Raw genomic sequence first — 52,715 nt, 5'->3', positions numbered from 1 at the left:
GGGTGCATGTCTTAATTCCCAACACTTTTCTCATGTGACCCTGGGAGTGAGTGTCATCTAAGGAGTGAGGCACCTAGGGCACCAATTTCATGTGCAGGCTTGGTATTTGCGTGATCCTGAGATGAGCACCTCTTTAAAGTTTGTGTCCTGGTGCTTCACTGTTTGATCCTGGTCCTACCCCTGATTGTGTCCCTGGGCAACTGCAAAGATTACTGCCACCATGAAGACTTGAAAGAAGCAGGAATGGGAATGCCTATTACGTTCCCACACACCTGACTAGCCAGCTTAGCCTGCGCAGATGTTGGATGGATCTGGGAGAGGGACTCTGAACTGTGAGAAATGGAATCAGGCGGTGACTCCACTTGTATCTGCTGTCCCAGATGTAGCAGGTTTGCTGGGACAAATCACAACGGCCCTGGCACTAGGCATGTGACTATTAGACTCGTCATTGTCTTCTTCTCTGTACTAATTATCAGGGACCGTCAGAAACAGTTCGCTTTTACCTGGCAGGACCTTAACAATCTTGCCTCTAAACTATGTAAATTCTCCTGCTCTCTGCCACAGTGTATTCCACTGAGATCTCTACTATCTTTCTTATTATTTGTAACGGGTGCTTTTTTAAAAGCTGAGGAAAACATTTAATTTGCATGTGAGTCACCTAGGAATTCTTCCTTTATGAATTCTAATCCAGAAAGTCTAAGGCAGGCATTCTGCATTTCTAAAAATGTTCAGGGGAAGGCCACGCTGCTAATCTTTTGTCTGCTCTTGATAGTATCAAGGTCTTAACACACTGACTTTTTAAAATACAGTCACACAAAAACACAAAAATTTTCTGTTTTAATCTATGCTTAGCTTACTTTTTGCAGAAAGAAATTCTTTTTTACATTGTGGTAATGTATGCATAACATAAAATGTCCCATTTTAACTAATTTTACGTATACTGTTTAGTAGCACTGAATATATTTATGCTGTTATGCAACCATCACCACCAACTATCTTGAGAATTTTTTTCCTCTTGCAAAACTGAAACTCAGTTCCCATTAAATAATAACTCCCCATGCCCTCCTCATCTTAGCCCCTCACAACCACCATTGTATTTTTCATCTCTATGAATTGATCTTATTCAACTGAACATTACAACTGGTCGACCCATTGATGACATCATGCTGATTAGATCTGATAAACAGGAAATAGGAAGTACTTCAGATACATTAATAAGATACATGTGAACTATAGGATGCGTGATAACCCCTCCCCCACCAAAAAAATTTAGGGGCCTGTGATTTTAAATTTCTGGGAGTTATTTGGTATGGAGATTTTTAAAACATCCCCTCTAAGATGAAAGGGAAATTGCTGCATGTTTTACCAGCTACCATGAAAAAAGGGCTTCCCTTGTGGCTCAGCTAGTAAAGAATCTGCCTGCAATATGGAGCCCTGGGTTTGATCCCTGGGTTGGGAAGATCCCTTGGAGAAGGGAAAGCCCATCCACTCCAGTATTCTGGCCTGGGGAATTCCAGGACTGTATAGTCCATGCGGTCACAAAGAGTTGGGCACGACTGAATGACTTTCACTTTCATGAAAAAAAGGAGGCAAATTCTTGGTAGGTCTTTTTAGACTTTGGAAGCAACACATCTTGGTGTGCTGTGAGATGACCCATCTTCAGATTTCCCTGTTGGTAGCCAGTTTCAAGAAGAGACCAGAGCAAGGGAAGGCTCTGCAGGTGGAGGCCACTCTTCCACACAAGCCGCTGTACCTGTTGTGGAGATTACCACCTATAATCCGGCAGATCCAGTGATGCTCAAAATACCCATGACAGCATCCTTAGGAAAAGCACAGCCAGATCTCTGGAGCAACCCTCCCCTCTCTTCTTCAGCTAACTATTTTCCTTCTGAGAAACTGCTGGTGTGCATTTGGATTCAGTGGAGAGTGAATCCCCATCCATGGACATCCAGTGACCACTCAGCATGAGTTTCCCATCATGAGCTAAGTGTTGTTTGACCCACTAAGCCAGAAGGTTTGATGTGTCCAGTAGCTTTTCCATCATCGCATGGTCTGAATGAAAGACTCAAGCTCAGGCAGGCCCAGGAGGCACAAGCATTGGATTGGCCAAAAAGTTCGTTGGGTTTTCCTAGAAGATGTTACAAATGAACTTTTTGGCCAACCCAGTAATAAGAGTAGAAAGTGACTCCAACACCAATTCCAGTTGCATCGCCTCGCCTCCCTTCTCTCAGCCTATGCCTGAGGCCTCTTGGGCTGTTGAGTAAGAAACACTCAAGCCTGATTGTCTGCGGGTCTGTCGATACCCTGGTTCTCCCTGGAAGTGCACTGCGGCCCCACTCAGCAGTGACCCTGAAGGGTGCTGGTGAAGGAGCCTCCACCCAGGCTGCAGAGCTCGGAGCAACGTGCTTGGCTGTCGACTATGTGTAGAGGGAGAGATGGCCAGAGAGATGGATTTACTCTAATTTAGACAGTGGCTAACACTTTGGCTGGAGGACACCAAAGAGAATTGGGAGTTTCTGACAAGAAAGCTGGGGAAGAAGTGAGTAGATGGACCACCTCTCAAAGTGGGTGCAGACAGAGATCTGTCCCCCGTGTGAAAGCTTATCAAAGGGCATCCGCTTCGGAAGCGATTCGTTAATCAGGTGAGAGGACTAAGGTCTGTGTACTTGTCATCAACCTCTGTCATAGTTTGCTCCAGCTTCCTTAACAAAGTGCCACAAACTGGGTGAACAACAGAAGTATGTGTCTCACAGTTCTGGAGGCCAGAAGTCCAGGACTGAGTTGCTGGGAGGGTGCTCCTTCTGAGTGCTGGCAAGAAATCTGTTCGTGCTTCTCGCCTCGCTTCTGGAGCCTCCCTGGGGGCCTTTGGTGTTCCCGGGCTTGCAGGAGCATCGCCCCAATCTCTGCTCTCATCTTCACATGGCGTTCTCCGTGTATGTGTGTGTGTTTCCAGCTCTCTCTTAAAATGTACATATTGATGTACTTTTGGCTGTGCTGGGTCTCAGTTGCAGCATGCAGGTTATTTAGTTGCACTGTGTGGGGCTTAGTTGCTCCACAGCATGTGGGATCCTAGTTCCCGGTCCAGGGATCGAACCCACGTCCCCTGCATTGGAAGGCATATTCTCAACCACTGGACCATGAGAAAAGTCCCTCACCTTTCTACTGATGTAACATCAGCAGTCATATTGGACTAGGACCCACCCTAATGACCTTATTTTAGCTGATTACCTCTGTAAAGATGGTGTCTCCAAATGAGGTCACTTTCTCGGGTACTGGGCATCGGGACTTCAATATGAAGTGGGGGGGGCGGACACTGATCTTGCTGAGTGGCCTCCGGGAGGAGCTGTGGCATCCCACTCCCAGAGTAGCTGTGGGGGGGCTCCTGGTGACTGTCAGCCTCACCAGACACTGTCGTCACCCACACACTTGGGGTTTGGCAGTCTATTCTTTTTAAATATTTTTAATTTTTTGACCATGCCGTGTGGTCAAAAAATGACCAGGGACCAAACCCGTGACCCAAGGGACCCCAAACCCATGACCCCACAGCAGAAGCTCTGAGTCTTCGCCACTGGACCACCAGGGAAGATCCGGGAGATCAGGGCAGCCTAATGAGCCACCCTCCCTTCCTGCACATCTTTCAAACCAGAAACCCCAGCCTTCCCCCCAGGACTCCCCTGGCTGCCAGGAGGCCCCGCGGTCCCCGTCGGGATGGGAATGAGGCTTCCCCTGCCTTCCTGCCCTGGGCCAGCCTCACCTCCCCGTCTCAGCCCTCACAGACCAGGCCTCTCCCTGGGCACCCTGGCACTCCTCGAGGGCGCCCTGGCCTCCCTGCGGCACCCCCGCTCTGCCTACAGCAGCCAGAGTTCTTTCCGAGTCACAATCACAGCAAACGGCCTCTCCAAAGTCCCTAGTGCTCTCCACTTTACAGTGAGTGAGTGGAGTGAGTGGACCCCAACGCCCAGCCCCAACCAAGGCCCCCTCGGCGCCAGCCTGCGGCTTCGGGGGGGGCTTGCTTGACTCCCCACTCCTGGCCAACCCTGCCTTGAGCTCTTTCTTTCCCTAAATCCCGAGCCCTTCCCCGGTCCTAGGCTGTTTCCCTTCGGGCACTGCCCCTCCCCGCTCTGCGCACATGCGTGTGCCCCCTCCAAAAGCCCCCGCCCCCCAGTGAGTACCGCAGTGGCCACAGCGGGACTGCCCCACCCCCATAACCGCTGCATCACCCCACGCCATCTGCCCCGCACTTGAACCTGGACTGTTTATTAACTTGCTCCCTGTTCCTTCCGGGCCCCCCAGGGATGTGAGCCCTTCAGGGAGAGCCCGGGCCACACTCCCCACTGCCCCCCTGCAGGGACTGGGCGGGGTTGGAGGGTCCCATCCACGCTTGTCCCACCGCTGACTGTGGCCTCCCTGCCAGTTCACAGGAGCCTGGATGGGGCCGGGGCGACCTGCCCTCTGTCCCCTCTGCCCAGCGACCCACTCCTCGCCTCTGGGGCGAATCCTTCCCTTAAAGGAATTTTCCTTCTGTGACCAGGAAGTTACTGATGCAGAGCCCTTGGTGGAGGGGCCCGAGCTGGTGACCCCGCGGGACCTTAGCAGCTCTCCCCCTCCTACAGGGACAGCATGGATGGCGCCCCCCACAGCGCCAGCATGGAGTCCACCTGGCCCGCTCCCCGACCCCAGGGCCCCGCCTCTGACCGCCTCTGTTCTCCTTGGACCCTGGCCCACCCTGCTTCAGGGAGGCTGGGGGGGTGCATCTCAGCGCCCTCTGCATTTTGGGGCCCAAATCCATTCTCTTTGGTCCATGAATATCTGCCTGGATCAGAAAATTTCCCCCTGGTCCTCAGCTTCCATGAGCTCTCCCCTCCCCCTGCCTTCTCCTCCCATGCTCCTCAGGGGGAACTCGGCTGCCACCCCCTACCCCGAGGCTCCAACCTGCCCAGGGCCCACACTCGGAGCTCAGCCTGGGGTTGCCTGTCCCTCACCCTCCCCTGGGTGCTCCCCACGATCAGTGGGTCCATCCTACCCGAATCTCATCCCAAACGGCCTTCCCTCAGGCTCCAGCCGCTGATGTCCAGGCCTTTCCAGCTGGACCCCAGACTCCGCCCACCGTCGGCATAGTCATCCCTCCCCCGCCCCCACCCAGACAAGCCTCCAGCTCTCTGGAATGAGTTCACCAAGGTTCCCCTTTGCCTCCCAGGGACTCTGCCCTTCTCTAAATCCTGGGCCAGGATGGGGGTGTGGAGGAGAGCTGGGGCCAGCTGTGATCACAGCTGGGCCCTTTGAGGTCAGTTCTAGGAATACGAGAGCCAGTTCCCACTGGGCCGGATGCATGGAGCTGAAATGTCGCTGTCCCCCTCTTCTGTAAAGGACTGTGGGGGAAGTCAGACAGGTTCGTGATCACCACCTCCAGGTGAGGAAACTGAAGGGTGGAGTGAGGGGCCTTGGCCCACAGCAGACCCTCCCAAAGGTCACGCTCACAGTGAGAGGTGGGCAGGAGGCGCTGGAGGACAGAGTCTGCCAGACCCCAAGAGGCTGAGAAAGCCTCTCCCAAGAGAAATCACTCCACAGCCAGTTTTGAAATCAGCTTTATATTAAGCTATGAAAACCAAGAGTTTGTTCTTAAAAAAACATACAAAAGCATACTATCATACAATAATAACATCAAACCTGCAAACTTCTACAAATGTACAAAGGCCTTCGTGAACCATTTACACGGGCCAATTTCTGGCCACAGTACCTGGAAAGAGGGGAACAAGTCCAAGAGAGCCGGCTACAAACCCAGTCACAGAGGGGCGTTCCCGCAGGCACAGGCGGGGTGGGTCACGCCTTCGTCTCAACTGCCCCAGGCCAAGGAGGGTGAGTGAACCTTTGCTTTCCTGGGGAGGATAAGGCACTCCACAGGGTGAAGGCTGTGATGGGCAAAATAATGTCCACCCCATAAAGATGCTCACATCCGAATCCCTGGGCCGCTGACTATGTTAGTTTCCACGGCAGAGGAATTAAGGTTGTCAGGTGGAATTAATAATCAGCTGACCTTAACATCAGAAGAGGATCCTGGAGTGCCTGGGTAGGTCAAAGGTCATTGTCTGGTGTGTTAAAAGTCACCACCGGGGCCTTAAACTGGAGGAGGGAGGTAGGAGGAGAAGGCTGAGATGCAAAAAGGATTTGACAGGCCGTTGCTGGTTTTGGAAATGGAAGGGGGCCACGAGCCAAGAAACTTGGGAGGCTGGCCTCTAAAAACTGGAAAAAGCAAGGAACTTCCTTGCCAGAGCTTCCAGAGGAACCGCCTGCCTCAGCCCACCACACCCACGTCAGACTGCTGACCTCCAGAACTGAAAGCAAGTACTTGTTTTAGGCTTCCAAGCTGTGGAAGTTTGTTATATTGGCAACAGGGAACTGACCCAGAGCCAAGGGGTCAGAGGTCAAGATGGCCCTGCCCCGACCTCAGCCTGACTTCCAGGGGAGGACCCATAGAGGCATCCCTGGGTCGGCCCCTTGTCAGGGGAGGCAGAGCCGGAGAAAACCCAGCAGGTCCTGGCCATCCCAGGCCCATCCTCAGGGGACACCGAGGGGAATGAGAGGGGTCGGGGGCTCGGACACTGGCTTTGCCCCACTTGCCCTGTCCTCCCACAGGCCCTTTTCGAGTCCCCCCCACCTTCCCAGACAGGAGCTCATCTTCCCCTTTCTCCTCCAGCTCTTCCTTCTGCTCTACTCAGGCTGAGGCCGGCTCGACACAGCCCTGGACCAGAGCAGGCAGGAGGGGTGAGGCTTGGGCCTGCTCAGGAGCTGGGGAGGCCGGAGACCCAGCCTGAGCAGGGTGGTCCTCAGGCAGGTGTGGCAGGACCTCGCGGACAGGCGGTGATCCCGGAGCTGGGTCCCCGAGCCACACACCCTCCTGACCCCTCCTTCAGGGCATGCAAGCTCCACTCTCATCCACAGAGCTTCCCTCAACGGCTCCTGCCCCACAGGAGGGGTCATCAGGACACAGCTGTTCCAGTTCCAGGGGCTCAGGGGCCCACTCCTTGGCCAGGCCTGGGCAGCAGCAGCAGCAGAAGGCACAACACCCGGAGGGGCCGCCTGGGGCTGTGACGCTGGTGCTGGTCTGACAGCCCCTAAACAGAGTGGTGTCCCATGCTCGCCAGGCGCTCCTAAGGAGGTTAGGACACGGGAAAAGATAACCAACCTTTATAAGCGAAAATAGAGCCTTGGAGGGCTCGTGTGCCCCCGTGTTGCTGTCCAGAACGCTCCTGATGCTCTTGGTGTCACTGCTGGACAGGTTCCCCTTGATGGCCAGGATGGCACTCAGGTGGTCTTTGCTGGCAAAGAGAGGGTCCCATCACTCCGGCCTGCTCACCAACACCCCTGTTCACATCCCTTCCCAGCTCCCCAGACTCCTGGGCTTCATGGGCAGCCAACACCCCTGCCCATGAGCATGCCCCGCTCTGCTTAACCCACTGCCCTCCAGCGGCACGGGCCACAGTGGCGCCAGAGGGTGCCAAGCTCCTGTCCAGTCCGGCCTTTGCACTGGCTGTTCCTCCCAGAATGCTCGTCCCCAGGCCCTTGAGGTAACCAGCTCCTTCTCACCCCTTAGCACTTAGCTAACATGTCACCTCCCATCAAGAAGCCATCTGCCAGTACAGGAGACATGGGTTCCACCCCTGATCTGGGAAGATCCCAAATACCACCAAGCAGCTAAGCCCATGGACCACAGCTACTGAGCCTGTGCTCATGAGCCCTCAAGTCCGCGCTCCGCAATGAGAGAAGTTACTACCATGAGAAGCCCGGGCACTGCAACTCGAGAGCAGTCCCCACTTGCAGCAACTAGAGAAAAGCTCACGCAGCAGCAAACACCCAGCACAGCCAAAAGTAAACAGTAAAATTTAGAACAAGTCACCTCCCCAGAGAGGATTTTCGAGCTCTAAAGTCAGCACCTCCCGCCACTCACAACCTTGGTTAAACAATCTTTAAAACTTGCAAATAGTACTCCTTCACCAGATGACCTCATCATTGCTAACCCTCATCTGACTGTCTGTCTGTCAGAAGGCCTGGTGTGCCTTGTACCTCCTTGCATCTTGGTGCCTAAACAGAGCCGGTAGCTAGTAGGAGACCACTTGATAACTGTTGGCAGGCTGGGTGGATACAAGGATCCGTGAATGGACAGATGCTAGGGGGGCAGGTGGATGACTAGATGGGTGGATGGATGGATAGATGGAAGGACGGACAGATGGGTAGATGAGTGCGTGACCAGATGGCTGGATAGCTAGATGGGCGGCCAGATGGGTAAGCAGGGGCCTGTATGATGGGTAGATGGACGGGTGAGTCTGTAACTGGATGGGTGGCTGAACAGGTGGACCAGATCAGCCAGCAGCTGGACCAGGCTATGCTGGGACAGGCCGACCACACCAGAGGCCTCAACCCACAGAGACTGCTGCCCTGGCTCACCAGATCCTCAGGCAGTCAGGGATTGAGCCTCCACTCTAGAACAGAGGCCCCAGGACACAGGTCAAGCCTCGGAGGACCCCTAGGCTGACCGGCGGACCCCAGCTTCACTACGGATGTGCCACGGCCTCCAGCAGGTCCCTGGTCCCTCTGGTCTCGGATCCCCCTCTGAAGGAAAGGCTCATGCGGTGTGGAGCCGGATGCCTGGCTTTGTTATTTCGGCTCTACGACTGACCAGCGCGTTACCCTGGACACATTCCTCACACCCCCCAGGTCCCATCTGGACGACGGAGACGAAGAATGTCAGCCCCAGCAGGCGGCAGCGAGGACCGAGTGAACAGCCACTGTAAAGATCTGGGCACAGTGGCCAGTATCTATCTGCGCTCTGCCCATCCTCAGGGAGTCACTCTGCACCCCCCCGCAAGGCTCCAACCGCAGCGGGGAACCACAGGACCAGGCTGCCTTCCCCGGGTCCTGCAGGCCCCGGTTCTCACCTGAAGTCAGGGTACAAGATGGCGTACATGGCCACCTCGATCTTGATGGCACTGGGGTCTTGCAGGCGAATGATCTCGGCAAGCATGGGGAGGGCGTGGTGCAGCCAGGTGGCCCGGGAGCCCTGCGGGCACAGGCTTGTTGAGAGAGGCTGGCCCTGCCCGGAAGTGCGCCCAGGGGCCCAGAGAGGCTCGGGTCAGACCTCATCAGGTTTGGAGAGGCCCAGAGGGGCTATCCTACCCATGAAGACCTTGGAGCAGGAGGGCAGCCCACCACAATGGGAGGATGGGGGGTGGGCGGGGGCTTACATTCTGGGCGCAGAATTGCTGGATGTGCTGGGCATTGGCCTGGACGAGCCCCGCCAGCTGCTGCTGCTGCTCCGCTGTCTTGAGGACCAGGCGCCGCTTGCAGAGGCGGGTGATGTACTCCTTCACCAGGTGCAGGTGGACCGCCTCCAGCAGCTCCTGGGTGGGCGAGCGGGCAGGGCCATGGGAACCCACCACCTCCCTGAAGGCCAGGTCCAGGGAGGGGCGGATGCTAGAGCGAAAAAGCGCATCCGGGTGTGCCCACACACACGCCTGCCTGCGTGTCCTCCCACTGGCAGCCCAGCACCCCCTCACCTCCTGGAAGCAGTCCTGCAGCTCTGAGAACTCGGGCATCCTCTTGTCCACGATGGAGAGGATTTCCTCCAGGGTCTGCTGGGGGGCATCCCAGCGGGGCTGCATGAACCTCTTGAACAGCGGCTGAGAGAGAGAGTCAGGCTGTGTGGCCACACCCAGCAGAGGAAGGGCCTGCCCAGTAGACACGCGTGCACAGACACACACGGGGCCGGGACAGGCGTCGGGTTATATTAAAGACTCCCCAGGCGCTCCAGCAGGAAGTGGAGGCCGGGTCTGCGTCCCCTTCTCCAAGGCTGAAAAGCCGAGACTGCCATCTGCCTGCCCTGAGGTCTTCTCCACCATCCTCCTCCTTAAATAAATAAATTTCTGCGTAAACAAAGCCTGGTGTTTGGCTGGGCCTATGATGATGATGACCCTGCCGAGTCATCCAGAGTTGTCCAGGGTCACCGCCTGGCTACCCTGAGCCGCGGGGCACTGGGGTGAAGGGGGCTCCCCCGGATGGCAGGCAGGAGTGCCCCCTCTTCCTCCCTTAGGACCCCGCCTCATCCTGCAGTACAGGCACTAAGGGTTTCTGGGGATGCCCTGGCCCCTGCAGAAGTGGCGGGAGCCGCCAGAGGCTCTGAGCGTCCCGGCTGGGAGGCAGGGTCTGGCACAAGGGCCTGGGGACGTCAGGGGAAACTACAGGCAAACTTAGGACTAGGTGGAGTCCAAACAGGGAGGGGCGCTGAGGCTTCTCGTCTGCACCCCAGGGCCCTAAGTGGCCCTGTGAGGCCAAGCCCGAGGCTGAAGTAGGGGGTGACGTTAAGGGCGGGCCATGGCCCCATCACAGGGGCCACCAGCCTCCCTGCAGCTGCCCCGTGCCGCACCTCCTCAAGTCAGGTCTTCACTTCTGCCGCCCACCCCCTCATCCCACCCTCCCAGGCCCTCCCACAGGCCCCCCAGCACTAGACTCAGCACATGCCATGGGGCAGGAGACTGGACTACCTTCAGGTCCCCAAACAGGCTCTGGAGCAGGGTATCAAAGCCACGGCTCTGGAGCGCATTCAGGGGCCTCAGCAGGGAGCTCCGGAGGTCTGGCCTTGTCTGCCACTGCTGCTCCACGGACGTCCTGGAAGCACAGGAGGTAGGGAGGTCACGCCAGTCTGCAGCCCTAAACCCAGAAAGCCCGGGAGCCCCAGGCGAATCTCCCTAAACCATCGCTCTAGAACCCTCCCTGGCTCCTCTATCCCAGTGGGAGCAAGACCAAGGCACTCCATCCAGGCTCCCTAGGCGGGACCCAGCCTTCCCACCTAACACCCGCCTAACACCACATCCTGTTCTAACTGAGGACAAGTGGCTCAGCCTCTCCATAGTCAGGGTGCTCATGGTTCAATGGACACAGTCACTGTATCTGCTTAACAAGGTTGCTAACAGCATAAATGAAACCCTTTGCGAGAGCGCCTGACCCACCAGCACTAGACAAATGCTTGCTGTTGCCCTGTAAGCCCGGGCATTTCCTCTCCACCCTGCTCATTTTAATTCAACATCGCTGCTTAGGCTGCTCCTCCGCCCTCCCCCATCCCACGCACCTGCCCCCGGCCCGTCCCTCTGCACCCCCACCCCCTCCCGGCCCCCCCACCCCGCCCCCGCCCCCGCCCCCGACCAACGCAGGCAGGCAGCCGCAGTCACTCCCCCCACTGCCCAGGGCCCTTACCGGAAAGGGAGGCAGTTGTTGATGTTAGCGATGACATTGGCCCTGTAATTTCGCAGCTGTCTGCATCGCTCCAGAAAGTCATCAAAGGCGCGCTGGTAGCTGGTGGAAGGGAAAGGGCACACGTAGGAGCAGCACAAACACTGGGACAAGGGCAGCCTCGCAGCCGCCCGGCCAGCCTCCGCTCCACACGCGGGCCCCCGCGGCACACGGCGGGCGCAGTAGGCATCCCGGAACGGGCTTCACACCCTCAGCCCGGCGCGGCCAGGGCCCCTGCAGAGCTCCTGGAGAGGGCGCTGCAGAGCCCCAGGACCCTCTAGAGCTGCAGGCAGAAGTGGGGAGGTGGGCAGCCAAGAGAACTCGGGGCGCAGACCGGGGGCATCCCCTGAAGGGGGGCCAGGGCCTCAGTCCCTTGCGGGGCATCTTTGCAGTTGGAGGCTGCTCTTCCTGGGGCTTTGCTGAGCGGGGTCGGGGGTGAGGGGGGGTGGTCAGATGACCTGAGGCTCTCAGAACCCAGGTGGGTGGTACAAGGGGGAAAAGGACTCCTGCTCATAATAACAGACACCCTAGTGGCCGGGAGGGGGCGCTGGTCTAGCTAAGACCCCCACCTGGGGCCCAAGGGAGGGGCTGGGGCTCTGAGAGAGGGGGCGGCAGGGACCCCTCAGCCCCCAGCCCTGCTCCAGGCATGCATGCCCCTTACCCACCTCCTGAGGAACCTGGCCAGCTCTTCCAACAAGAAGGGCTTTATCTGTGTGCCCAGGTCCAGGGTGATGCTCTCAGCCTTGTCCTGGCCCTGGGAAATGATCTGCAGGGGTGGGTGTGGGGGGTGAAACTGAGCAGAAGCCCGCCTGCTCTAGGGCTGGGGCAGGGGTGGGCGCTGGTAAGACATGGAGCAAGGGGGTGTGTGCTCAGTGGCAGGCGCGTCTGCCCACAGGGATGAGGCCAGTGCGGGCAGGGCAGTGGGTGCTACCTGGATGATGTCGATGGCCAGCTCACTGTGGCAGCGGCCGTCCAGCCTCTGTGGGGCCTCATCCTTGGTCCAGCGCTCTGACTCCAGCTCCAGAGCTCGGGCCATCCACTTCCTCACAATGGCCTGGGGAGGAGGAGGGGCCCGCTCTGGGTAGCTTGAAACCCAGGTGGGCGACACTGTCAAGCTCCCTGACCACCCGTCCTGTCTGCCCGGCCCCCCTCAGCCCCTCCCAGAACTGGCCCTGGACTCACCACCTCGTTGGAGAGGAACGTGGCCTCTAGCAGCCGGATCTGGGTCGGGGGCAGGAGGGTCCCCAGTCTGACTCCCTGCAGCTCGGGCGACAGCTTGGGGCTGTTGAGGATGTCGCTGTGGGCAGAGGGGCTGGGGTGAGGAAAACCAGAGCTGTCCCCCCGTCCTGGCCAGAGCCCTGCACAGCTCAGTTGCCTTCCCTCCAGTGCCTCCCAGCCCTGCCTCTCCATCTCGTTTCCATCCAGGCCCCGAACACCGGATCACCCTGCGTCCGTTCACTCTCTCCCCGCGTCCACTCTTACTCCAGGTTATGCTCCCGAAACCCATCAGCCTCGAGCCACCCGGCCAGAGGCACCCCACGGCCCAGCCCCCATCTCCCGCCTGGCACACCAAATGACCCTCCTCCCGGGCCCCCTGCCTTGCCTCCGGCAGTCCCCCCTTCCCCTGCGGCCGGCAGAACCGCATTTCCAGTCTGATGGCCCTGCTCCAAGGGCTCCCCCTCCCCTTCTCACCCTCTGTCTCCTTCCCACCATCCCCCACGGTGCTCCCATTGCATCCCACCAGCCCTGCCCTGCCTTCCCCCATGCCCCCCACCGGCTCTGCTGCCCCCAGAGGGCTAGTCCCAGCAGGAGGGGCTGTCTGCCCCTCCCCAACCTCATCCTGGATGGAGGCATATCCACCCATCCTTGTGCAGCTTCCACTGGGTCCCCGAGCGCCCTGGGGACTGCCCAGCCCTGGCACTTCCTTAGGGCCTTTGTCTGCCCGGAGGCTCAAGAATAGCCCTTTCTGCTGCCCGCACCCCTGCCCCACCCGCCTGGATGCGCTGTGTCCCTTTGCTCCCCAGACTTCTGGCCACACAAGCCTCCTCGGAGCTACCCTGGTCTCCCCGTCTCAGGGCTCAGCGTCCCTCTGCACTGACCTGAGGGGGGCCCAGGTTAAAGCCACAGAGGGCACTGGGACAGGAAGGTGGAGAGGAAGAGGGGAAAGGCCCGGCACTTCCTGGTGAGTCAGGACCAACAAGAAGGAACCGGCCTGCCTGGCAGGACTCTCCGGCATCCCCTGCCCTGGGCCAGCTTCCCTGCCCTCCTTGACTCCTCATCCACCACCCTCACCTGGTCCTTCCTTGGGCCCCTGCTAGAGGCTGACCCACCAGCACCAACCGAGACCACTGACATCCCTGAGAGCCTCAGACATCGCTCACACGGTCTACATCTCCAGGCTTCCTGCAGGCTTTATGCTACAGGCCGGGGCCAGCCCCTACCAGAACCCCTGAATCGATCCACACTGCAGTTTAAGTCTCTCCCCACCCAGCTTGTATGAATGACAGACAGGCTTGTTGCACTAAAATAAGGGAAAAAAGAAGAAAAAACAGGTGTCGTGCTGGTTTTTTCCTCCAGTTCTTGACCTGTTCCTGATCTGCCATCTGTAACTAAGTTTCTTTATCAAAAGATTAAACCTCATTTGAGAATTACATGCTGCACCTATAGTCCCCTCAAAACATTCTGTATCAGGGGCTCAACTTCACAGCACCCTCTCTGCAAACCACCTCTCTGAGTTTTTCTCTCCTCTGCATTATAGAAAGAACGTCTCACTACAGTCCACAAAAGACAATGGACCCAACAGCTGGGCCAGCAGACTGCCAGCCCCAAATTACCAGGCTACCCAACGCCAGCCTGCTGACTGGTTTTGAAACAGCGTGAGGAGAAGCACGCAGGATCCTTACGCCTCTGTTCATCTCCAACCACACACTGCGAGCCCCCAGCTAGAGGATCCCCTAGGCTCCTCATGGAGCCAGGGACACAGTTCTGGAGGCAGGAGCCTGCTGTGTTCTTGCCTCTGTCTCCGGATTTTCTTATGCAGCTTCGGTGGGCAGAGAAAGCCAAGATACTGGCAGCAACATGCTCAGGGATGCATGGGGTCTGGGTGTATCAGGGGATGCCTGGATCTGAATCCAGTTGGTACCGGGGATTCTCCATGGCAGCACCAGGCCCCTCCCAAACTGAGAGCTCCAGGCCTCGGTGGCCAGAACTCAGCTCTGCCACTGGGGGACACCCTGCACAGTGGGGATTTCCCCAACAGGCCCAGTGCCCCCCATCCTGCCTGGGAGTGCTCCCTCGGCCTGCTGGGTATTGAACCACACTGCTCCCAGAAGGCCTCCCCAGCTCAGCCTTGGGCCATGCAGGGCTGCTCCCTTTGCTGGGAACACCACCCCGCCTCTCCCTCTCCCGGCCTGTCCTCGCTCCCCTCTGCCTCACTCCCTTACTTCTGTTAGACTGTCAGTGGCCCCAGAGCAGAGCCCCTGCCTCCTGCGGCATGTAGAATCCTGCACCTCCTCCTCCGAGCTGGCTTCCTGGGCTGACCCAGGCCAGGTCAGGGCCCCTGCTCCTGGCCACAGCCCTTCTTGAGTCTTGATCACAGGCGGCTTCACCCCCTAACCCAGACTGGAAACTCAGGAAAGAAAGATGAGGTCCTAGCCCCCATTCTCTGTGCCTCAGTTTCCCCAACTGTGGGATGCGGCTAAGGCCAGAGAGACTAAGGATTCCCGGGGCAAAGCAGGCCCAGCGGAGGCCCTGCCCCTTTGATTCCAGGCCCGCCTGGGCCGTTTTCCCAGCGGACTCCCTCACTTGGTGACACCCAGGCCCTGCCCGCCCAGGGAACGCCGCCCGGCACCCCGCGCCCCTGCTCACTTGGGGTAGAGGTTCTGCACCCAGAGCAGCAGCATGTAGGTGTCTCGCGGGCACAGCTCCGACTGCGTCAGGGCCGCCAGCTGGGCCGCGAATTCCGCGTGGTAGCTCTCGGCGTAGGCGGCCACCACGCGGAAGTCGGCGGGGGAGAGCGGCTTGAGGCGCTCCACCACGGCCTCCAGGTCCTCCTTCATGGTGCGGCCCATGTGCAGGAAGGCGCGCTCGGCCTCCGTGCGGCCCTCGGCGTCCGCGGCCGGCCGCCGGCTCAGGCGCTCCGCGGCCGCCTGCGCCACGCCGTCCCGCCACAGCTGCAGCCAGCCTCGGGGCCGCGTGGCCGCCAGCCCCGGGCACCCCGGGGGCCCCGCCGCCGCCGCCGCGCGGTCCCGGCGCTCCTGCTCGGCCAGCACGGCCAGCGCCTGGCGCAGCCGCTCGGGCGCCGCTTCCAGCGGCCGGCGCAGCAGCCCTAGCACCTGGTCGCGCAGCAGCGCGTACAGCGCCTCCACCTCGCTCTGGCGCCGCACCAGCTCCTCCGCGCTCGCGAGGCCCGGCGAGGCCTCCTGCAGCTCCAGCTCCAGCGCCAGCAGCGGCCCCGCCGCCTCCAGCCGCCCGCGCTCCAGGTCGGCCTTGAGCTCCTCCACTGCGGCCAGAACACGGCGTTAGCGCGTCCCAGGGTTCTGAGACCTGCCTTCCGCCCCGGTCACCTCCCAGGGGCCGAGACCCCCAAAACATGCGGGGTGTCCCAGCCCAGGCAGGGTACACCTGGCTCACATCCTGAGATCAGGAGGCAGCAGGTGAAAGCAAGGAGGGGAGGACCTCCGACACCCACGTGCCCTGCCCCCTCTGTCCTGGCTGAGCGGGGCCTCCACTCAAATGAGCCCGCATCCTGCCCACACACTGCCCGCCTGGGGAGGGGGCTCCTACCTACCTGTAGGCACCTGGGCAGGCGGCTGTGGACTGGACTCAGGCTCACCCTCAGCCTCTGCTAAGCTGGGCTGACCCTTCTTCTTCCTCCCTTTGGTGAAGAAGTTGGTGACCCGGTCTTTCCAATTCTTCTTCTTCTTGCCGGCCTCTTTGCTCCTGTCTGGGGCCACCTCCCCTGGGACCCTGAGGGTGGGGGCAGAGCTCGGCTGCTGGTCCATTGCACAGAGTGAGAACTGAGGTCGAGAACAGTCACAGGGCGCTAGGGGCTGGGCTGAGGCAGGAATCCGGCCCAGCCCCATCCTCCGTTCTGCTCGGCTCTTCTCTCGACTCCTGTGGCTTGGGGTCCCAGAGGAATGTGATGAGCAGAAACAGGGCTGCTCCCGCTGGGACCACGAGGCAGGCAGGGCCAGGCACCAGTTATGACCTTGGGGGGCTCAGGTCTACAGAAACCACAGTGCCCCCTCAAGCCCTTTCCCAGGTTGGAGGGACAAGTGGCCCAAGGAGGCGCAGGCCTGTCTGAGGTCACATAGCAGCTCAGACAGGAAACTCCAGCTTCACAGCTCCACTGCACCCACACCCTTCCTGCTCCCCAACTGGGGTGAGGAAACCACCACAGAAGCTTCCATTTCCTGAGCCCTTCCTGAGTGCCCATCCCATCACTTCCCCACTGCCTTCCAGGAGGGGTGCTATTTTCCTCATTTCACATAACTAGCTCAGAGAGGTTTAAAATGCCCCCATGGTCAACAGCCTGGAACTCAGCTCACCAGGCACTGGGCACCGCCACCATCCAGAGAGGCAGCACCCGCCCCGGCGCCTTGATTGTCGGGGAAGCCAGGCCCGGACGGGTGGAGGAGAACGCAGCTGACCCTAAGGAAGGGAGTGGGGCAGGGCTGGGAAAGGGGAGCAGAGGGGAACGGGCCTCCTTGGTAACTGGGGTGACCCATAACAACAGGGCCTGCCCCACCACCCAAGAGTAAATACACCAAGTCGTGACTCATACAGCACGGCTTCAACTCGCCCCTGCAGCAGCCCTGCAAGGCAGACAGGGTGATCCACCCCTGCAAAAAGGGAAACTGAGGCGGCAGGAGGTGGGGTAGGGGGTGGGATTAGGCCTGTCAGACTTTCCACAGCAGTTTTTGGCAGCAGTTTCTGGCAGCAGTTTTTGGTGGTGATGCAAGATGAATTGCTTCAGACCCGGGACTTTCCCGACCTGGAAACCCGGGCTCTTCTCCTCCACAGCACAGTTTCCCGGAAAACAGCCTTGTTCCACATACAGTCCCATCAGGGACAGAGCGGGTCACGTGGCAGGAGTTGTGGGAATTCCAGTGCTGCGCAGGGCGGGCCAAGGCGGAGGACAGAGGGAACCTGCCCCAAACCAGTACTGGGCCTTCCCCTTCCTCTAGTCCAATGCTGGAACACCTCCTCATCCAGGGAGCTCTGCCCTCTGCACTTTGGAGAAGGAAGGCACAATGGTGGGGGCTCGGGCATGGAGACCACTTGGGCCCTGGAGCATCCCACCACCTCCATCTATGGTTCCTGATTTTGACTGAACTGAGCAGCTTGTGCGGGCTCAGTTCCCCTGAGGAAGGATGGAACCTGAGCCCTTGGCAGTGAAAGTGCAGAGTCCTAACCACTGGACTGCCGGGAAGTCCCCCATCTGGGGCTTTAGACACAGTGCTTCACCCCTTTGGCCTCAATCCTTTCTAGAAACAGAGCAGACACTCACTTAGGGGGGCTGCCAGACAGGGCTTCAAGGAGCGGGTACATATAAATAGCAATAACTGCCATCCTGAGGGAGTGCAGACAGGCAGGCTGGGCCTCGTCCTGCACATTTGCACTTTCTCCCGTAATGCTCCCCACGTTATACCAGGAGCTGGGGCCCAGAGAGGTGGAGTAAGCTGCCCAACATCACACAGCTAGCAAGGTGCAGAGCTGGGCTCCCAGCCCAGAGGTGTCTGAATCCAGAGCCTAATCCTTTTTTAAAAAAATTTAAATACAGTTAATTTACAATTGATCTGCAATCAACTAATCTATATTAATTTTGATCGCCCTGCCCAGTACAAGGGCACAGGCCAGCCACCCAGCGCTCCACACTGGGAGACGGCTGGGGAAGCACCATCTAGCCCAAGGCAGCCCAGTCCCAGCTCCTCCCCCCGGGCCAATGGACGGTGGGCAGACATTGACCTCGGTGGGAGGGGGACCCTCTGACCTGCTGGAGGTCCCTAAAGGACTCTGAGGTAGTAAAGGAGGAGGTGAGAGAGGGGACAGTGTGGCCCTGGGGACTCTGCAGCCCCCTCTCCCCTGGGGCAGCGATGGGGGCTCTGTGAGGACTGCATCCCGGCCGCCGAGGGGGCCGCCCACCTGTCCAGGGGCCCCATGAAGTCCAGGAAGGAAGGGGCCAGGGTCAGCAGACCAGGGAAGAGGAGGGAGAGGATGCGCAGGCACGGAGGTGGCAGGCCGGCTGCTTCTCCCGGCGCCCCAGCTGCAGGGTCTCTGGCAGATCCCACCTATCCCTGAGCTCCGCTCCTGCTGGGCACAGCCTCCCAGCATCTCCTGTGTCACAGAGGAGGGGACCCAGCCTCAGAGGACCGGGCTGGCTCACCTGCTGCAGGTGACAGCAGCTGAGACCCGAACACCCTTGAGCAGGGCTGGCCCCAGGCTGGGTGGAGGGCCACAGAGGGAAACGCCCAGGCGGAGTGAGGGGGACACCAGGTCCCTCCTGTCGCCCAGGCTGCCTTGGGTCAGCAAATTGGGTTTCCTGTCCTTGAAGCAGAGCGTCCTGCCTCGGGCAGGCTGGCCCCCGCACCCTCTCACCCCCAGCCTCAACAAGGAGCCACAGGCTCGGGGCCAGAGATGACCCTCCTTCCACAAAGGAGCCCCAGGAAATGTGGGCAATGGTAAAGCCAAGCTGAGCTCAAGGGGGAAAAGCAGGGGGCCGCGCAGGGGGAAGGGGGTGGCCAGGCTAGGTGGGGCCTGGGACCCACGCTCTGGGGGCACACAGGATATCCTGCTGCACAGAGGAACAGACACTGGGCAAGCCCACCACCACCACCATCCCTGGGCACTGACAGGGGCTGGCAAATCCCAGGAACACACACATACATGAACACACACACACATGCACACACGCTTCCTTATCAGCCAGACAACCTGGTCCTCAAGTCCGGAAGCAGCTCGGAGAGCCAGCCCTCTCCCTCCCAGTGCTTGGCCTGGACAATAGACTGGCCAGGGAAACATTTGGTTCTTCGTGATGCCTCCTGGGACCTGGTGGTGGGCAGGGTCCTGAGCACAGCCTCCCAGCCCGGGACAGGATGGCCAATGGCCAGGGCCCTGGACCCGAGCCAGTCGGGGTGCCCTGGACTCAGGCCTCCCTGCAGTCCCCGGCCTCCCTGGCTGCACCCCTCATAGGAGCTGCCGTCTAGCCTCCTATTTACCCCAACTCAGCCTTGGGAAGCGGACCCCAGCCCCTCACGCTCTGCTGGGCTCACAGGAACACAGCCGGGGCACACAGAGCCACCTGGGCATGGAGGGTCCTGCCAGGAAAACCCTGCCTTTCTGGCTCTGGGCCTGGGTCTCCGCCTACAGCCTTCCCGCTGCCGCTCACAGGCTGCTTAGCCCCCGCTTCCCCCGCCTCCCCTGGATGTGTTCCCCACTCACGGGCCCCACCCACCTCAGGACTCACTGACAGAGCCCCCTAGCCCTGCACCCAGGGTCTTTTCTGCTTCTTCGTGCCAGGCCCATGGGCACATGGGCTCACGGGTCCCACACCTGGCGTTATGGCAGGCCCTTGCTTCACTCCTCCTGGCCTGGGAGGCACAGGCAGCACCCCCATTTCGCAGCTGGAAAAAACAGGTGCAGAGAGCTGACGAAACCTGCCTACAGCCTCTGACTGGAAAGCAAGTGGCAGAACAAGGACTATGCCTGGCTCAGAAACCAGCCCGGGACCCTCTGCCTGCAGCCCAGGGGCTCAGGCAGCGCCAGGCCCGTCCGTCAGGGCCGGAGCCGGGGCTGCTGGAGGGGTCTCCTTGAGGGCCGGCGACGCAAAGCTGTCGGGGGTGGCAGGGGCCCCGCGTGGAGAAGCTGGCCAGGACCAAGCCAGGGCAAGGCTTCCTGTGGCATGGCTCCTACCCGAACTCTGCCGGCCACCAGGCTGACTTACGGGGTCAGGCTGGCTTGTCAGTCCCCTGCTGCTCCCGAGGGAAAGAGGTGCCCCTTGGATACCTGCCCACCCCCCCGCTGGCTGTAGGACCTCAGGCCACCCGTGCTGGGGCCTGGTGTGAGGCAGCGCAGACCCCCATCCTGTGCTGGCCTCAGTTTCCCCACTGACACTAGGGATGCCTGCCAGCGTCAGCACTCACACGCCCCGCCCCCTCAACCGTTGTTCGTGTGGCTGGAACCCCAACCTCTCCTCTTCCTCGTTCTGGCCCTGCTCCCGGCCAGGCTGTGCCTGGCACTTGCTCCTGACCCCCCAGGAAACCAGCAGGGGGGGAGGGTGGGGGAGAGGCAGCTGGTGGGGCCTCCCTCAGCGCCTCCCTGTCAATCTCCCATCTCAGCACCCCGCTTTCTTGGAGAGCCCCAGGTTGCCAATGCAAACAGGGTTTCCTAGCAGCCTTGCTTGCAGGCTGGAGCCAAATTTCAGTGCCACATGTTCGAGAGAGAAACATGAAGAGGGAGGTTTGCAGGGGTCAGGCCGGAGTAAGCTCCTTGCAGCCTCATGTCCAGAGCCAGGACCGGCAGGGTCCACCCCTCCACACACTCACTCCAGGCTCACACTTGCCCTGCGGCAGCACACAACTTTCACTGCTGGGAAGTTCCTCGAACATCTAACCCAAATACCTCAAGCTGTTGAACAAGCTTTGGCCTTTCCTTATCTGCCAGGGTGCAGGCTTGCTTAGAACAGGACAGAGCAGTGCCCACGCCTGTGGGACAAGGCTCACTTGGCATGTGAGGCCAGTGGCCCCGGGAAACCAGGGTTGAAGTTTGTTTTGCTCTGTAACCACAGTGGTGGGCTTTCCCAGTTCAGACTTGCCTCAGTCTCCCTGTTGGTACAGTGGGCAGGAAAAGGCAGTCAGCACAGAACCTCTGGCCAGCCCCTGGGTGTATGGGGACAGGGACCTTCTGTCTGCAGTCAACTTGGCCCCGCCTCTCCTTAGACAGATACCATTTTAATTCATGTTTAGTTTAAAAATAAATACTCTGTTCTTCATTTTCACATTGGGGTGGTGCAGGACAGTTAGACAGGGAGGCCTTCCTGGGTGGGCAGTACCAAAGGGAACTTCTGCACCAAATCCTCCTCCAAATGCCTGGAATGCCTCTCAGGCTTGCTGGCATGCCTGGCATGACCTCCCCTGGCCATCAGGAGGAGGAGGATGGATGGTCCCCCACGGGCGGGCTTCAGGCCTGGGGCTGTGCTGGGGCTGCCTCCCGGGTCGCCGGCTTGGGGCTCAGTCCCTAGGGGCAGGTGGCCACCCCTCCGTCCCCCAGGCAGCCCCCTTTCAGGCCAGCAGCGCTAGATGCAGGTGACCAGCACGTCCACGCCGGTGCCCAACTCGATCTCCTCGAAGAGCACGCGGCCCCCGGCGGCCCCGGAGACCCCGGCCTTGGCGGCAGCCCTCAGCATGGCCTGAGCATGGCGCAGGAAGTGCTGGTTCCGACGGCGGCCCAGGCGGCGCAGTGCCAGGATGGCCAGCACGTGGTCCCGCCTGCAGAGACACGCGGGCCCCCGCTGCAGACTCGACAGCTCCAGTGACACCCCGGACCCGAGGGCGAAGGGGACCCCGGGGCTCGGACTGGAAGCGCTAGGGCACCCAGCATTCCTGGGGGTGCCTGGGTCTTGAAGGGTGCAAAGCCCGGCGGAGACGGGAAGAGGCAAGCCTGATGGGAATGGCCTCTGAGCCCCAGGCAGAGGTTCCGGAAACCTAGTGGACCTAGGGAGGCAGCAGGGGGCTGCCATGCCGCGATGCCAGGAGTGGGGCAGGCAGGGGAGTCAGAGCCTCTTCCCCTGAGAACCCTGCTGGGGAGCCCCGGCCCAGCGGCAAGCAGAGAGGCACGTGGGGTGGGAAGCTTGGCCCAGTGTGCCGCCCCTCCCGCCCCGGGCACCCCAAAGAGCTGGAAGCACTGTCTCCCGCAGCCAGGGAGGGCCGGCCAGCCTGCGCAGGAAAACCCCGAGGGGCCAGAAGGGGAACCTTCCGCCTATGCGCAGTTACTCTGAATAAGGCCAAACAGATGCAGGGGGCTGGGATCAGAGGATTCTCCAGTGGGGCAGGGCGGGGCAGGGGACCAGGAAGGGGCTAGGCCTGGGCTTTCTGTAGACTCCCCATCCTGGAATCTCCAAGGCCATGAGGAGATTCAGCTGGGATTTCCACGTGCGTGATGACTCAGCACCCCCCCAACACACACCCTAGGATCAAAGCCTTCTTCCTGCTGGCAGGTCTTGGGGCTTCCAGAAAGGGCTCTCCCCCGGAGCTGGGGGCTGGTGCCTCCCCCTAAGACTCGCTGGAGGAAGGCTCTGGCTCCCTTCAGACTCCAGGGACCACAAGACTGAATGAGGACGGTGAGATTAGAACACCGGGGAAGGGCAGGGAGGATCCCACCAGGGCCCCCACAGCCTGAGGGTCCAGGGCCCGCAGGTCAGGCTGCTGGCACCTGTGCACGGAGGCCGGTGCTAGTCCGAGCCCCGCCCCGAGGCCCCCTCCCTGTCTCCCGTCCCCAGAACCAGCTCCAAGGTAGGAACCTGATGTCCGGGTAGCTTCTGATGAGCGTCTCCAGGTGCCGCCTGATGTCATCTTTGTAAGTCTCGCCCAGTATGTCAGCCACGCATGGGATAGCTTGGCCCAGCCATGTGGCCTGGGAGCCCTGCGGAGACGAGGGTTCGGTGGGCCACCCCCGCCCCCGCCTGCAGCCCCTCGGTGAGTGCCCGGTTTAGCCCTCCTGCAGCCATCACCGCGGTCCCACCGAGATGCCTCCCGCCCTGCAGAAGGGGACACGCCCGGCTCAGGGTTCCTCTTCCCTCCCCACCACACAGCACAGAAGAGGCTTTCCGTGTCTGCTCAGGCAGGTGAGCCCAGGCCCCGCGGGGAAGGCCTGCCTGGCACCAGACGGGGAGTCGGGGACCAGCGGCCCAGATGAGGGGTGTCTCTGTGGGGAGGACATGCCTGAGCTCGCTCTGCTGGGGGTGGGGTGGAGGAGAGGTCCCACACAGTGCCCGCCCATCAGACGGGGCTGCGACCCTCATCCCTCCCCTATATCCTCCACAAAGTACATGCAAATCAACGCAAACATATGCTACGTGTCCTCCCCACCTGGCCCTGCCCCTGCACGCGGAGAGTGCCGCGAATCATTCGCCAAAGCCTGCCCACTGGGGGGGTCTCTTACAGGGGGCGAGCTGAAATCAGACTGAGCGGGGCACTTTTGGAAGGTCCGCGGGCTGGAGAACCCCCAAGAAGGCCAGCACCCCGGGGTAGTCGGGTGATGCTCCTACCAAGCCCTGGAAGGTATTGCCGATGGCCTGTGCCTCAAGGCCCATCTTCTGGGAGCCACTCCGGCGGTCCACACCCCGGAGCCGCTCACGGGGTTGCAGCGCCTGCGCCAGGTACTCGCGGACAACATAGCGGTGCACCTGCTGCAGAGTCTCCTGGGGGTAGAGGTCAGGGTCACCGGGAGGAGCCCAGGGCATATCCCCACCAGCACCCACCCCCGCCCCCAGATACCTGGGCAAGGGGTGGGGCCATGTGCTCGAGGAGGCCCGAGAAGGCCACCACCTTGTCCATGAGGGGCTGCAGCAGGTCCTGGGTCAGCCAGGCCTTGGTGCACAGGACCCTGAAGAGCGGCTGGGGGTAGAGCAGTGGGCAGTTGGCCGAGGGCTGACCCCCAGCACCCATTAGACCCTCCCCTGGGCACCCAGGGCATGGCTCCGGACAGGGGCAATTCAGGACAAAGGGCGAGCTGGCATCAGGAAGAAAGTCTGGGTTGCTGACCCCCTTCTCTACGGTATCTTGGGGACAGCCCCTCTCCTGGCTCTAGACCTTTCTCTGATGAGAAAACTCTGAGACTGCCTCCTTCAGGCCGGCAGGCCCCGTGGGCATGGTTGGAGTTTGAGCCTCTAGCCAGGCCTTGCCTTGGGAGTCCTGGGGGCGCCTTGAGGGGCTGGATGAGGCGCCATTCCCTGGATGCACCCGCTCTGTGGAGAGGGTCCTCTGAGAGTCTCAGAGTTCGTCTCTGAGAGGAGAGTGAAAGCGTTAGTCACTTAGTCGTGTCCGACTCTTTGTGTCCGCATGGACTGTACCTCCGTCCATGGGATTCCCCAGGCAAGTGTACTAGACTGGGTTGCCATTCCCTTCTCCAGGGGATTCTCCTCACCCAGGGATGGAACCTGGGTGTCCTGCAATTATAGGCGGATTCTTCACCATCTGAGCCACCAGAGAAGCCCAGGACGTGAAGGAAGAAGGCAATTGTTCCCAACTGTTCTTGCTCAGCTGGGAACCTGTCTGGGTTCCCTGCCTGCCCCCGAAACACCACCCCAACACGCCCCTACGGTAAATGAGTGCTGTGACTTGGGCCCCCGGGCTCCGGGACACAGGGCGCACCTGCTGGGCAAGGAAAGTGGGGAGAGAAGGGCCCCCCCCCTCACCTGCACAGCGCCCTGCAAGCCCTGGAGCAGCCGCTTCTGAAAGGCTCGGGCGGCAGCCCCCAGGGCCTTCTCCAGCTCTCCAAAGCTTTCTGGGAACTTGGCCAGAAGGTGAGTCCTGGGGAGGGGGAGGGGCCAGGATTGGGGAAAGTGGGCAAGGGCTCACGGCCTGGCATACAGCCGTGAAGGCTGGGTGCCACCCCAGCTCCGATCACTCAGACTGTAGTGTGAAGGGCAGCCCCCTGGGACGGCACAGTGGAGAAGCCCTGGGAGCCGTCACGTGAGGGGGCGGCAGTGCGCCCAGGAGCCGAGCACGGAGGGGTGGGCCAGGGGAGTGTCGAGGTCCCACCGCATGGCAGGGCCCCTGTGGCAGGGCTGAGCCAGACCTCATCCCTCCTGGCGACAGAAGAGTGCAGCACAGCCCCTCCTGGCACAGAGGCCCTCCTCAGACGCTCGGGATAGTCGCTCAGTCGAGTCTGACTCTGTGACCCCATGGGCAGTAGCCCGCCAGGCTCCTCTGTCCATGGGATTCTCCAGGCCAGAATACTGGAGAGGGTTTCCATTCCCTTCTCCAGAGGATCTTCCCAACCCGGGGACTGAACCCAGGTCTTCTACATTGCAGGTGGATTCTTTATCCTCTGAGCCCCCAGAGAAGCCCTCTGAGCCTCATAACTGCCTCTCCAAATATCACAATGTCCCCATTTCATCATTGAGGAGACAGGGCTAGGCTCTCCCAGTTTGCAGCCCAGGGACACAGAAAGTGAAGTCTCTCAGTCGAGTCCAACTCTTTGTGACCCCATGGACTGCAGCTCGCCAGGCTCCTCCATCCATGGGATTTTCCTGGCCAGAGTACTGGAGTGGGTTGCCATTTCCTTCTCCAGAAAGGCAGGGACACAGAAAGGCAGGCTAAATTTCTACCAGGGCTTGACCAGAGATGGCCTACACCTGAGTCCCCTGTGCCAGGACCAGCCTGGCACAGTCTAGGGACAGAAGAGTGTTAGTGAGCCAGCGCCTTATCACGGTCGTGCTTTGGGTTCCCAGATCCAACAAGTACTGCCTGCGTGACTGTGGACCATTGGCGATGCCTTTCTGAGCCCCCACACTGCATTCCCGTCTGTCCGTGGGGACATCACGCCATCAGCAGTTGCTGATGCGTCTTCAGTTGGGGGACATTACTGGTTGGCCTGGGGCTGAAGGCTCTGGCAGCCCACAGGGGAGGGCCACTGTCCCCTGGAGGCAGAGGAGCCCAGGCCCCAGCACCAGCAAGGCCCTGAGGGTTGGGGTCGGGAGGGAGGCAGGCTTCCAAGAAGAGACAGGGTCCCTAAAAGTAAGAAGACTGAGTGGGATGAGGGAGGAGAAATGGAGCCCTGGGTGGCAGGGATGAGCTGGGCAAGGGTGGCTGGAACCTCGGCCTCTGCTCAGCCCTGAAGCTCCCTGCGTCCCTCCCAGGGCCTCAGCTCTGCGGGGCCAAGAGAGGACCCCATGGCTGGGACAGGGGCGGGGCCGAGCACGGAGAGGGCGTCCCCTTCAGAAGGCCTCTGCGGATGGCCGCTTTGGGGCCGCAGGGCCAACGTCTGCGTTGCGGTTCCCAGGGCTCGCGCGCCCCCTGCCGGTCGCGCCTGGCACCGCGGGACAAACCCACCTGAGCTCCTCGCAGGCATTGATGCTGGCGCACAGGTTAGGCTCGGTCACCGCCCCGGACTCCAGAAAAGCCTTTTCGAACCTGGGGGGCGGGGTACGCAGGGGCCTTGGAGACTCTCCCTGGCTGCTAAGACCCCGAGTCCGCCCTCCAGGTTTCTCCCTCCTAGTTGTCCGGAATCTCGAATTCCGAGGTAACGGGATGAATGGTTCCTCCTCAGGGACAACCAGCGTCCACACCCTGGCCACCCCGCCCACCACATCCCGGCCCAGGATTCGCCCGCACCTGTGCAGGAAGAGCCCCAGCGCCCGCGCGCAGATCCCCAACGTGGTGGACTCCAGTTCTGCGGAGATGGCGCCGGCCGCCTTCACGTGCTCCGCCACAAGCTGCGAGCGAGCGCGTCTGAGCCCTCTGTCCCGATGGCCCCAGCGCCAAATCGTGGGGCAGGGACGTCTCCACCCTCCCCGCTCTGCCTCCCAGTCTCGGCTCCGACTTCCAGGGGCCCCGTTTTCCAGGGGGTCAGCCCTCCCAGCTCCGCACATCCACGGGGTCCCCCCCGCCCCGCTCAGCTGGGAGCTGTGGCCTCGCGCTCCCAGCCTGGTCATGAGACCCGAGGACTTCTGCCCGCGCCCCACGTGGGGCCTCAGGCCCCCGTTCGATGGGGAGAGGCTGTTGTGACTGTGCCTTATAAGAGAGTCTCCACCGCCAGAGGCCTAAACCCACGGCCTTCCCTCCGGCGCACCATGCAGACGTCGAAGGAGAGTGGCGTGTGGTAGAGGCCCCGCAGCTCTTCGGGGGCCTCCGCAGCTGCCCAGCGACTCTGCTCCAGCTGCAGGATGCCATCGAAGCAGCTCGCGATCTTGGTCTGTGCGGGCCAGGGAAGGGGCCGCGGTGAGACCCTCCCAGGAGGGAGACCCCCTACCTCCAAGTCCTAGGGCACGCCCTTGGCGACAAGAGCACCCCTGCCGGGGCACAGGCCCACGCCCGAGGCCGCAGAGCGGAGAGATGCTCAGACCATGTGCACTGCGCCTCCCTATCCGGCTGGCATTGACCACCCTCTACCTGGACCCCGCCCCCTTCGGCCCGGCCCCGCCCCGTCTCACCTCCAGGAAGCTGGTGTAGTCATCTTCCAGTTGGGCCCAGACGTCCGGTGCCAGGAGTGGGGGCAGCGGCTCCGAGGGCAGAGCCTGGTCCTGGGAGCCCAGGAAATCAGGACTGGAAGGCAGGGCGGGGCCTGAAGGTCTGGGCTGGACTCTGATGCGGCCGCGGCTGTCCCCACTGCCCTCTGCCTTGGCTCAAAGCCTAATGCCATCGCTGTGAGGCCCGGAATCTGGGCTTCCGTTCACACGCCCGGCACCCCAGCCTGCCCTCCAGGTTTCCGTGCCAAGCGCCCCTCCGCCGGGCTTCCCACCTCAGGATTTCCTGGCTAAGCAGTCGGCGGAGCGTGCCCCGAAAGCATAAAGAAGGCAGTCCGGATGGACCTCGACCAGCTTGCTTCGGGAGTGACCTCCACCCTCTCGCTCGGGGTTCACCCAAATTGAGCTCTAAACGCCCCCAGGACCTTGCAGTTCAGGGTCCAGCTAGAATCCAGCCCACACCGGGGCGGGCGCCTGTCTGCAGCCACGCAGAATATTAAGGAGCCCAGCACTTTGGCGCCCCTCCAACTGCCCGCCTGCCTGGGGAGCTGGGGAGCGCTCAGGGGCACCGGGGACCCACCCCATCACGTCTGCAGAGCCCTGAACCGAGGTGTCCATCCAAAGCAAGAGTGGGGGTGAAAGCCAGCCCTCAAGAGCGCGGTGAGCCGTGGTTGTGTCCAGCCTGGAGGGGGCGCCCTTGGCCAGTTCGCTAAAGGCCCCGCGTGGACTTAGGGGGGACTCCCCGGGCTCGCCGCCTCGGAAGCAACCCCGCCCATAGCGCTTTCCAGCTTCTGAACCGAGAGGGAGAGCACCAGGGTCTGGGAGGGGGAGGAGAGAATGTCAAAGGGCTCCCGGATCTGGGATCTTGGGTGCCTAACAGCCAGCACTCTCCCAGGGAGGAAAAGGAGGAGAAAGGTGCCCTGTGCCCTTCAGAGCAGGTTCCCGAAGGCCTCGCGGGCGGGCAGTGCCAGCCCCTCCTCGCCCTCGCCCCACCCCCCGGCCGCCGGCCCGGGCCTCACCTGCTGTAGACGTTGGCGGCCCAGTCCAGCAGCACGTAGAGCTGCTCGCAGCCGCGGGCGTCGTGCGCGAGCTCCTGGAGGCGCCCGGCCACCGCGCCGTGGAAGGCACGCAGGTAGGCCGCCCACGCCGGGAAGCCGGCGGCCGCGTAAGCGGGGTGCACCTCCCGCTGCACCTTCTGCAGGTCGCGGCGAACCAAAGCGCCGAGCTCGGCCAGGAGCCGCGCCAAGTCGGGGGCAGCGTCGGGCGCCCCCGGGGCCTCCCCCGCGCCCGCCTGCCGCACGCGCTCCTCTGCGCTCCGCCGCACGGCGTCCTCCCAGTACTGGCGCCAGCGGCGCGGCGTGCGCAGAAAGTCGCCGTCTGCGGGGGGCTCCGGGTGGGCCTCCTCTTCCGCGCGCACCACTCGGGCCAGCTCCGCGAGCGCGGCTGCGTCCACGCCATCCGGGCCCAGCGTCTCGCGCACGATGGCGCCGATCTCCGCGGCCAGCCCGTCGTAGTGCAGGCACACGTCCATGGCGCGCCGCGCAAAGCCCGTGGGGTCCTGCTGGAAGGTGCACGAGGCTTTCTCGGTCACTAGCCCCGTCTCCAGGTGCCGCAGCCGCTCGAAGGCGGCTAGGAGTTGCCGCTCAGAGATGAGGTCTGCCACGGACGTGCCTTTTGCAAGGTCGGGCGAGAAGAGGGCCAGTGAAGGGGGGGCTCCAGGTAAGCTGGTCGGCCCCGACCCTACACCCTGGGCTGGGCTGCCTGGCCCCAGAGCGCTACGGAAGGCCTGCACCAGGAACGAGGGACCCGACTGCTCTATGTCCTTCGGAATTGCCTTTGAAGAGGCAGATCCCAGGTCCCAAGTCTGGTTCAGATCATGCCTGGGATGGGTCCTGCCTCCCCTTGCCTTCAGCCCCTACACCGGCCGCTGCTCCCTGCATGGAGCTGGACCTGGTGGCCTCCAGTGCAGTCCTGACTCAGGTCCAGTGGGGCCAGAGCTCAGTCTGGGCGTGCCCTTGGATGCCCAGGTTCCTGCCCGCGGTGTCCAGCTTCAGCCTTTCTTGTTCCCCGCTGTTCCCCGCTCTGGACCAGCCTCCACCCCCAGGAGCCCTCCACTTTCTCCTGCGCGCCCTCTTCAGGGCTCATCTCCTGGGTGGCCCCCTAATCTCGCCTCCAGGCGGTCTTGGCTCCCAGGCACCCTCCGTGATCCTGTGATCTGACTGGGCCAGTGCCTTGTCCACCAGTCCGGTTTGGCCAGGAGCCAGGCTGTGGAAGCCCGTGGAGTTCTGGGGCCCTGCAGATCTGGGTTCAAATCTCATTTTTCCACTTCCCAGCTGTGAGACGTGAGGCAAGTCACTTAACCTCTCTGAGCCTCACTTTTCTCGGCTGCCCTTGTTGAAACGCTGGAAGAATTTTACCGTGCAGTTGTGCCGCGGTAGGGGTTTGGGGTGGCTGAGGAGGGTAACCCATCAAGAAGCCTGGGCCCCGCCACCCCCCCCCCCTTGGTTTCCTCCCCTGCTCAGTGGGGGCGGGGCAGCCCTCACCTTTGGCTTCCTCAGGCCCCGCCCCCGTGGACAACCGCCGGCCAACATCTTCCTTGGCCTTGGAGGACCCCTTCCTGCCGCAGGCTGGCCCTGGCTCCGAGGTCACCCCGGTCTGGTCCACGGCAGGGCAGTTGTCTGGAGTGCGCCGCAAAGACCCGAACAGGAAGCGGCCGCTGAGCCTGAGCAGCCCTGCGTCTCCCCGGGAGGCTCGAACCGAGGCCCGCTGGCTCGCCCTCGAGAGGGCCCGCCGCAAGGTGCCCAGGCCAGGCCTGAAGCCCTCGTGCTGGGCGCCGGGCGCGTCCTCGCTGCTCGCCCATCGGGCGCCCTGGGCTGGGGTGTGCGGCTCCACCGGCTCCTGGGGGCGGTGCAGCTCCAGCCCAGAGGCCTGTGTCTGTGGCAACGGCATCTTGGCAGCAGCGGAGCTGGGGGTGAAAGGGAAGCTCAGGAACTCGGGGTGGGGTGGTGGTGGGGCGACCAGTCCCCGGGAGCAGACACCAAAACCCCATAAGATCCGCAGAGGGCGTGTGGGGGCCCAGGCGCTGGTCAGGGAAGCTTCCCACCACCACCAGAGGTGACCCCAAAGCTGTCAAAAGGAACTGTCGCCAGGCAGCTCCCGTGGCCTGAGCCGTCCTTATGCCAGGATGCAGCTGCTTCTGCAGACACGGACAGCTACTTCTATAAGGAAGCCTCCCCTGGCACCATTTTCCATGACGGTCTCCCCTGAATACCCACCCACGCTGGGTCTGCCAAGCCAGACCCTCCCACCAGAGCTGGAGAGGGAAACGAAGGTGCAGATCCCAGGGCTTAGCCCAGCCCGCAGCCCACAGTCCCCAGAGTGGGCTCAGCAGCCACGGCCAGAGCTTCCTGAACCTCGAGTCCTGAGGCCTAGCGTGTCTACCCCCTCGACAGTACCTTCACTGCCCTCTCACCCCTCAGCTCACCCCCTTTCAGCCATCACACTCACTGCTTCTGCTCAAAGCGGAGCTCAACAGCCCCCTGTGGAAGACGTCCACCCCTTTCCCTGGATGTCCCAGCACTGGACGGGGGTGGGGTCAGGTTGGAGGGGGCTGGCCCAGGCCACCCAGGGCTTATCGAGGCCTTGCAGCCTTCAGGGAAGGCTGTGGGAGGGGCCTTGGTTCTATATTTAACCAGGGGCTGAAGGCTCCTAACTCTGATTCTCACCCATGATCTCCTCCCCGCTGGCCCCGTAGAGGACAGGGAGGGCGTCTCCAGGGCATGGGGGCCTGAGCACAGGGCCCTCACCACCTCCAGGCTCCCCCAGTCTCTGCTCATCCCCACCCCCTTTCAGCCTCGCCTGGCTGTTGGGGAAAAAGAAGAGAAACTTCTTGGCCTGCTGGGACCTCCCACACACCCCACTGTGTAAAGACAATTTGAAGTTGGTGAGGGCCAGCAAGTTTTCACTTCAGCCCAAGGAACTAGGGCCCAAAAGAGGGCAGGACCTGCTGAAGTCACTGACCAACCAGAGGCTGAGCTACCCCCCCATCTCCTGGCAACCCCCCACCACGGGGACAAAGGCCAGGCTGGATCCAGCACCTGAGCCTTGGGTGATATTGAGCTGGAGTGGCCTCTCTGCAGGCCTCAGTGGGCCTGGGGTGATTGACACCAGGATGGGCAGGGCCCATCCCCTAACCCACCCCCTTCCCCGCACCTGCCAGCAAGATGTCTGTCTAGGGGCAGACATGCAGGGGGTTGCTGAGGCCTATCTTCCTCTCCCAGAGGCAGCTGAGCAGCTGGAAGGAGGCTGTCCCGAGGGAGGGGCCGGCCCAGGTGCTTCATTCGAGCCTTATCAGCCCCGCCCTGGCCACAGGTCATGGTTCCCCCAGATGCCAGGACTCAGGGACCATGCCCTCAGGTCAGCCCCGACACAGCAGGGAGCATTGTGCCAGCGGCCTTCTGACCCCGCCGCTCCCCACCCCCCGCAGTGCCCCCCGGTGCCCAGCAAGGGCAGGAGTGGTGAAGGAGCCATTCCAGCGGGGCCCAGCCTGCCCTGCTCTGGGCTCTGTCTCCAGGGAGTGTGGGGGCAGGACAAGCCATCCTACCTTGGTTGGCAAGAGCTCGCACCTAGTAAGCACCTACTGTATGCTCGGTCCAATGCCTGGCACTGTCAGATCCCCATGACAACAAAGTGACAGGGTGACATTCTCCCCACTTTATAGATAAGGAAACAGGCTCAGAGAGGGGCAGGGTCTTGCCTTAAGCCACACAGCTCAGGGGCGGGGAGTCAGGACCAGCCCAGGTCTGGCTAGGAACCTGGGAGCAGAGGCTGAACCCTGTCTCCCAGTAGCAGCAGCCCAGCGTTGCTGCCCAGGGAACCCTTTCTTCTGGCAGAGGGTCTGAAGATGGGCAGGCTGCCAGATGCCAGGAGTGGCTTCAGACTTGAAGTTCTCCAGGAAGCCTAGGGGAAAATTCTGGGGGAAAAGGGGCAGCTGGCGGCTGGGTCTCACGGGAGGTAACAGAGGCAGACACTTGAAACCCAGCCACCCTGCCTGACCACCTCATCCCAAAGCCCATCGAGGCCCCCTGGTGTTCCCTCTGCCCGCTGCTCCCTGAATCCTGCTTCAGCATCTTCCCAAGTCATTCTTGACCTTCAGGAGGCACCAGTCAATCAGGTCACTCTCCTGCTTTAAACCCTTCTGTGGCTCCCCACAGCCTGGCATTAGAAGCCGCCCTCGCCCCCATCATGGTCTGAACTTCCTCCAGCCTGATGCCCGGGCCTCCTGGGCCTGCACCCAGCCCAGCTCCCGGCTTCTGCTCAGGCAGCTCCTCCTCCCAGCCTCTCCCTCTGCTCCCCAGCGCTGACCTTGATTTCAGAATCTGGGGTGCAGTCGCCTCCACCTCCCAGCAGTCCGTGGGCTGTGCTGTGCCGCCTGCCTGCTCATCAGGCCCTGGACTGGCTCCCTGGAGATGGGGCCGCCTCACTGGCCTGGGGACCTCTGTCCCTCCACCCCTCCTTACTGCCCAGAGGCAGCCTGCGGGGGCAGTGAGCCTTCAGTGTGAAGATCACCCCTGCCTGTGCGGGCCCTCTTGGGTGTCAGGCTGGTGTCTTCTGGGCTGCAGAGTCCCTGCTGACTCTGCAGTGGCCCCGTCCCGGGCCTGCCTCCCCAGCCATGGGGCCTCTTCCTGGCTCTCTCTCTCTCTCTGTCTGTTGCCCTGAGTGTTCAGAGGCCCTGGCCCCTGCACCTTGGCCTCAGCTGAACTTCAGGAGCCAGGAGATACAGGCCTGGGCTGCACCCTGAGACCCATGTTCTCCAGGTCAGGGTATCGCGCCCACTGCAGGGCCAGTAACAGGGGTGGGAACACCACCCAGAAGCCATGCTTACTGGAAGCTCCCACCTGAGGCCACCCTATCTGTGACCAAGTCAGGTCTGGACTCCCCTCACCACTGGGTATCTCCACCCTAGCTTCTACCCACTTTCCCCAGGCCTGCCCTCCTATAGCAGCTCTTCCCAGGTATCCCATCGCAGTCCCGATCTTTCCAACTCCCCAGGGACTGGGCCATCACCCCATCCTTCAAAGCTCCCAAGTAGCCACCGGGGGCAGAGGACTGCGTCTCCCTTGTACCTCCCACCCGTCATCCCCCCATCACCTGGTCACAGGTCCTACCTGTACTCCTTCCTAGACCCCCTGGATTCCATCTCCTTAGAGGGGTCGGGGGTCTTGCCAAAATATAAACCTCCCCTAAAGCCCTTCTCTGCGGGTAAGATTCTTCTGAAAGAAGGAAGAAGACAAGCATGTGTGCTCTCAGCATTCAACATTTGCCTAGAAGATCTAATTAAGTCAATAAGGCAAGAAAAATGAATAAGAGGTATAAATATTGGGAAGGACCTGATAAAAATGTCATTATTTGGAGGTGATGGATTACCTGCTTAGAAATAGCTTTCTTAAACTCCAGAAAAGCCTATTTTTAAAAAGTTCTTAACTGGACATGGAACAATGGACTGATTCAAAATTGGGAAAGGAGTACGTCAAGGCTGTATATTGTCACCCTGCTTATTTAATGTCTAAGCAGAGTCCATCGTTTGAAATGCTGGGCTGGATGAAGCACAACTGGAATCAAGATTGTCAGGAGAAATACCGATAAACTCAGCTACACAGATGACACCACCCTTATGGCAGAAAGTGAAGAGGAACTAAAGAGTGTCTTGATGAAGGTGAAAGAGAGTGAAAAACTGGCTTAAAATTCAGCATTCAAAATACGAAGGTCACGCCATCCCGTTCCATCACTCCATGGCAAACAGACGGGGAGAATGGAAAGAGCGACAGACTATTTTCTTGGGCTCCAAAATCACTGCAGACGGTGACTGTAGCCGTGCAATTAAAAAACGCTTGGTCCTTGGAAGAAAGGCTATGACAAAGCTAGACAGCATATTAAAAAGCAGAGACATTATTTGCTGACAAATGTCTGTAGACTCAAACCTATGACCTTCCCAGTAGTCATGTATGGATGTGAGAGTTGGACCACAAAAAAGGCTGAGTGGCGAAGAATCGATGCTTTTGAACTGTGGTGTTGGAGAAGACTCTTGAGTCCCTTGGACTGTAAGGAGATCAAAACCAGTCAATCCTAAAGGAAATCAATCCTGAATAACTATTGGAAAGATTGATGCTGAAGGTGAAGCGCCAATACTTTGGCCACCTGATGCAAAGAGTTAGAAAAGACCCTGGTGCTGGAAAAGACTGAAGGCAGGAGGAGAAGGGCACTACAGAGGATGAGATAGTTGGATGGCATTGCCGACTCAACAGACCTAAATCTGAGCAAACCCCGGGCAATGGTGAAGGACGGGGAGGCCTGGCGTGCTGCATCCATGGGGTCGCAGAGTCGGACACGACTGAGCGACTGAACAACAACAAAGAGGCGCTTAAAGCCTCCCTTCTTGAGGCTTCCTGGTGGCTCAGTGGGAAAGAATCCACCTGCCAATGCAAGAGAGGTGGGTTCGATCCCTGACCCGGCAAGATCCCATCTGCTGCGGGGCAACTAAGCCCTTGCACCCCAACTATCGAGCCTGTGCTCCAGAGCCCCGAACTGCAGCTACTGAAGCCCGCGTGCCTAGACCCTGTGCTCCACAGCAAAAGAAACCACTGAAATGAGAGAGGCCTGCCCTCCACAACAGAGCACAGCCCCCACTGGCCAGAGCTAGAGAAAAGCCCCGCAGCAATGAAGACCCAGCATAGCCAAAAATAAATAAATAAGTACCAATTTAAAAAAGGCTTCCCTTAATTCAGCAACAAAATATAACACTCGTCCCCACCCCGCTCTGCCATCACCCTCAGGAGAAGCACACCCTCCTGCTCAGCTCAGCATTCAAGGAAGCACCTGGCCCCTGCAGGTTCCTCTCCTACCCTCTCTCTCTCACTCACTCGCTCACCCACTCTGGTCACTCGGATGCACTCACGTGTCCTCCACACCTTTGTACAGACTGTTCTCTCTGCCAACAGTGACCTCTCTCACCTTCTCCAGCTCCTTCACGGCTCAGCACAGGCGGCTCCTCCTGCAAGAAGCCTTCCCTGACCACCTGAGCCCCAGACCACAGTCAAGACCTCCTGCTCCACGCCTGGTTCCTGACCTATGCATGACTTCTCCCATGACTGAGGGGCACTTCCAGGGTCTGGGGTATCTTCCCCTTGACCAGGAGCCCCCCAAGCAGGGAGTGGGCCTGACCCAGCATCCAACCATGGCAGGTACCAAGGAAAACAGATAAGCAGTTTCATGTAGGCGCATCAGCCCATGGGTGTGCAGCCACTTTTGTGACTGTGGTGTCCCCTGGTGTGTGTGTGCCTCAGAGGGTCTGTGAGTGGCTCTGTCCGTGAGTCTCCATCTGTCTGCATGTCTTCATGTCCCTGTCTGTTTGCTTCCTATCTGTGTGTGTGTGTGTGTGTTCATTGTGACTTGAGCTGGCATTCTGCTCTGGGCTCTAAGCTGAAGCCGATAGCCTGGAAGGCCACTGGCAGAACCGGAACTGTCCTCAAGCCCTCGAATCCCCGCCTCCTGCCCACAACACCCCAGAGGCCCTCCTCCTCTACCTGCGTGGACATACCTGCCGGGTGAGTAGACGCTGGGCCCCAGGCAGAGCAGGGCCACCAGGGGAAGCCGGTGGGGCCGGGCCCTCAGAGCAGGACCCGGGCGATGGGGTCCCTGCAGCAGCCAGAGGGATTGACCCACGGCTGGGGCTTTCCAGCTGCAGTCACACGGGCCGGCCCCAGCCCCACCCCAAGCCCCGCCCTCCACCAGGAGCTCTGCTTTCACTTTGAGATGGCCTCCCCCCGCCCCCCGCCCTGCTCAGAGGCAATCACGCCAACCTTTGATTCCTGCAGCAGTGTGGAGCCCAGCCCAGGCTCAGGTCAGGGGCCTTGGTGGCTGTCGGCTTAAAAAATACTCACAGCCTAAAAGTTGAGAGTTGCATTCCATTCGGTGGGCAGTTTTAGGACTTCAAGCCTGGGAAGCAGCACCTCAAGTACTCTGAGAGAACTGCTCTGAGAAGGGGAGCAGGGGACTGGTTATATTGAAGTTTTGCAATGAAAGGTAGTCTTGTTAAAGAAAACCAGATATCCCAAGTCACGAACTTCGGCACTTTTCTGTGTGGGAAGACGCAAGAGTCTGTCACTGAAATCATTGCTTTCATTGGACCTCAGCTGTCAGGGCCGGTCATCTGCTCTTCACATCCTGAGCTTCCTTCCTTTTCTCAGGCCTCACTGTCGGGGGTGGCTGTAGTCTGATGGTTGCTAGATAGCAGGTATTCTTGTGTCCCCTTAGGGCTCACAGGTTCACACTGGAGGGCTGCAATTGCGGTCAACTGTGACACCCTTGTTTACTGATACGACAGGAAATATTCCATTGCTCCTTCCCAGGTGGCTCAGTGGTAAAGTTGCCAATGCAGCTGACCCGGGTTCGATCCCTGGGTCAGAAAGATCCCCTGGAGAAGGAAATGGCAACTCGCTCCAGCATTCTTGCCTGGGAAACCCCATGGACAGAGGAGGCTGGCAGGCTATAGTCCCTGGGGTTGCAAAAGGGTTGGACACAGCTTAGCGACTAAACAACAATTTCTCAGGGTGAAGGAGAGGATGAGGGGGTAGCACTCTGGGGTCTGTAGGGAGCTGACCTTGCTGGGGACGGCTGGGACAGCCCGTCCCTCGTGGTCAGACTGAGGCTCAAAGGAGCAGGAGCCAACCGGCTGGAAGTGGGCACCCAGCCCACGGTGTCCAAGCCCAGAAGGACCCTTCCCTCCAGGGCGGAGTCGCCAGCACCAGCCCTGTGCCCTGCCAAGCTCATCGTGAGAGCCCCTGTGCCCTGCCTGGTGCTAAGAGCCCTGAGGGCAGACATGGGGGACCGAGAGCAGGGAGGGACACGGAGACAACACAAGGAACATTGTAAGCCACGCTTCAGCAGCTGGGAGGAGGACAGATCGGCTCGCACTCAGGGACGGGGATGGGTGGCAGGGGTCAGCCCATGAGGGACGGCGCAGAGGTGGGCCTGAGACTGATCAGCCACGAGCACGCAGCCTACTTCCCCACGGTGACTCCAGTTAAAGACATTTAGTGGGAAGGGTCACTGAAACTTCCCAGAAGAGGCAGGCCCCACACCTTCCTGGGGGGATTCCGCTGCTGGCGTCCTAGGGAAAAAAAACTTAGGGAAAATCCAGGGAGGACAGATCCAGGCCTGTTCACTCGGGCTGGAGCCACAGGGCCATGGCGCAGAGCAGCGGAGGTGCTCCAGATAGCATCCTGGAGAGAGCAAACGCAAGCCTGTGGACCATCCCAAGGCTGCCAACGCAGACATTCATTTTCTCAAAGTTCTGGGGGCTGCAAGGTTCCAGATCAAGGTGCTGGCAGGGCTGGTTTCTCCCAAGGCCTCTCTCCTGGGCTGCGGACGGCCATCTTCTCCCTGTGTCTTCACATGGTTATCATCTGTGGGTCTGTGTCCTGACCGCCCCTTCCCATAAGGCCATGTTGGACTAGGACCCACTAAAATGGGCTTGTTTTAACTTGTTGTGGTTGTTCAGTCCCTAAGTCGGGTCCGACTCTCTGGGACCCCGTGGCTCTTTAAAGACCCATCTCCAAATACAAACCCACTCTGAGGTCCTGGGAGTTAAAACTTCAACAGAAGGAAGTTTGCAGGACAAAGTCCAGCCCACAGCAGACTGGAAGGCACCCACGGTGCTGCGGCGCCTTGCTGTCGTCTGCAGACAGACCATGCTGTACCTGGAGCAGCCAGCACCTCCTCCAGGAAGCCCTCTAGTTTCCTCTTGAGTCATTAGATCCTAGAGCCCTGGGTTCCCCTCTGTGAGGTATTCAGAGTCCCAGCTCAAGCCTGTGAGGCACCGGCTACTTGGGTGAGCCGTCCCCCGGCTCAGGCTAGCCTGCCTGCTGGCTTCCTGTCCCATGCATCTCTCCAACGGTCGGAAGCTAACAGATCAGAGGGCCAAGCACAACTCTAGACAGAAGGAGGGGTCCTCGAGGAGACCAACCAGGGCTCTTTGGTGGGAGCCCTGGGACTTTGTGGGGTAGCTGGTCCCCACCCATGCTGCACTGGGCCACCAGCTCGGAAAGGCGCAGGAACCTGCTGCATGGCAGGCAAGTCCAGGTCTCTGCCTCTGAAGACTGCGTCTTCCCATGGGGCCACGCGTGGGCACTGGGAGGTCCCCAGTCCACCCCTCCTGTTCTCCAGCTCAACGAGGCTCATCTGGGTGCTGGAACCTCCCGTTGTGGGTCACCTCCACTTCAGAGCCCAGGATGGGGGAGTTTCTCCCAGAGCTCCCAGCTCCCAGCTGCACCCCACCCCTGCCCAAACCTGTGCCCACTTTTCAGCACGAGGCTGGGATGTTCCTTTTGTCCTATTTCTAGGTGGTTTCCCCCAACTTTCTCAGTAAAATCCCATCAGCAAAGTCCCAGCCTTGTCTCAGAGGAGCCCTGGGCACAGGGCTGGTCTGGCCTGAGCCAGGAGAAGGCTGGGCTGAGGGGCAGTTGGAAAGGGGCACACAGCTGGGGACCCAACGAGGAGAACAGGCCCTGCTGCCTCATGCTGGACTGCACCGCCTTCAGAGAGGCAACCCTGCATCTGCCTCGGGTAGTTGTTGTTGTTCAGTTGCTAAGCCCTTTCTGACTCTTTTGCGACCGACCCCATGGACTGTAGCCCACCAGACTCCTCTGTCCATGGGGATTCTCCAGGCAAGAATACTGGAGTCGGTTGCCACGCCTTCTCCCAGGGGATCTTCCTAATACAGGGACGAACCCAGGTCTCCCGCGTGGCAGGCAGATTCTTTACCGGCTGGGCCACCAGGGAAGCCCAAGAATACTGGAGCGGGTGGCCTATCCCTTCTCCAGGGGATCTTCCCCACCCAGGACTCGAACTGGGGTCTCCTGCATTGCAGGCGGATTCACCAGCTGAGCTACCAGGGAAGCACCCAGCCTCAGGTTATTTCTCCATAAAACGAGGTTGCTGTTGGGATCCAGTAGGTTCACCTCGGCAGAGCACCTGGCGCCCAGAACTGGAAGGGGAGGGACAAGGACCACACCACCAGAGGCCTGCCCGCGCCCTAGAGGCTCCTGGGGAGGAGCCAGGCTACCGCACGCTGAATATAGGTGCCCAAAGTGCCTGATTTCCAGCTTCACTGCTGCGGGGCCCAGGACAGAGCTTTGCCTGGGAACAGGACACCGAGGCTCCGGTCTCTGCCCCTCACCGGCTATTGGCCTGCACGAGGGACAGTGTCTGTCTCCAAGCCTGGATCTCTCAAGCCGGACGCTGCATTGCTTAGGTGTCCCTGGCCCGGCCTGCCGGTGGGCGGGGCCGTGGAGACGGGGCGGGGCCGTGGAGACGGGGCGGGGCCGCCGGTGGGCGGGGCATACGTCTGGCACCGCCCCCTGCACCTACCACGGCTTCCCGCGGGTCGGTCGCCTTGCGTGTGGACTCAGCCCGCTCTGGTCGCTACAGGGCAGGCCCATAGGGTAAGGCTACTCTGCTCCGCCCCACCGGGCTTCCTCCCTGGGGCTGACTCCCCCGTTCCCCTGCTCCCGGGGCACGACGGGGTCCCGAGACCCCCAGTTGAGGCGGCGTCTCTTCCCCAGATCTGCCTTGATCGGTGGTGAGCTCGAGGGTGGCGTTGTGGGCACTCTGGCGCTTAGGTCCCAGGCGCACCGGGAATTCTGCCTCAGCCCGGCTCTTTATCAGCCACGGGACCTCTAGAAAGTCGCTGTGACACCCTGCCCAGGAGGGGCGAGAATGAAATCTCAGCACCATCCCCCGCCACACACACACATTCCGCACCGGGAAACCCCTGCCTGGGAAGGACTCCCGGCTTGCTCGAGCCCTGGACCCAAATCCCCCGTGTCCGCAAGCCCTGGCAAGGCTTTCTGTGAAATGTTTGTCCCCTGCCCCCTTGTGGAGGCGACAGGAAGGGCCGGAGGAGGACGGGAGGGACCTTGAAGGACAGCCCAATCCCCCCAATCCCCCACCCTAAGAGGAGCCAGCCTGGGCCCTGTATACTGGCCACAGGGTTAAAATTAAAGCTGGCTGCCAGGCAAACTTCTGCACTTCCGCTTCCCACCTCTCCTGCATTTGGGGGCTGGGCTATTTTTAGAAGGCAGGCGGGTTGGAAAGTGCTTTATTCATCCTGGAGGTTAGCGAGGCCTGCAGGAGAGAACAGAGGGGCCTGTGTCTCCCTCTGCCTCCTCCATGCTGACTCTGACCCTGCACCACCCACTGGGCCTGTGGATTTACTGAGCTAACATTTACTCAGGGCTCGCCTTGCCCGGCCCTGAGCTTCGTCAGGCCTGGATCAGGCCTGCGGTGATGGGAGAGAGGGTGGCACACCTGGACAGTGAACCCAGGCAGTGATCAGGTTTCCGCGCCCCAGGTCCACCCTGACCAGTCAGCAGAGCCAAGAAGCCATGTCGCTGGACCCCTCGGAGGGATAGGCCCCTCACGTGGCTCAGGAAGAGGTGCTACCCAGTCTCCTGCATGGACTGTCTGTCTGGCTGGGTGGTGGCTTCCCAACTTCAGGAGTCCTATGCTAGTTGAGGCCAGCACTAGCCTCGGGCACCTCAGTTTCCCCATCTGTACAATGGGACTATGCAAGATTCAAGCTGGGACAGGGCACCCCACCCAGGTACCATTCCTATGTCCTACTGCACTCAGAGTTGGTAAGGGGTGACAGGAGGAGTCCTGCCCTCAGGGGCCAGCCAGGACTGGAGGCCCCAAGGAGAGGTGGGGAGGCCACCTGGAGGACGCTGGTCTCAGCCTCAGCTGAAGTGGGGCAGAGGGTCTCGGCAGGGTGCCACAGGAGCGGACACGACAGCTGCACCAGCCACCCCCACGTCCAGTGTGGGACAGCCAGTGGTCACTCTGGTCTGGCAGCCTGAGCTCTGAGCAGAAACCCTCGCCTGGAAGGTCACTGGCAGGACCCAAATTGTCCTCAGCCCCTGGAGTCCCCACCCAGTGTGCCCAGTGACCACCAGGAAGAGCCTTTATTTGTGCTTCCCTCCAGAGAAGTAGGAGGGGTGTGATCCAAACCCTGGGCTGCGGCTGGGAGGGGGTGGGGGAGAGCGGTACTGATGGACCTGGTGAGGCAGGAGGGGTGGTGGTCAGCTGTGCCCACTGGGTGCCCGGGCAGGCCCAGGCCTCTCAAAGCGTCAGCCCAGCCCCTCCGAGGCAGAGGCCCCCTCTCAGCTGTCAGAGCCCGGGGACGGCATGATCCGGCCGGTCCTTGTCCTACGGCTGGGAGCAGGGGACCTGGCCCGTGGAGCTGGCACGCTCGCCGTCAGGAGCCTCCCCCGGTGATTCTCCTGGTGGACGTGGTGAGGGGGCTGAGGAAACACGCAGGCCTTTGTGTCGGCGGGACACGCATTTCTGACAGGTCTGCCAGGAGAGGTGTGAGGGTGGGCAGGCCACAGGCTCCCCACCGGTGAGGGGGCGGGGGGTCACTGGGTGCACGGTTCCCGGTGCAGGGGGAGGGCAAGGCCAGGCTCCAGGAGCAGGAGAACCTTGGCCCCCGGCAAGGCCACCAGTTCGAGGGTGGCCGACTGGGCGGAGACCCAGGGTCCTCCCCAGAGCCCAGGTCTCAGTGGTTACCCAAGGGGCAGGCCCCGGGCAGACCTGTCGGAGGTTGAGGGGACTTTCGGGAGAGGTGGCAGTTAAGGTGCAGACAAGCTCCTCTGGGCCCAAGCTCTGGGAGCGGCAGACCACAGGGACTGCAGGGCTGGGCCAGGGGCCGATGGCGGAGGAGAAGAGGGCAGGCAGGGAGGAGCAGCCCCATCTGAGGCCAAATCCCCCAGGACTGACCCCTCGGGGGCTCAGGGGACAAAGCCGCCCAGGGCACGGCTCACCCCTCGAGCACCCTTCCCGGGGGCCCGGCCAGCTGTTTCTCCTACGCGGCAGACTGGCTCCTGGCTGATCCCTCTCCTGCCCACACATCCTCCTCCTAGAAACTTCCCTGGCCCTGGCAGCCCTTCGGCCTTTAACCAGGGCACCCACACCAGAACAGAAGCCTGCCACCAGCTTCTGCACCCCCACCCACCCTGCCTTGCACCCATACCCTTACCCCTTCCAGGCCTTAGTGGGCAATGCACACTTGTCCCAAAGGTGATGAATCGTGAGAGCAAGGGGAGAGGGGCCGGGACCGGGTGTTGAGAGGTGAGAGCAAGGGTGTACCTGTGTGCCAGGCCTGGGGCCACATCTGGACGGGGGAATCGCCTGTGAAGATGGTGGGGAGGGTGGCAGGGAAGGCCAGGCCAGGCAGTGCCCAGGCGACAGAAGCTCACGGGGTGGGCAGATAGGTGGGGTGCAGGCTGGCTGGAGGGGTGGAGGACCAGGCGTCTGACCTCTCCTGGGACCCCTTCAGGCCGCCCCTCACTCACCAGCAGCAGCCTGGCTCTGGGCAGACGCCCTCTGGGCGCCCTCTGGAGGCCAACGCAGCTCCCCGCTCTCCACCGCACCCAGCTCGCTGGGCTCCACCACGATCGAGGGCAGCCGCTGGCCCAGCCGAGGGCCCTTCTCCCGGGCACCCACCATAGCCTGCAAGGGAGGTGGGCAGGGGGTCAAAGCAATGGCAGGCCTGAGCTCCCCACGGCCTGCCACTCCTGTCCTGCATTGTCCACGGGGAGAACGGGCGTCCCTAACCTGCCCAGTCTCCAGGGCCAGGTGAGCTCTTGTGGGTGCATGCACATCCCCCAGAGGGTCGCGGCCCTCCCCCTCCCACCCCTGGAACTGGGGCACTCAGCGCCTGGGCCACACAGATCCCACCTGGGCTCGGCCCTCAGGCCCGTTTCACAGAAGGGCCTGTTCTGCGAAAGGCCAAGGTCACACAGTGAGCGAGCTCAGGGTGTTTGCGCCTCCCTGGCAGGCAGCCTCCCACATCCCACCGGGCCCCTTCTTGGGGTCTCTCTCATGGGCCCTTGGCCTCCTCCCAGCTCAGGGGAGCTGGGAAGCTGTTGCTATGGCAACCTGAGCAACTTCTCCGGGCTCATTGTTCAGTGCTCACAAGAGCCTGCGGGGGCTGCCTCCCCAAGCCCTCCTGGAGCCCTCAGCATCTCCGCCTCCCATTCAAGGCCTTCCAAGGTAGAGGCCCCAAGACGCCCCGTGCTGTGCGCAGACCTGCAGCCCTAACTCTCCTGCGCCAACCCACCTCCATGCCTTTGCTCCGGTTGGTTGGGCTTGTCCCCAACCTCTTACCCAGAAGGTTGGCTGCTTGTGCGCTCTGCCTTCCCCAAAGGCATGTCTAGGCGGGGAAGAGCAGGCACACAGCTGGCAGGACTTTGCTAAATGGCCCTCGCACCTCCCCGCCCCCGCCCAGCGGAACCATCTGAACACGTGTTTCAGTGCACTGTCTGATCAGCCTTTGAACAAAGTACCGCAGAGATCCTGAAGTGTGTCACTAGGCTGGGACTTCCATGGGATCAGAGGGACAAGACCAGCGACCCCACCATGGCCCAGTGACTGGATCTCCTGGGCCTCCCTGCTGGCCTTGCCTGTCCAGGGGCTCCTCCCTGCCCAACCCCCCTGAACCCCTCTCCCTCTCACCCTGCCAGTCTCCTTCCCGCCCTCCTCCCGGAAGCCCTGCTGGGCCCCACCCAGGGCCGCTCCTCTGCCCAGATGGTGCAGGAAGATCTGGGCCAGTCGAGTTTGGTGTCCACCCTCTCCATCCGCCCCCCACCCCCTGCCAGGAGGGCAACCCCAGGCTCCAGACTGGCCCTTGGGCTGGACCCCCTCAGGGGCCTGCTGGCCCCGACAAGGAGAAGAGCCCAACTCCAGACTCAGAGCGGCAGGCCTGGGCTTCTTGGGCAAGAACCTCCCTTGTCAGCTCCATCAGCGTCTCCTGCAGGAGCTGAGGCGGGAGCAGGAGGCCCTGGCACGGCCTTACCCAGCAGAGAGCAGACTGACCTGGGCGCAGGCCCTGGGCCCCCAGGGCTGGCTGGGGAGCTCCCTGAGTCAGGAGAGCTGGGCCTTCAGTGACTGTGCACGTCATACTCCTGCGGAGGGGCAACCGCCTCCCCCACCCAGATGGGTAAACTGAGGCACGTGCTGCCACAGGCCAGGGCTTGAGAGCGGCAGACGGCCAGTCCCCAACCGCACACATACCTCTGCCGGGCCTCCGGCCTGCTTGTCTGAGCCCAGCCTGGGCGCGGCAGCGGGCTGGGGGCCACTCATGCCGCAGCTGCTGTCCAGCTGCACAGAAACAAGGAGCAGAAGCGGGGTGCATGTTGGGGCCCAGCTGCAGTGCCCCGTCCACTCCCGGAAGCCCCACACTGCCCCAGCCCGCACCCACCCCACCCCAGGCCCGCAGCCACTGCCCAGGCTGGGCCTCCACCACTGCGGCCGCCCACCCAAGCCACCATCAGGGAGGCGCTGGACAGGCCCCACGTTGGAGGCCCTAGGCTGTGGCAGGAGGGCCCACTCCTCCCTGAGAACAGACGCCCCACGCACACACCCGAGGCGCCGCCCTCAACCCCCACAGCTGAAGGGAGACTGACCCTCTGCCCGCCTGTGGCCACTTCCCCTCAGGCCAGGCCCAAGCGCCAGGGAGTCCGGCTAGAGACCACACAGCGAGGGCACTGGGAAGAGGGGCCCTGCCAGGACTGCTGGGCACCAGATTCAGACGCTCCACCTGCACCAGGCTGGGCTGGGTCTGGCGGGCAGGCAGCTAACTTGGGCACCAGCTGGCAGGCAGCAGGAGACCTCTGACAAGGGGCAGGAGTGCTGGGAGGGTGCCGGGCAGAGGGAGGGCACTGGCCAGCTGGCTGCAAGGCTCCCAATGCCCTGCTGGTTGTGGGGGAGGAGTGCTGTGCACACCCAACAAGAGGTAGGGGGCAGCTATTCCAGGAAATGAGTTCCTTTGACTAAAACCCAGCTTGGGTCGGCTCAGGTCCCGCTGGGACCCAGGGATTCTGGGGGGTGGGGGTGGGCCACGTGTATGCAGCATGGGGCCTCCGGGGCGGTGGGCAGCCAACATACCCATCCTAGCCTCCACCCAGGCACAGAGCACGCGAGAGCCCTCCCCCAGGCCTGAGGCTCCGGGTCACCCCTTCCTGGGATTCCACCCCAGGGTCCCAGAAGCTCAACTGGAGCCCAGGGCAGCCAGGACCAGTCCCAGGAAAGTGGACTCAGAGATCCAGACAGATGCCAGAAAGACCGGAAGGAGGTGCAGAAAGAACCGCGCGGGCCACAGAGAGGACGCACGGATGACAAAACTAGAGATTCAGAGAGACGACAGAAAGAGGTGAGAGATGATGGAGACACAGGAGGAGAGAGGGCGGCTGATGGAGACGGACGGTGGAGCCAAGGGGGCGGCGGGCGGCGGGCGGCGGGCAGACGCCGGAGGGCTGCCTCGCCGCAGCCTGGCACCAGGGGCCCCTGCCAGTGGGGCCTCCCCGCAGCGAAGGCTCGGCCACCCACACCTGCAGCGGCGGCCAGGTGTGGCGGGCCAGCCGGCAGAGACGCTGCTCGAGCCCAAAGCCCGGCGTCCGGCAGCCAAGGGGGGGCTGTGGTCCCCACACCTCCCCTTCTCCGGGGAGCGCCGACTCAAACCCACCCTTCGCCGCTTCCTGCTCTCCCAGACGCCGCGCACTGCGGGGCGCGGGCCGGACGAGGGTGGGGAGGGGGCGCGCCCCGGGTCTCGCTCACACTCACCGCGGCGGGTGCTCGCGCAGGGCCGGCACTGCTCCGCCGCCGCTGCCAGTCCGCGCGCCCTGGCTGGCTCCCCGCCTTCCTCCCGCGCGCTCTCCGCCCACAAGCGCTCCCTCGCCCGGCCCCTCGTCCACACTCGCGCTCCCAGGTCCAGCTCCCAGGTAGCACGCCCGCGCCATCTCCCCCCTTGCCAAAACCGCAGCGCCCCAGCACCTGATCCTGGTCACTCGAGGCACGCAGCCTCAAGTTTGAGGTTCCAGAATTCAGCGGGGCGGAATTCAGGGCGACTAGATGGATCAGAGCGAGGACACGCTCCAGCTGGAAGGAGGAGTGAAGAGGACAAGGGGCACACGGAGTGTGAGGGCCAGTGCGTGTGCGGCGGGAGAGCGCCACCACCCCAGGCCCCTCTTCATCCCTGATTCCAGTCCCCCAAAGGGACAGTCTCATTCAGCCAGCGTGTAGACCTGACACCTGAGGCCAGGATGCACGCCTTTTGGTCCAGCCTTCCACCATCCGCACCTCACCTCACCACCATCATCTACCCAACATCCAACACCCAGCCCACACCCACAATCCACCATTCAGCATCCGCTACCCAGGCACTGTCATCTACTACGCCCATCTATTCATGTCTCTTCTACCATCCAATCATCATCCAACCACCAGCCAACCTCAGCCATCTGCCATGGGTCCCCCACCACCAATAAACCAACAACTGTCCCATACAACCCACCACCTAACTTCCACCGTCCAAGTTCCATCCACCATGCTTCCATCCAGTTTGTTGTGATCCACACAATCAAAGGTTTTAGCATAGTCAGTGAAGCAGAATTGGATGCTTTCTGGAATTCTCTTGCTTTTTCTATCATCCAACAGATGTTGGCAATTTGATCTCTAGTTCCTCTGCCTTTTCTAAATCCAGCTTGAACATCTGGAATTTCTCAGTTCATGTACTGTTTAACTCTAGGTTGGAGAATTTTGACCATTACTTTGCCAGCATGTGAGATGAGTGCATTTGTGCTGTAGTTTGAACATTCTTTGGCATTGCCTTTCGTTGGGATTGGAATGAAAACAGCTTTTCCAGTCCTGCAGCCACTGCTGAGTTTTCCACATTTGCTGGCATATTGAGTGCAGCACTTTCACAGCATCACCTTTTAGGATTTGAAATAGCACAACTGGAATTCCATCACTTCCACTAGCTTTGTTTGTAGTGATGCTTCCTAAGGCCCACTTAACTTCACACTCCAGGATGTTGGGCTCTAGGTGAGTGATCACACCATCGTGGTTATCTGGGTCGTGAAGACCTTTTTTGTACAGTTCTTCGGTGTATTCTTGCCACCTCTTCTTAATATCTTCTGCTTCTGTTGGATCTATACCGTTTCTGTCCTTTACTGTGCCCATCTTTGCATGAAATGTTCCCTTGGTGTCTCTAATTTTCTTGAAGAGATCTCTAGTCTTTCCTATTCTATTGTTTTCCTCTATTTCTTTGCACTGTTCACTTAGGAAGGCTTTCTTATCTCTCCTTGTTACTCTTTGAAACTCTCCGTTCAAATGGGTATATCTTTCCTTTTCTCCTTTGCCTTTCACTTCTCTTCTTTTCTCAGCCATTTGCAAGACCTTCTCAGACAGCCATTTTGCCTTTTTGCATTTCTTTTTCTTGGAAATAATTTTGATCCCTGCCTCCTGTATAATGTTATGAACCTCTGTCCATAGTTCTTCAGGCACTCTATCAGATCTAATCCCTTGAATCTATTTGTCACTTCCATTGTAAGGGATTTGATTTAGGTCATACCTGAATGACCTAGTGGTTTTCCCTACTTTCTTCAATTTAAGTCTGAATTTTCCAATAAGGAATTCATGATCTGGGCCACAGTCAGCTCCTGGTCTTGTTTTTGCTGACTGTATAGAGCTTCTCATGTTTGGCTGCAAAGAATATAATCAATCTGATTTCGGTGTTGACCATCTGGTGATGTCCATGTATAGAGTCTTCTCTTGTGCTGTTGGAAGAAGGTGTTTGTTATGACCAGTGCATTCTCTTGGAAAAACTCTGTTAGCATTTGTCCTGCTTCATTTTGTACTCCAAGACCAAACTTGCCTGTTACTCCAGGTATCTCTTGACTTCCTACTTTTGCATTCCAGTCCCCTATGATGAAAAGGACATCTTTTTTTTGGTGTTAGTTCTAGAAGGTCTTATAGATCTTCATGCTGCTGCTGCTAAGTCGCTTCAGTCGTGTTCAACTCTGTGCGACCCCATAGATGGCAGCCCACCAGGCTCCCCCGTCCCTGGGGTTCTCCAGGCAAGAACACTGGAGTGGGTTGCCATTTCCTTCTCCAATGCATGAAAGTGAAAAGTGAAAGGGAAGTCGCTCAGTTGTGTCTGACTCTTAGCGACCCCATGGACTGCAACCTACCAGGCTCCCCCGTTCATGGGATTTTCCAGGCAAGAGTACTGGAGTGGGGTGCCATTGCCTTCTCCGATAGGTCTTCACAAAACCATTCAACTTCAGCTTCTTTAGCATTAGTGGTTGGTACATAGACTTGTATTGAATGGTTTGCCTTGGAAACGAAACAAGATCATTCTGTCATTTTTTGAGACTTCACTCAAGTACCCCATTTCAGACTCTTTTGTTGACTATGAGAGCTACTCCATTTCTTCTAAGGGATTCTTGCCCACAGTAGTAGATATAATGGTCATCTGAATTAAATTTGCCCATTCCAGTCCATTTTAGTTCAGACTGGTTCAAAATTGTGAAAGGAATACATCAAGGCTGTATATTGTCACCCTACTTCTTTAACTTATATGCAGAGTACATCATGTGAAATGCTGGGCTGGATGAAGCACAAGCTGGAATCAAGATTGTCGGGAGAAATATCAATAACATCAGATATGCAGATGACACCACTGTTATGGCAGAAAGCAAAGAGGAACTAAAGAGTCTCTTGATGAAGGTGAAAGAGAGTGAAAAAGCTGGTTTAAAACTCAACATTCAAAAAACTAAGATCATGGATCCAGTCCCATCACTTCATGGCAAATAGATGGGGAAACAATGGAAACAGTGACAGACTTTATTTTCTTGGGTTCCAAAATCACTGCAGATGGTAACTGCAGCTGTGAGATTAAAAGGCACTTGCTCCTTGGAAGAGAAGCTATGTATATGAGAGCTGGACCATAAAAAAGGCTGAGTGCCGAAGAATTGATGCTTTTGAACTATAGTGTTGGAGAAGACTCTTGGGAGTCCGTTGGACAGCAAGGAGATCAAACCAGTCAATCCTAAATGAAATAAGTCCTGAATATTCACTGGAAGGACTGATGCTAAAGCTGAAACTCCAATACTTTAGCCAGCTGATGGGAAGAACTGAGTCAGGTGAAAAGACCCTGATGCTGGGAAAGATTAAAGGCAGGAGAAGGGGATGACAGAGGATGAGATAGTTGGATGGCATCATTGACTCAATGGACATGAGTTTGAGCAAGCTCCCGGAGATGGTGAAGGACAGGGGAGCCTGGCGTGCTGCAGTCCATAGGATCACAGAGTCAACAACAACAAAATGCATCTGTCCATTCACCACCACCCCCACCATTCACCAAGCATCAGTACACCATGAAAATACCCTTCAGTCCTAAATTAATTCAGCATCCATCTATCCACCATCATTGACTGTCTAACAGCTTTCCATCTATTTAACAACTGTCTATCCATCTATGGATGATTTATTCATTCACCACATATCTGGTTCTCAGTTACTAATCCAGCGCTACTGTCCATTTACCTGAATTTATCCCCCACTCACCCGTTAGCCTCCAGCCAGTCAGTCACAGTTTGTTGTTGTTTAGTCACTAATCTTGTCTGACTTTTTTTGACCCTATGAACTATAGTCTGCTAGGCCCCTCTCTCCATGGGATTTCCCAGACAAGAATACTGGATTGGGTTGCCATTTCCTTCTCGAGGGGATTGTCCCGACCCAGGGGTCAAACCCATTGGCAGGCAGATTCTGTACCACTGAGTCACAATTCATCTATCCACAATTCAGTCACCAGTCACGCCCCATCCCTAACCCATTCATATGTCTATGGAGCCACCATCTACCATCCACCCACTTCTTATCTCTGTTCACCACCCATCTAGCCATTCATTGCCCATCTCACAATATCCTCCATCCATCAATACATCATCCAGCCATAATTCATTATTCATTCAAAACCCATTCGTGAATCATCCACCATCTATCCGTATTCATCCATTCTAGAAGAATTCATCAAGTGCCCTCTGTACACCAAGCATTAGTTTAGATGCTGGGGATAGAGCAGAGAGACAGCACTGAGATCCATCCACCATCTCAAACCACCCAGTAATTATCTGTACATCATCCCCCATTCATTATTCACCACTCACTCAATATCATCTTCATCTATCATCCATTGCCATCTACCAATCTTCCTCCCTCTGTACATTAAGCCGTTGATTTATAATATGCTGCTGACCATCTACCATCCGTCTGCAGTCTCTCCACCATCTTCCCATCCACCACTCACCTTTCATGCATCTACATTCCAAGATGTATCTGTCATTTAGCCATCATTGATTCATCACCTAATTGACATCTCTCTATCCGCTTTCCACCTTCCATCTACATGTCCACAGTACACAACCCATTATCTGTTGACCCAGCAACCGTCTATTGATTTGCCATCCAGGCACCATTCAGCCACCATTTACTTCTCCACCATTCACGGTCCATCCATCAATCATGTATCCATTCACATCTATCTATTAATACCATCTAGCCATCCATTCTCTGTGGCTCAGAGCCTTCACAAGCATCCCCTATTTATCCTCCATCCATCCATAATCCCATGATTCAGTTATTGAACAAGCATCCACCACTCACCACTTATTGCCTATAATGCACTATCTGTAGATTATTTCAGTATCAATCAGTCCCAATTTAGTGTCCAAGTTCAACCGCCCTCCATCTACCAATCTATCCACTCATCGTCACTTAACTGCCATTATAGATACATCCACTATCCACCATCCTCTGACCATCAGCACCAGTATCTACCATGCTTCCAGCACCCAGCCAGCCACTATCTGCACACCAGCCTCCCATGCATACAACACATTCTGCTTCCGTCATCCATCCCTTAGTTCACCTCCCCGTCCAGTCATTCATCCCCCACCAGCCACCTATCCACTGAGTGACTTACCCATCCATCATTCTGCCATGCATTCATCTATCATCCTTACATTATATTTGTGTTATCCATACACATAAATATGAGTAAATCTTTACTTCTGTTTTTCCACCACCCACCCCCACCCTTCACCAATCCACTCATCTCCTCAACAGTCTTCTGTCCATGCATTCATAAACTAAGTACTTATTTATTAATAACTGTTAACAGTAAACATAAATATTAAACACTTATTACTCAGTGCTATCGCGGGATTCTAGAATCATCAAGATGAAATAGATCCCATCTATATTCAGTCTGATGAATTCAGTCTGATGGCTCAAAAAAGGGAAATGTTACAATAGCCAAGACATAGAAAGAACCTAAATGTCCATCAACAGATAAATGGATAAAGAAGATGTGCACACACACACACACACACACACGTGTGCACGTGCTAAGTCGCTTCAGTCGTGTCCAACTCTGGGCAACCCTGTGCACTGTAGCCCGCCAGGCTCCTCTGTCATGGGATTCTCCAGGCAAGAGTACTGGAGTGGGCTGCCAAGCCCTCCTCCAGGGGCTCTTCCCATCTCAGGGATCAGACTCGTGTCTCTTACATCTCCTGCATTGACAGGCAGTTTCTTTACCACGAGCACCACCTTGGAAGAATATATATATATACTGTGGAGTACTACTCAGCCCTCAGAAAGAATGAAATAATGAAATGATTTGCAGCAACATGGATAGACCTAGAGATTATATACTAAGGGGAGTAAATCAGACAGGGAATGGGAAGGTCATATGACATCACCTATCTGTGGAGTCTAAAATACCATACAAATCAGATGCACGAAACAAAAACACACTCGCAGATACAGAGAGCAGCCTTGTGCTTGTGGGGGTGGGGAGGGAGGGACTGGGAACTTGGAGTAGCAGAGGCAAGTATTGCATCTGGGATGGAGAAAGAGCAGGCCGTACTGTGTAGCGCAGGGAATGCAGTCAATGTTCTGTGACAGACCATGGTGAAAAAATACATATATGCCATTTCCTTCCCCAGGGGACCTTCCCGACCCAGGGATCGAACCTGGATCTCCTGCATTGCAGGCAGACGCTTTACTATCTGAGCCACCCTACCATGCTATATATATATATATATTCATCTGAATATCTGGGTCACTTTGCTCTACAGAAGAAATTAACACAACATTGCAAAGAAAATTTAAAAATTTCAATGAATTTCAATAAATTTTCAACAAATTTTTCAATTTAGTCAATAAAATAAAAATTATTTTAAAAATGGACCAGGTCAGACAGAGAATGATCAATGTAAAATGTATATTGTGTCCGAATCTCGGTGTAGCCACCCTCTGGCCACCGGGTGGCCGTAGCTCTTTGCACGAGTTT

General features: G+C 59.3%; 3 protein-coding genes and 1 long non-coding RNA gene across 9 annotated transcripts; 1 reads left to right on the top strand and 3 right to left on the bottom strand.

The window, feature by feature from the left end:
* On the bottom strand, nucleotides 5,573-18,037 carry LOC106501899 (tumor necrosis factor alpha-induced protein 2). 2 transcript variants are annotated; one of them, XM_018066049.1, is made up of 11 exons: nucleotides 16,070-18,037; nucleotides 15,148-15,781; nucleotides 12,463-12,577; nucleotides 12,212-12,334; nucleotides 11,946-12,046; nucleotides 11,245-11,343; nucleotides 10,536-10,659; nucleotides 9,552-9,674; nucleotides 9,240-9,395; nucleotides 8,934-9,055; nucleotides 5,573-7,316 (listed from the first exon to the last, which is right to left on the bottom strand). In XM_018066049.1, the coding sequence occupies exons 1-11, from the start codon at nucleotides 16,362-16,364 to the stop codon at nucleotides 6,908-6,910; spliced, it is 2,301 nt and encodes a 766-aa protein (XP_017921538.1). In that variant the 5' UTR covers nucleotides 16,365-18,037; the 3' UTR covers nucleotides 5,573-6,907. The 2 variants fall into 2 exon arrangements, with proteins under 2 accessions (XP_017921538.1, XP_017921539.1); XM_018066050.1 differs by having other exon boundaries at nucleotides 5,573-7,148.
* EXOC3L4 (exocyst complex component 3 like 4) lies at nucleotides 21,212-36,222 on the bottom strand. 4 transcript variants are annotated; one of them, XM_018066045.1, is made up of 13 exons: nucleotides 36,063-36,222; nucleotides 35,477-35,516; nucleotides 30,010-30,431; nucleotides 28,486-29,137; nucleotides 27,434-27,545; nucleotides 27,073-27,195; nucleotides 26,616-26,716; nucleotides 26,334-26,414; nucleotides 24,695-24,809; nucleotides 23,775-23,894; nucleotides 23,546-23,698; nucleotides 22,799-22,920; nucleotides 21,212-21,767 (listed from the first exon to the last, which is right to left on the bottom strand). In XM_018066045.1, exons 3-13 carry the CDS (start codon nucleotides 30,413-30,415, stop codon nucleotides 21,575-21,577), a joined length of 2,178 nt encoding a protein of 725 aa, XP_017921534.1. In that variant the 5' UTR covers nucleotides 30,416-30,431; nucleotides 35,477-35,516; nucleotides 36,063-36,222; the 3' UTR covers nucleotides 21,212-21,574. The 4 variants fall into 4 exon arrangements, with proteins under 4 accessions (XP_017921534.1, XP_017921532.1, XP_017921533.1 ...); XM_018066043.1 differs by lacking the exon at nucleotides 35,477-35,516 and having other exon boundaries at nucleotides 30,010-33,738; XM_018066044.1 differs by lacking the exon at nucleotides 35,477-35,516.
* LOC108638505 lies at nucleotides 39,888-48,993 on the top strand. Its single transcript, XR_001919861.1, has 3 exons — nucleotides 39,888-39,966; nucleotides 45,558-45,731; nucleotides 48,945-48,993. It is a non-coding gene; the product is annotated as an uncharacterized LOC108638505 (long non-coding RNA).
* Nucleotides 39,975-46,967, bottom strand: LOC108638504 (uncharacterized protein C11orf96). 2 transcript variants are annotated; one of them, XM_018066047.1, is made up of 5 exons: nucleotides 46,142-46,967; nucleotides 44,594-44,680; nucleotides 42,874-43,030; nucleotides 42,668-42,709; nucleotides 39,975-41,823 (listed from the first exon to the last, which is right to left on the bottom strand). In XM_018066047.1, exons 1-5 carry the CDS (start codon nucleotides 46,583-46,585, stop codon nucleotides 41,729-41,731), a joined length of 825 nt encoding a protein of 274 aa, XP_017921536.1. In that variant the 5' UTR covers nucleotides 46,586-46,967; the 3' UTR covers nucleotides 39,975-41,728. The 2 variants fall into 2 exon arrangements, with proteins under 2 accessions (XP_017921536.1, XP_017921537.1); XM_018066048.1 differs by lacking the exon at nucleotides 42,668-42,709.

Source organism: Capra hircus, chromosome 21 (assembly GCF_001704415.2).
Source record: "Capra hircus breed San Clemente chromosome 21, ASM170441v1, whole genome shotgun sequence".
Classification (NCBI taxonomy): domain Eukaryota; kingdom Metazoa; phylum Chordata; class Mammalia; order Artiodactyla; family Bovidae; genus Capra; species Capra hircus.
Note: the sequence above shows the minus strand (reverse complement) of the source record. Positions and strands in the feature narration are given on the sequence as shown.

What these genes read in the sequence shown, in the direction of transcription:
- LOC106501899 (XM_018066049.1), bottom strand. Translation starts at nt 16,364, where the DNA reads ATGGGGCTGGGCCGGATTCCTGCCTCAGCCCAGCCCCTAGCGCCCTGT. An exon ending in CTGGCCAGGTTCCTCAGGAG is followed by an intron (nt 11,344 to 11,945) that starts GTGGGTAAGGGG and finishes CCCTTCCACCAG; the next exon opens with CTACCAGCGCGCCTTTGATG. An exon ending in AGCAATTCTGCGCCCAGAAT is followed by an intron (nt 9,056 to 9,239) that starts GTAAGCCCCCGC and finishes CTGTGCCCGCAG; the next exon opens with GGCTCCCGGGCCACCTGGCT.
- EXOC3L4 (XM_018066045.1), bottom strand. Translation starts at nt 30,415, where the DNA reads ATGCCGTTGCCACAGACACAGGCCTCTGGGCTGGAGCTGCACCGCCCC. An exon ending in TCTCCTTCGACGTCTGCATG is followed by an intron (nt 26,717 to 27,072) that starts GTGCGCCGGAGG and finishes GCTCGCTCGCAG; the next exon opens with CTTGTGGCGGAGCACGTGAA. An exon ending in TGGCCCCACCCCTTGCCCAG is followed by an intron (nt 23,699 to 23,774) that starts GTATCTGGGGGC and finishes CTCTACCCCCAG; the next exon opens with GAGACTCTGCAGCAGGTGCA.
- LOC108638504 (XM_018066047.1), bottom strand. Translation starts at nt 46,585, where the DNA reads ATGAGACTGTCCCTTTGGGGGACTGGAATCAGGGATGAAGAGGGGCCT. An exon ending in CTGCGCGAGCACCCGCCGCG is followed by an intron (nt 44,681 to 46,141) that starts GTGAGTGTGAGC and finishes GTTTCTGTGCAG; the next exon opens with CTGGACAGCAGCTGCGGCAT. An exon ending in CCAGAGCCAGGCTGCTGCTG is followed by an intron (nt 42,710 to 42,873) that starts GTGAGTGAGGGG and finishes CCATCTTCACAG; the next exon opens with GCGATTCCCCCGTCCAGATG.